The sequence below is a fragment of the Typha angustifolia genome, chromosome 9 (genome assembly GCF_048772165.1).
Source record: "Typha angustifolia cultivar Huaian chromosome 9, ASM4877216v1, whole genome shotgun sequence".
NCBI classification, from domain to species: domain Eukaryota; kingdom Viridiplantae; phylum Streptophyta; class Magnoliopsida; order Poales; family Typhaceae; genus Typha; species Typha angustifolia.
The window spans coordinates 5,644,635-5,695,553 of NC_133247.1; the positions used below are offsets into that span (position 1 = coordinate 5,644,635).

Genomic DNA, 50,919 nt, shown 5'->3' on the forward strand with positions numbered 1-50,919 from the left:
ACATGACCAATTACATAGATATAGTCTTTCTCCAACGTGCTAATAATTATAAAATAAATCAAAACATTAATCCAAAATGAAGTCTTCAAATAGACCGATTCAGACCTAACCTACAATAGACATTCGAACGGACATGACTTGAAACTTAAAAAAACACATGATTAGCATCTGAACTAATTTGAGAGACATTTGAATTGATTTTTCCAAAACTATTCAGCCTGTTTGAAGGTGGTTTGAATGGTGGTATGACACGATGGTGCTACTTTGATACCTCCGCATTATGAGAATTTATCCTATTATCACTTAAAAAGAACTTGTCATGTATAGCCTAACACTAACCATCGAAAATATTCTCACATTCCTATGTATTCGATTTACCAAACACCTAAAGAAAATAAAATAGTATAAAATAAAAACGATACAAAAATTTATGTGGAAAATCTTCTCAACTGAGAGAAACCATGAGCAGTAGAGAAAATTAAACTAAGCAAGAGACATTGTGCGTTGACTCTGTTGGCAGTAACAAACTGATTCCAAAAAGTCATAAAAAAATTTCGTTCAAATTAAATTAAATGAACTCACAGATTACAGAATAAAATTCTGAATAGTCGAGTCTAGTGTTGGACACTATCTCCTTAAGACCAATTCGCCCTCCACCGATTGCTTCTGGAACAGTGGACGTCGGTCTCCCAAGATACAACGACTACCTTGCACTGGAAAGGAAGCAGCTTTCTAATGTCTTGATTGAACCTAAACTGTGCTGTACTCTCTTTCGGATGCAGACTCGACTCTAGAAGGAATGAACCAAGTTTTCTTCTTTCAGATTATTTAATTATGCAGACTGACAGCCTATTTATAGAAGTAAACATGCTTGACGAAAAGATGCAAAATGTCACCGAATGGATGCACCATTTCGGGTCAGAAACTAATTTATAGTTACACTGTGAAGGGAAGGGTCGGGTTCAACCAACTAACTGATTGATTAACTGTTTATCGAAGGGACACACCACTTCGACCTCGAACCAAACCAGATTTGAACCCGTATCAGGCAAAAAATTAAAATTGGACTTGACCCGTGCGTGTGTGCGAACCGAGCTGGGCGATGCGCGTGTGTGAGTTAAGTTACATAGTAACCTTTACCCACAAAATAAGTACCCATTTTGGGGCCCAAAGCCCATAAGAAGTTTGTTACTTATATACCATACTAACATTTCTTAAATATCCAATATGGTACTAAACTTCCTTTTCTTTATTTTCCATTGCCATGATACTCACTTTAGAGCCAATTTTCATTCACTTCTCTTCATGGATTTGACTAAGTGAATATTTGACAATAAAGTACACTTTGAGTTAAATTAATTCCATCATTAAACCATCATTAATAATATGTGGGCCCCACTTAAAACTTAGCTCAAAGTTAATAAAAATTCATGTCAAAAACATAAAATTACCAACAGACTCAAACCACTTGGATATATCAATATGTTTTCGAGGAATATCACTTTTATAGTCTAGTGCAAGAATTTCATCACTACTAATAGTAGGTGAATCACTAAGAAAAGTATTAGAAAACAGTAGGAGAATCTCTAGAAAATACTTCACGCATAAGAACTGTGAGTATGAGTTATCCAAAGTGAGAAGAAGATCACAACAAATAAACTACGCGATGCCATTTAGATTGTTTATTATACTGAGATTTTCTAGATAAACTGGAAGCTTTAATTACTGGATTCTTTCAAAGATGTCTATTGTGTCTCAATGAAGTCAAAAGGACCCTGTAGTGCTTTGCTAACAAATCGTTAGAAAGAGTTCTGTTATTTGCACTGAAAATAACTCTCTATTTGGACAACATGCCCACATTTGAGATTTTCTTTGCCAGATTTTTTCCCTTTTGGACGACATCCCACTCTTGATTCGGCCGGATAAAGAAACTCAACATCCTCCAAATATCTCTGAGGGAAACGAACGATGAGGCCCAAAGAAAAATACGTTTAAGCAATGGAGCTATGGGAGGAAGAAGCATACATACTCAGGCTCGTCTAAGGTCGGAACTCACAATATAAGATGAAATATTTGCACTTCTTGGTAAGGAGTGGTTTGATCCACTTCTTGGTTTCATTGTAACTTGATCTTAATTTCAGATGAATTAATAGGTTTGCGGACCTTTTTTTTTTTTCGTAAACAAAAAAGAAAGAATAAAAAACGTGTGCTTGAAACCAATAATTTATGTAAGAACGTTTCTTTCGTGTAATAGAGTTAATTCTTTATCAATCAGTTTGATGAAGATTTAACGGTTAAGATCTCTAAGAGTATAATAGAAATGAAAGATATTACCGATCCAGTATGTCATTTTTTTAGATATATAATTTTGCACATTATTTTTTGACAATTATATTATCTTAATATTTTATCAAGTAAAAGACATATATATTATTAGCTGAGAGTAATGTATATATATATATCAAAATAAAGGTATTAATGTCTTTTATAATTAACTTGATGAAAATTTAATTACATTTTATCTTTTTGATTATTTTTTTATTATTTACATATATCTCCTATTAGTTTAAGATTGATTTAAATTAAATTTTAATAGATAGAAATAGAGAATTATATTTAAATTGAAGTTTATCTCCAAATAATCAAATTTAAATTATTTAATATTAAATAATATCTTTTATAATTAAAACATAATTATATTTAAGAGAGAAATCTTAATAGAAGAAACAAAATGTGTATCAATCATTTTGATGAAGATCTAATTGTTAAGATCTTCAAGGATATAATAAGAAAATTGAGAAGTTAGGCACACGTAATTAAATTTTCTTAACTAATATTATTTTTTTACATAATGTGATTTTAGAATTGGTACCGGGTATGAAAACCGGTTATTATAGCATTGGATTAAGATTATAATTTTTAAATTTACATCGAAGAATTTGCCTTTATGTTTTAATTGCCTGTTTATTTACTATTTTCCCCTTCAATCATAAAGTCATTATTGGCCCATCCATATTTGTTAGATTTAATTTCTTTAAAATACGTACGTTCATTTCTTAAAAGTTATGTGTTTTTTATTTTATTTTACATAAAAAATTATATTACTGCCACGATTATGGGCTAAGGAGCAACGGTCAAGATATTTTATTGTGATTTATTAGTTCAGATTTGGAGAGATAATAATTGTCAAAGATATTTACTTTACTATTGTAAAGATTAAAAAAAATATCAATGAAGTCAAACATAAATACAACCCAATCTTTACAAATAATATCTAGATCGATCTAGATATAAAAAAATTATGAAAATTTAAGTAGCGGTAGCCTCGTGAGTTAGAATTCTAATAGCTCTAGTTTCACCTAAATTAGAGGTCCGGATGAAAATTTAAAAATAAAATAGTAAAGATAGGTTAGAACGAGACAGAATGGTAAATATCTCACGTTGCGGTGGTCGTCGGAGGGTGGCAGACGACCAAAGGTGGTGGTGTACAGCTGTAGGGTAGGGTAGCTGCTAGAGGAAGGTGGTGGCTAGGGTTTGAAAGTTTTGGAGATCTATAGTTATGATCTACTCCTAGAAAGATAAAGACGATCAAACGGCTATGATAAACCGGTAAATACGGTAATAAGAAAATAACTGAACTTAACTAATTCTCTGGATGCTTAACAAAGAGCACAACCCATCTATATATAGAGGTAGAATACAACAAGTCCCACTAGGACTAGCCCTAAAGGCTAACAAAACTCAAATTAGGATTTACTTTAAAGGCTTACATGACTTAATTGGATTTGCCTTAAAATACTTGATTTAACTAGACTTGTCTTGAGAGCTGTCATAATTTATTTCAACTTGCCTTAATGGCTTACATGACTAAACTAGACTTACCTAAAAATACTTATATTATGAAATAATTAAAACATAAATAAACTTGATCAATTGAGCCCAATGTCTCCGTAAATTGATCCAATTCGATCCGTATGGATTTTTGAGGTGCTTTTGAATTTGCTATTTCATAACTAAATTTAATTTTAGTTCTAACAATTTTATTAATCTAGGAAATTAACATTAAATGTTAATTTTTGCTCCGGCATAATGATACTTTTTAATTGTATTAAAATAAATAGTTCTTTTACACTAACTATAATTATATAATTGGTCTGCATCCATATTAATTAATTAAGCAAGTAATAGGGCTAGTTGTAATGAGTTGCCACTAAATTAGCATAATTGTTAAAATTGTTATTAATGTAAATATACATTAAATAATTATATAAGATAGTATCATTGTTATCATTGTTACTGATAGATGATTATTGTGTACCACATTTTTAACCATCACTTTAGTTCATTAACAATTATTATACCTTAATTTTGCACTAATTATATTAGTCTATACCAACTATACCACTTTTCTAAACTTAAAACATTAGTTTAGCATTTCAAATCATAATATTATTAAGAATATTTTATGATTCACATTCTGTCTTTGAGAATTTTGTAACTCAACTCTTCCTTTTCCCCTATAATTCTTATTTAACACCCTGGGTTAACTTAGACAGTACCACAAAAGAAATATTTCATTATAATATATAAAATTATTTATAAATATCAAAATTATTCTTATCTTCTTCATTCTCTTTTTCTCTTCCCAAAAACGAAGCAGAAGAAGAAGAAGAGAAGCGAACGAGAAGGAAGGGGAGGGGAAGGTTGTGGCGGCGGTAGCGGCGACTATGGTGACGGCAACGGTAGAAGAGGTAGGTGGAGAAAATGGTGGAGAGATATATAAAATAATAGGGAGTGGTGAGAGTATTTTAGTAACTTGATTGACGTTAGTTAGTCAAAATAACGTTAAGAGTATTAAATAAGAAATATATAGGAAAATGAACGGTCGAGTTATAAAATTCTCAAAGAAGATGTGTGAATTATAAAATAGAAAAATATAGAGTGTGATTTATTAAAATCCCTATTATTAAACTTGCTATGCTAAAAAGTTTAGCTCACTTAGATCGTTATATTCATCGCTTTCCTTCTTATGAAATTGCGAGTTAGTAATTTTTCATTAAGAATTGCAGAATACAGTATTGGACTAAGGAACCCTTATGCCAATCTAGCAACCAGACATAATAATCATATTAACAACTTGTTACCATTGTCTAATTTAATATATAGTTTAGAATTAAAGTTACAATAAATGATTATATTCGTCATATTGATTGGTCTGCTGTCACAGGATCTCATGATGTAAAAAGAAGTAGACAACTAAGGACCAGTTTTAGGAAAGTTAATCCTCTACAGTGTAAGAGTAGTGCAGACATAGTGTGATAATGATGATATAACTTGATATTCTAGATATAATATGACATCCATATGCTCATGTATCTTATTATTAACGTCTATGCTTTATTAAATTATTTTGATTGAACATGCTTTATACATTATACGCACTTTAAGAATGTTGATCATGTCATATATGATAATATACACTGCTCCATTTGCACTTATTCCTAAAGAATTGGACCTCGTCTTAGCAGTAATCTTTATACACTCAGTCAGGGGTTAGGGAGAGAATGTATAAATAGTACCCATATACTATTAGTCTATATCTTAGATAGTTGGTCCGGGGAGTACAATCAAATAAATTGTACACTAGATTTGGGCAAATGTGATGATTGTCGAGTACGGTGGTAAGGATTTTAATGATATTAAAATTAATAACTGTGAAGTAAGATTTACGATTCTAGTTGTACTTGATGACATAAGGTTAGAATGTCTTTTAAAAGCTAGAGGATTTTGTTTCTAGCACGAGGTGCAGTGATGAGTGAGGACTGAGGATGTGAGATTAGGGGTGAAAACGGATCGGATACGGATTGGACAGTGCTCGACCCATATCCGGATCCGTATTTTTAGTTCGGATACGGATATTGGACGGATAGCAAAATTTAAAACCATATCCTAACTAAACGGATACGGATAATTTTCGGATAAAAAATCGGATCTTAAACGGATATTGATTAAATTTAAAATAATTATAATATTTTATTTAAATATAATTAACATAAAATTATTAAGAGTTTTACAATAAATAATTTTTTTGTATGTCAAATATATAAAATTAGAGAAATTAATCTCTATAAATAAAATATAATGTATTATTAGTAATAATATTAATACTTACTATTTAAATAAGCAAACTAAAAACTGTAAATCATTTAAAAAAATATGCGGGTAAACGGATATCCGATATCCGTATCCGAATCCGAAAAATTTATCCGACCCGTATCCGAATCCGTATCCGAATTTTTTTCAAAAATTCTATCCGTATCTGAATCCGAATCCGAGTCGGATAGAAATTTTTTATCCGAATCCGATCCGAGTCGGGTCGGATAGCGGGTCGGGTCGGAGTTAATCCGACCCGTTTTCACCCCTATGTGAGATCCTTAGTGCGATGTATAATTAATTAGTTATGTGCAACATTATTAGGTATATACAAGCGATATTTCACTAGATGTCTATCCCTCATCGTTGTTTAATTCACTAAAAGAGTATGTGATATTATTATTTATTGTGATGTTATAATCTTGAGACTCTAAGAGAGTACATGATGATGTGATTATCTTGAGGCTCTCCAAGAACATACTTATATGATGTATGATGTTGCTTCCATTATTAAATGATAAACCATTGCTAGCGTTTTTAAGAGTTTATTATATTATCATTTAAGCATGACATATATTATTGTAGTATGTGTTATAATATAGATTATAGAGATGCATATTTGATGGGCTTTATGTTTATTCTATTTTATCGGAATATGCTTTTTAGATCAATAATAACATCGAGATTTTGGAACAACAAACGATGCCTAGTTAGATTTTAGTTTAACTTTTTTTTAATGTTTCATGACTAGATAGTTATATCGTTTGTGCATGGGTGTTTTTTCACTTTTGGTTTTGATATGAACATGTATTTCTAGCAACTTGTTGTGGCCGGTAATAATTTGGACTTATTATTACTTACATTTTTTTTTTAAATTTTAGCTTCTTATATTAAATATTGTGTAGAATTATTAATTAGATTATGTGTGAGTTGCGTGGGAATCACTTATGTGAGGAATATGTGTAGGTGAGTATTTGAGAGAGAGAGAGAAGAGAGTTGGCTAAGAGTAGGGGGTGTAAATGAGCCAAGCTTGAGCGAGCTGGGCCAACTCGACTCAAGAATTGAAAAAACGCAGCTCAGCTCGACGGCTCATGAGCTTAATTGGCCTACATGGGCTGGCAGCTCGATTTAAAATCTAAGTGTTATATTAAACTAATCCAACAACCAATTTCATTATATTTAGAGGGAATGATAGATATATCTATATTACCCAATTTCTAATATGTGACTAAACTTCTAAGATTCTTTATGAAAAAATAGAGAATAAATGATATAGAAGAGGATTTGAATCCTACTCGGTTGGATTAATAAAATTTGCTTTAACCAACTATCCTATATACCATTTATACATTTATTTTGGTATATATATATAATATTATCTCACATATCAAGCTCTTAAAGAGCCTAGCTCATGAGCCTCGCGAGTCGATGACCTTTCTTGACTGCCTTAATTGGGAGAGTATCGAGTGGAGTTTACGGAAGGAAAAATTAAAAGACTTGAGAACACATTAGAAAACCAAAGGTAAAACAAAGGAGATGGAGCGAAAAATTCTCTACATCAAGCGAATTAGCCTTTACCATTGTTTTTTCCACTTAACGTTTTTTTTTAATTCTAGAAACAATTCCTTCTTTTAGAATATCAGCTAAACATCATAATAGCTCTATTTTATAATACAAATACTATTAATCAAAATTACATCTGATATCACACACTAATTTAATTATTAGCTTATCCTTAGTTTAACTATAAGTTTTCTCAAATATCTTATCATAATCTATCATAATAATAATAATAATAATATTATTATTATTATTATTATTATTTAATAGTAAAAATTTAAAATTAAGTATATATTATAAAATTGATTAATAATATAGTACTTAGTTGGACTACGTGACAAAAATATATTTATAATCTAATGCTTATAATATTTTTTATTTTACACTAAATAAATAAAATTCAACCTAAAAAGTATAAATATCGATAATTTTATATTTCATGAAAATAAGTACATAATAAAGTATTGTTAGTTTAATTAAATACTATTTTCGAATATCTACAAGCTTAAATATAAATACAAATATAAAAATTTCTTAATAATATAATATTTAATTTGATATAATAAAAATATATTAATAATTTTTATATGTACTAATAACACTAAAATTATAATGTTAATAAACCAACATGTTATCGAGTTAAAAGAAATAAATATACTAAAGTGGAAATATTAATAATCTCATGTTTTAAGATAATATAAAAATAATTGATTTTTCATGTAGAATACAATACAATATTATTTATTATCAGCTATAAAATATATTAATATATATAATATTTCTTTTGTATAGCAATTGCATATGTACCGATAAAATATAAAGCAATACATACCAATCAACCTAGCATTGTATACCTAATAATATTACATAGCTAGCAACCATAGTATATATACCTAGTGCCCCACCCTTGAAGTGCACACCTAGCACTCCAGATAGTTATTCAATTTTCATCTATTTCATCAATCTACTTTATATTAAATTGAATAATATTTTAATAATTATTTATTCTTTATCTTTACTTTATATCTTATTACAAACATGAATAGCTATTCCTAAAATAAATTTCTCATTTTAGTAATAATAAATATGAATTTTTATTTCTATTTTAATCTTATTCTAGATGTAAATAAGGTTTTAATTTTTTTCTCACATACAAACCCAAATCATTTTTTTTTCTTGGTTCAAGAAGGCATACATGGATATTTTTCTTAGTTCAAGAAAAATATATATGGGTGATGAAAAAGTTTGAGGAGTGTCGGTGAAAACAGTGAAAATTCTGAAGTCTAAGTGAAATTATTATTATTTATTTATTTAAAAAAAATCTAGTATAGAGATATAAGCTAGCTACCAATAGTTCTTATATATATCATCAAGGTTTGGTCTAAGATAGAATTACAGCAACGTCACAATCCACAACTATGGTACATGCGTTACATCTTTATATCTGCAGATATTATATGAAAATTTTGATTCCGTTGGTAGAATGATTAGCAATTGAAAGATGACGCTTTTGTGTGGATATTAAAGAATGAGATGATGTGGGTGTTTAGTGCCATAGGAGGACAAGAACACCTCTTGCATGGATGGACTCCACCAAACAATCTAACAAGGAGGTAACCTAATCCATTTACTCTATTCATTTCACAAGAGTTTTGGTTTGATTTTTTTTTTTCATATATTTTTCCGAGATCTTGATTTTGGGAGAGATGTAATCGAGGATAATCTGATCTACATAACAGTTTATATCTCAGATTTGGTAATTGATCATGCTGCTTTTCTTTGTGAGAAAATTTTCTATGTAAATCTTGTGATTGCTTATATCTGAAACAAATATGCATACAGTTTTACTCTCATTTTTTTTACGAAGATTGGTTTGAAAATTTTTCGATGCATGGCTTCTTAAAAAGAGTAGGTTTTATGGTAAATAACACACTGGGAAAATTTATTTATCTCAAAACAATATAATTGAGAAAATTAGATAAGCATTAACACAATCACCACATTCTATTGAAGTTAAATATCAATTAACTCTTACTTTATCCCTCAAGTCTTGAATAATTTACAAGATAGTTCTACTTTATTATCATGCTAGCAAATACGACAAACATCCATGTTGTCCTTTTGTTCTTGGAGGTTCCCCTCCAATGATCCAATCTAACACACACTCACACTCTCTCTGTGTGTCTGTATATATATATATATATATTTCTCATATTAGTATCTGAGTGTTTTTTTGTTCCAAATTCACTATCTAATATAAAAACTCTGTTAGACCATACAGAGATGCAAATTGAGACAAGAAGGAAAATCTAACACAATTGCCACAAGTAGCATTTAAAAAAAGGAAAAAGAAAAGGAAAATCTTATTTGTTTCCAGTTCCAACACCACTAACACTTGCGTGGTTTATTTATATCGGATAGATCCGGTGTTTCCTGTTCAAACTTGGAAATGATCCCACCAGGAGCCTCTCACTAAAGGGTTTTAGTATAAGTGGGAACTTAGAACCCTCTCGCTCTTTATCTCTCTTCTCTCTGCACTCGAAGTCCATTTCAACTCGCCGGATTCGAGATGAGGACTCTTGCGGCCTCGAATCCGTTATTTTGCTCCTCCTCTCTCTGCCGCCGTTCGAAAGATCCCTCCTTTCCGCTTGTTGGGTTCGTTTCTGCTGTCAGATTTGAGTTGTGCAGTCTTATTGTACGATTACTTATTTTTTATAGATTTCAGCACCAAGATGCTAATTTGATTGCATTCTCTTGTTCTACGTGTGGAAATCTGTTTTGGGTTTTGTTTTGTTTTGCTTTTAAGTTCAATTTGTCGTTGATTTTTGTTTCGATTAAGTTGTCTTGACGGTGTTTGATTTATGTTCCGTTGGTTGTTCATTGTTGCAGCCGAATGTTTTCACAATGCCAGCGGGGTTGCTGGAGCAGGGGCCTATTTGGGAATGCTTTGAGGTGAGAGAGTTTCTTCTGTTTTTGCTTGTTAAAGTTAGCTGTGAGATTGGGTCGAAGTAGTGGAGACCTGTTAAAGCTCTAAACTTGTTTGTTGAGTTGGATACTGAAGTTTGATGGGTTGTTTATCTGATTTCTCAAGTTCATTGGAACGATGAAAGTTTGTTTTGTGATAATTCTTGAAGTGCTTGTTTCAGACATTGTAAAAAGATAGATGTTCCCGTAGACGATAAGACATATTAGCCAGCTAAGTTCCTACCCTAACTCACTTAAGTTGAATTTTGATGTTATCCCCTTTATTGCCTGACTAACTGAGTTAGCCATATAATTCCTCTTTAGCTGTATGATTTTTTTTTTCTATTAATTGTCAAGACTCATCATACAGTTGCCATGAGGCCCATGACAAAAGTTTTTACTTACCACACCATCATTCTACCTGATGGAACCCTCCTCTCTATCTTGGGAACTGTTGTAAGGGGATAGCTATAAAAAGATATCAGTGAAAAGTTCAGCTCTTTTACATATAAGATCTTAGTTATACAACTACGACCATTTGCTTAACTTCACAACTATTCTATTTGATTCCATATTGGTTGGTCAGGTTCTCATTGGTTTATTCTTCATATACAAAAATCTCCGAAGGATTCAATAATTTGTACTTCATTTGGGTATAGAGATCTTATTATATCCCCTTTGGGCTTCATATTTGCGATATCTGTTTTCTTACTGTTTTCTTTCTTATAGGATTTTGTTTCATTTGGCAATTTGGCTTACTTTTGCTTTGCATGTTAAGCAACTTCCTCTTAAAAGTCTTCTTTCTTCTTTCTTCTTTCTTCTTTCCTTCTCAATCTTGAGAATCTTTGGAGGACTGCTCTTAGGTTGCGCAGGGCCCTAAGATGCACAATATGGATAGAGACACAGATGCTGCATGATATGGGCACAATGAGATGATAGATCTTGAAAAAATAGGATGCGACCCTTTTAGGACACAGCTAGTTGAATAAATAAATTAAGTATACATTTATACATATATTTGTGAATCTATTTATTAAGATGTAGTTTGTTAAAATATGTATTTTACACATTGCAATTCAATTGAATGTAATAAGAGTACTTTGCAGCAAAAGATGAACTAAATGACTTACATGTCCTCGTGAATGTTTTTATTTTTACAGATTGTAGAATATATCCTACAATAGTTAGTACATGAGAGAAATAAGTAATGTTTGTAGATGCACTCATTCTCTAATCTAGAGAGGATGGAAGATCTACTGCTGCCGTCTCCCACCGACATTCAGTAGTTAGGAAAGGGTGTCGAGTTGTGTTGTTATGTAAGGAATTGTACAGTGAAAATAGGAAAGGCTTTAGTGTAATGGGCTAGTGGATTTGGGCTAAACTATTAATCCTATGCAAAACCCGACTTGATAAGTCGTTGCTCACTAATTCTCGTGTGTGTGCTTCCCAACCTAGGCCTATATTTCTACCAATAAGATAGATGACTCATGTTAGGCTTGTTACTTTCCTAGGAATTTGACAGAGACAATTGATGCTAAACCGACAAATTGTGAGAAGCTCTAGTTCTTTCCAACGTTGTGAAAAGTGCCCGCGATATGTTGGCGCTCATGTGACCAGATAGCACAGATGCGTTATGCGAGTGCATATGCGGTCTAGTAATAAAAAATATCAAAAATAAGTTATACATTTTAAGAGAGAGAGTGGGGAAAAAGTAATAAAGAAATTTTTTAAGTTTTGAATTTTGAGTAAGTTAATACATTTTTTAAGTTTTTAGGTTTTATATGTGAGTAATTTTATTTTCTTATTTTTTTGTCATTTTTAGAATTTTTTTTGTAGTTTTAAATAATATTTAGAATTTTACGTAATTAAAAAATAGTCTGATCCGATACGAGTGGCCGATATTGCCAATACGTCTTGTTTTTTCGGATGACCAATACCGATCCCGATCTCGATACTGGGAATCTTGTGAGAACCACATTATGTATATGTGACCACTTTTTAAAACAATGGTTCTTTTTGGGTGCTATCAATTATGGGATCTCTCTACTAGTCCCATAGATAGGGAGAAGGTTTTGGATTGTGAAGATGGGCAAGTTATGTGGTCAAGTTACTTGTTGGTTTGAATTGCTTCCTTTTAGTAGTAATTAGTAGCTTCAAAATTTGTGCAACACAATTTCTCTTTTATACTACATTATTTTAATTTGATCAATTTTTTTTGTTGGATATATATAGCTATAATCTTGTTGTTTCTATTTTTCAGGATAGGATGTGTTTCTGAGACATTGAAGAAAGATGGTTTCAACAATCACATTTTTGCTTCAGTTGCTGGTAATTTTGCTTCCTGGGTTAGATGAGTTCTTTTTTTAAACTTTTGTTTGTAGGGCAACTTTTCTTCTTGAATCCTAACCAGAATTATTAGCTCTGTTCTGAGTAGTAGATTTGCCTTTTTGAACCTCTTATACCATTGTTCTTGTGAAATTATTTTCTTCTTTCATTCCTTGTGTTTTGGGTATCTCACTCCCACACCTCACCCACGCCCATTTTCTATGAAGTGTTATCTTGCATTCTTTTTTTTTTTTGACTCATTTGTATCCTTTTGTAGATAAATTGCAGTCTTCAGCTTTACAGCTTTAGTATTTTGATATTTCCAGAAGTTGGAAGTTATATACATATACTTTCTTATTGGGAACTTTCTTACTCTTATGGAGTAAATCACCATCTTCTAAAGTGATTCTTGATGGCAATTTGCTTCCTGCCTTAAATTACTATACAAGCCCCTAGAAAGGATAACTTAATTTGACTCTCTCTTACTTTGTTGTTCTTGCAGATGTTTCTCTTGAGCAAACTATAGAAAAGACTCATATTCCTAAAGGTGAAATGTGGTCTGTTCATAAATTCGGTGGGACATGCATGGGCACCTCCCAAAGAATTCAGAGTGTTGCAGATATAGTTCTTAGCGATCCTTCTGAGAAGAAGCTGGTTATTGTTTCTGCAATGTCCAAAGTTACAGATATGATGTATAACCTTGTTTTCAAGGCTCAGTCAAGGGATGATTCTTATATGTCAGCAATTGACGATGTTTTTGAGAAGCATATGTTAACTGCAAAGGAACTTCTTGACGGAGAGGATCTTGCTAGATTCTTATCTCACCTGCATAATGACATCAGTAACCTCAAAGCAATGCTTCGTGCAATTTACATAGGTGTGGAATTTTTCATACATCATTCTTTTCTTAAGGAACTGTTTTGCAACTGTAATTATATGGTCTGTCCAGCAGATGAAATCCATTTTATTGTTCTTGTTGCATACTGATTATAGTGATATCAATCATTTTTTTTTAACAATTATGCATTAAGTTGCTTTAATTGTGTAAGACAATCAGTATAATGTACATCTCTATTTTAGCTTCATCAATCTCCCTTCTTTTTATTGAACTATAGGTCCAAGATAATGAAAATACTCCCTCTCATTTATTTCTTGTCTATGAAGACTAATTCCTTCTCCATCTTGATGTCTCAGTATACTAAAACTCATTCAATATAATCCTTCTTAATCTCTTGGACCTACTTATTCTGAACATTTAGATTTTTAACTTTATTCTCCATATTTCTAGCCTAATGCTCCTTAAATGTATCAATTAAACAGTGCTATCAGCACACTATATGCACTGTGGAATCTTATTTATTTAATGCATCCAACCAGTGTAAACAAGTTGTGCTTAACACTGAATTTTGTTGTAGGAAATTCATTCTTTTCTCCTCCATACATTAGTGGTAGTTGTGCCATACATCTCTATAGTATCCATAATAGATTTATTATATATTTCTTTCTTGTTTAAATTCCACCACATTACTGGCAGTTGCTGATGTTATATTTTTTTTTGGAGATCGATGTGTATCTCAAATCTCCTGTTTTCCTGCAGTTCTTCCGATACCATTTTTGCTTTTTAAGTTCCTTAATCTAGTTTTAGCAGGACTCTCTCCTTTTTTTTCAATTTTATTTTTGGTAAACAAGCTTCCATTTGGCTCCTTGGTCTTAGTTGCTAGGTAAAGGACCAAAGGAGAGTCGCACAGTGCTGGAACTCTTCTTTTAACCTTTCCATCATACCTTAACTTTGCCACTTAAAATTTTTTTTTCTTCTAAGTAGTCATGCTATTCTCCTTTCCTGTTATAAAATGTAGAGTAGCTTGTTTGCGTCTAAGTGTAGTTTCCCTTTTCATCAAAGATCTTTTCACGTATTACTTCCTATCTAGTCTTTGTTTGGGCTAGATAATGACAATTATGATCCATGATTCCTGACATCAAGACAAAAATTTGCAGCTGGACATGCAACAGAATCTTTTTCAGACTTTGTTGTTGGTCATGGAGAATTGTGGTCTGCTCAGATGTTGTCATATGCCATAAAGAAGGTGCGCATAAACAGTTCTATACTGACTCCTGAATTTGAGGAACACTTAATGGAACATTTGCATCTATGATGCAGTCTGGAAGGCCTTGCAGTTGGATGGATACAAGAGATGTCCTAATTGTAAATCCCACTGGTTCCAATCAAGTAGATCCTGACTATATGGAATCGGAGAAAAGACTTGATAAGTGGTTTGAACAAAGGCCAGCTGATACAATCATTGCTACTGGCTTCATTGCTAGTACACCTCAAAACATTCCGACGACTTTGAAAAGAGATGGAAGCGACTTCTCAGCAGCCATACTAGGTGCTCTTTTTAGGGCTCGCCAAGTTACCATATGGACTGACGTTGATGGTGTATTCAGTGCAGACCCTAGAAAAGGTATCGTATTGTTCTTATTTATGCATGAATAATAACTGATAATTGATCTTGTGTATGTCGTTGTTCTTTGACATGTACTGTAATGAATTTAGATATGTTTTCATAAATGTTCTTATAAATTTAGTAGGCAGGGTATATAGGTATACTGCACACATGTGTCAATAATAACTAATAAGTAGGCAAATATAGTCTACTTTAGCTTCTTGTATGTATAAATTTTTACTATATATTTGTGTGTTCAAATGCATAGATATGCATGTGGATACATACCCATATATTGTACCCTCATACACATAAATGGTAAACGTCCATATACTGGTCTGTAAATTAAAATCTTTTGTTCTAGTTTCTTTCTACAGAATAAAATAATTGAGAAAATTATATTTTACCCTTCTATGGTTAGGTTTGAATTCACTTCACTCTACTTAGTTTTATCAATGTCATTTTACCCTCTTATGGTTATATCCAAACTGAAACTATTATTTTTTTCATCATATTTAACCTTATCATAGGTCGAATTTGAAAATACTTATTATGGACAAAGTTAGAAAGGATTAAATAAGCTTTCCAATGCATTTAAAATAATATCGATTGGATTTCAAATAACAAAAATATAATAAAAATATATATATCTATTCAATATATCTGTCATATCTTTTTTATCTGAAACCCGATTGATATTATTTTAGATGTACTAGAAAGCTTATTTATAATTTTTTACAACTTTGTCTCTAATGATAATCTTCAAATTAAACCTATAAGTTGGTTAAATATGTTGGAAAAGGTAACAATTACACTTAATCTAAACCACAAGAGGGTAAATTGATACGAATAAAACTATAGGGAATGAAATGAATTTAGACCTAATCACATGGAGGTAAAATATTATTTCCCTAAAATAATTTATGTATTTATATATTGCTAAATGGGTCTTCCTAATTGCAGTTAGCGAGGCTGTAATATTAAGGACTCTGTCTTATCAGGAGGCCTGGGAAATGGTAAGCTTTCCATAAATGATTATACAATTAATAAGGCTATAGATAAGACACATCTGTTGAATAAAATCTATATGCTCACTTGTTTCCCTTGGCTTTGCAGTCATATTTTGGGGCAAATGTTTTGCATCCGCGCACGATCATACCAGTGATGAAATATAATATTCCCATAGTTATTAGAAATATATTTAATCTCTCTGCTCCTGGGACAATGATCTGCCAGCAGCATGCCAGTGAAAATGGAGATAAAAGTAGCTTGGAGTCTTGCGTCAAAGCATTTGCTACTATAGACAAACTGGCTCTTGTTAATGTTGAGGGGTGAGATGCCATTATGAACTAGTTCATTGCATTTTAAACTTTCATCCTGCATGGACTACCGAGCTAGTTTTTTCAATTCTGTTCAGAACTGGAATGGCTGGTGTTCCTGGTACAGCAAGTGCTATTTTTAGCGCTGTGAAAGATGTTGGTGCTAATGTTATCATGATATCTCAGGTAATCACTAACTATTCTGGTCCTAATAACTTACCAGCACAAATTATCTCCCTGCTAACTAGAAGACTTGGTCAGGCTAGTAGTGAGCATTCCGTATGCTTTGCAGTCCCGGAGTCTGAGGTTGGAGCAGTTTCTGCCGCATTACAAGCTAGATTTCGTCAAGCTTTGGAGGCAGGGAGGCTTTCTCAGGTAATTGGTTTTAATTCTATTCAAAGTTCCAAACTTGTAATAGACAGATTTTAGGGGTTATATCTGGTTGTATAGAGTGTAAAATTGATCTGTTCTCCCCCTTCCTGTGTAATTTTGGTCTTTTATTTTATTTATCACGCGTTTACTTGGTAAACTCTCTTCAGGTGGAGGTGGTCCATAACTGTAGCATTCTGGCTACAGTAGGTCAAAAGATGGCAAGCACTCCTGGAGTTAGTGCTACTCTTTTTGATGCACTTGCAAAGGTATTTCTTTGTTGCTAGAAAAATTAATGATCTGTTTTTCACATTGGGAACCATTATTTAGAGCCCTGATATATAATCCTTATCATCAACAGAATTGTTTACAAAAACAGAATGATGATATCTTATTATTAACCTGCAGCTACAATGATCTTTCAGGCTAATATTAATGTAAGAGCAATAGCTCAAGGTTGCAGTGAGTACAATATCACTGTGGTACTAAAGCAAGAAGATTGCATCAGGGCTCTCAGGGCTGCTCACTCAAGGTTCTACCTCTCACAGACTACACTAGCTGTGGGTATCATTGGACCTGGGTTGATTGGTGGCACACTACTTGACCAACTTAGGGATCAGGTACCTAGAAAGTGTACCTTTTGCTTTCAGTTTGTTCTTGACCTTTCTTTTTGGCATATATTGTCTATGACAAAATCTGTTGTGCTGAGGAACTTCTCCATGTCCCTTTCTTGATCTATATCATTGTCAAGATAGTCAGTGCTTTGTACTTCAAACTATTTTAAACAATTTATACAAGGGTGGGCTGGCCTTTTCTTAATCTAAGTTCACTTTTAATCATGATTATCTAGATTTAACTAACAGAATGACATTTTTAAAAGAGCTAAATTATTTTGGTGGCAATTATGATATTTTTAAGAATGAATTATGGCATATTAAAAGTTTTAGTCATATATGTTTATATGAGTTTAGGATTTTAGTCAATGAAAGAAATTAATGTGAACTTCGTAATTATGATTTTCAGTGTTACGTTATTGGGTTTGAACTACTATTTGAAGGTTGGGGAATGACATCCATAGAAAGGTAGTCCAGAAAGAGTGGAAAGGCTTGACTATTCTAGCTTTGGTCTGAGGAGCGACTTTAAATTAAATGTGTGTTACGTGCTACATATCACTGCCAATGATAATAAATCTGTTATGAGTGCAAGTCCTTTTCATCACTGTTACAGACATGTCCTTTATCTGTTTTTTAGCCTACTTTTAGATTTGTTCCTGCAGAAAAATTGATCGATTTCATCCAAACAGATCTGATTTGGCAAACCCTTGAACATTGGTTATTATCAATTTGTGCAATGGAAGCAACCTTCCAATTTGACCACTGGCTATAATTTCTGATTCTGTTCAACCCCATTACTTCCCCAATACCTGATTCTGATGTAAGAACAATTTGCTATGATACCAATTTGTTGTAAACCCAAGGTTACATTCTAGCCAGTACTGTTCTGTTTTCTGTGAAACTATAAACCAGTACATCATTTAAGTGGACTGGGTCTATACATTATTGAAAATAGTATGATGTAAGTCAATGTTAACACTTTACACCAACCAGGTGGATGCAATTGTAGAGGGCTAGGATTCTGAAAATGGACTAGTGTTTCACAATATTAACTCATGAAATCTCCAGAAGAGGTTGCTTTTTCCAGATAAAGTACTGCAATACTTTTTTTTGTATCATCTAGTAATAACCTTGTATATATCTTCTCATATTTAGACTTTTATTTGCTACCATTAGGCTTCAAAATCCCTTTTATAAACTTTTATATTCATTCTACATTCAGTTACATGCGTTTTGGGGTAAAACATGTTCCTTGAGGTACCCGAATCTATGATTTATGTTGGGGGATTATATTTTATCTTAATTATTCCTTTTGCATAATGGTCTTTCTATATGAATCTGGTAAAGTTTCTCTGCAGGCAGCAGTTCTTAAAGAAAAGTTTAATATTGATTTGCGTGTCATGGGAATCACTGGTTCACGGACAATGATTTTGAGTGATGCGTAAGTTATTCCTTCAGTATGTTTCATTTATTTGCTTTTCTCTGATACATTATTGGAGTCAAAGTTGAGTTAAAAATATACTCATGCAAGTTCTCTTTTCCTTTCTTTCTTTTTTTGGAAGGATACTCATGTGAGTTTTCCGTTTTTCTTTTTCTTTTTTTATATCCTTTTCTTTTATGATTGCATAAGATCTGCTTGAGCTCATTGGGTGGGTCTGTTTTTTAAGAACCATAATTTCTTTCTTTCTATAAAAACTGCAAACAGCTAAGCTAGTAGAGGAAATGTAAGTTGACAAACTTTAGGATGTATATCTGCTAAGTAACATAGAGCCAAGCATTGCCTGGATTCAACTGCTTTCAGACCTTAGGCTAAGTTTCATTGAAGCCTATTTCTACAGTCTAAAATGAATTCTAGATCCATGACAGATGATCATCAAAGTTATTACATTATTATTTCCCACCCTCATCATATCTGTTGATTATGGTTGTAGTCTTCATTTGTTAACACATGATATGAACTTGGTTGGATTGGATTCATTCGCGGCACATAGGATTTGTTGGATTGAGCTTAGTTATCTAGTTTTGTTATTTACTTTTTGTAGTATTTGCTATTGTGGTTGGATCATGAACTTAAGTACCTGCGAAATATGGACCAGTGTTTTGAAAATCGGAAAAGGCGGCCGCCATGGCGGGGCGGTGCACCGGCCGCCCCGCCATTCGGTATGGCGCTCGCATAAGGCGGGCTGCCGCCTTGGCGAGTCGCCTGAGCGCCAAAAGGCGCTAGGTGGGCCGTTCACCCGATAAGGCGGAATGGCGGTTTGGCCCGCCAACCAGCCTTATCGGGTTACAAACGGGTATAGGGTCGGGTTATTATCCACTAAGATAACTAACTCATTAACCTTAATATAAAAACTCTCTTTTTCTCTCTCTCTCTCTCTCTCTCGCTGCTCTCCTCTCCCGAGTCTCGGCAGAGAAATTAGAAACCCTAAAGGGCCTAAATCTTCGATCCTCTTTAGCTCTCCCGTCCACGACCGCCAACGGCAAGCTCCAAGGTAGCTAAAGCGGTGGCTAGTGGCATCGTGCAGCAACAGCAAGAAGCGGACAAGTTGGCAGGGAGCGAGAATGGACGGCGAGAAGCGAAAGAGGTACGATCCTCTTTCCCTCCCTCTTTCACTCTCTCCCTCTCTTACTCTCTCTCTCTCTCTCACTCCCCCCTTTACAGTCTCACTCTCTCAATTGAGCAAATCGAATGTCCTTTTCTTTAAATCTGTTTTAATCAGTTATGATAGGCAATTAGACAAAATGACAAGTTAAAAGTCGACTAAATTAATTATTTGTTGGAGAAGAAATGCTTATAAAGTTGTAAATTAGTAATTATCTATTAATCACTTTATCCGTTGAAATGTTTTAATCTATTAAATGTTAATCACTTAGTAATTAGTCTATCAATTTGTTTGTCAGTAATTATGTAATGTATATTATATATATATTTTTATTTATTTTTATATTTTTATATTAAAAATGCTAAACCGTCTTGTCACCCGCCTTGTCACCCGCCTTGTCGCCCGCCTTCCGCCTAAGCGCTAGGCGGTGGGGTGACCGTCCACCATCCGCAGCTGCCTTTCAGAACATTGATATGGACTCAACTTATAAATTCGTTAATTAGGTCTAGTCTAGTCCATTAATTATTTTAGTCGAGTTATGACATATATCATGAACTTGAGTTCGACTTGGACCAGCCAAGTTACATTAGTTGATCAAGTACGAATCTTAGTCGGTTTAAGATTAATCTCTCTATATATACAGAGTGCAGATTTAATTTCATTATGAAGGATTATTTTGGCTTGATTTTACCGCCCCCTATCTCTCCCTCTCTCTTGGCAGCCGGTCACCACACCTCCCTCCTCTCTCATTACCAACTGTGCCACCTATTCCATTGGAATGGTTTCGATCAGCCCCTAATCTCCCTCTTCTCTTTTTCTTCGTCTACTTCAATCTATATTCTATTTTCATTATCTACAAACTAGAGAATTCTGCACGAAAACAGCCATCAAGGGCAACAATGGTGCAACCAAGCCAAGCAGATCCAACCACATTAATGCGGGTTGTATGAACAGACAAGTTCTGTATAATTTTGCGGTGATTTTTAGTTCATCATGGTAGTCTTATTTTTCTGAGTTTCTTGAGGTAATGGTTATTTACTAAACATTTTAATTTACTTAATTCTTATTCTTGTTGTTATGACTCAAGAGGCTATTAGAATTTAGAAGTTACTTTGACCTACCACTGGATTTCAATTAAAATACTTGTATGTCTACCCTCCTGATATGCTCTCTCTTTTGGATTTTGTTCTTGGTTTCTTGTTTATTTTCCTAGAGAATATACTTATATTTGAAAAGTACCCATCTGTTTCAACTTCAGTTCAAACATTCTAGTTATTTTATTATCCTTTTCTAGGGGAATAGACTTAACCAGATGGAGAGAGCTTCAAAAGGAAAAGGCAGAACAGGCTGACCTGGATAGATTTGCTCAACATGTGCATGAAAATCACTTTTTCCCTAACACAGTGTTGGTAGATTGCACTGCAGATACAAATGTTGCAAACCGTTACTACGATTGGTTACGAAAGGGGATTCATGTTATTACACCAAACAAGAAAGCAAATTCAGGGCCACTTGAGAGAGTAAAGTTTTCTTTGGCCAAAAATGCTTCATCATAGTCCGTTTGATTCTAGGAGAAGTTCCATTTACATTTTCTCCTAGCATCTATTACTTGTTGAAAAGGAGCTAACACTTTCTTTTGCAACGTATAGTATCTGAAATTGAGGACTCTACAGCGGTTATCATACACCCACTATTTCTATGAAGCGACAGTAGGCGCTGGCCTCCCAATCATCAGCACATTGCGTGGTCTTCTGGAAACCGGTGATAAAATATTGCGCATTGAGGGTATCTTCAGGTGTGTTTGTTGGACATATATCTAAGCAGCATTTGTATCAAGAAAATAGAATTCCTTTCATCGAGTTTCATTACATAAAAGTACACAGCACAACTGTTTGATGAAAATTAATGTAAGAAAAAAGCAAGCACTTTCATTTTGATAGCCTGACCTAACAATATTGAAAATTTTGTGAATGGTGATATTGCAGTGGAACTTTGAGTTACATTTTCAACAATTTTGAAGGAACACGGTCTTTTAGTGATGTCGTGGCTGAAGCAAAGGAGGCTGGCTACACTGAGCCCGACCCAAGAGATGATCTTTCTGGAACAGATGTTGCCAGAAAGGTGAACTCCTGTTGTTTCCTGATGCAAAGTAGTAGTTGTAGAAGAGTCAAGCTGGATGCCTTTTCTTCTGATCTATTGGTTTTGTTTGGTCAAATAGCTATCTTGCCAATCTGTTGGCTTGCCAAACTTTTCTTTGTTTCTTCTTACACAATAGTTGGTTATTTCTGAACAAATTATCAGTAATTTCAATTGTTGTCAAGTACAGGTTATTATCCTTGCTAGGGAATCAGGTTTGAAACTCGAGCTTTCTGATATTCCTGTGCAAAGTCTTGTACCAGAGCCTTTAAGAGTAAGTATATGCAGACATGAAGCTATTATGCTGTAATGCTAAACACACTGTTTCTGAAAGATGTGGTTCTATTCTTAGGCATGTTCATCAGCTGAGGAGTTCATGCAGCAGCTTCCATCCTTCGACAAGGATTTGGCAAAGGAACGAAATGATGCCGAGGCTGCAGGAGAGGTGAGCCAAAAAATAAAAATAAAATAATCTCAATGGTGTGTTGTGTCTACCATTTGTGGATGTTTCAAAGTTGACATCAATTGAACAATAATGAACTCTTTTCTATCTGAAGGTATTGAGATACGTCGGGGTGGTCGATGCAACTAATGAGAAAGGCCTTGTGGAATTGAGGAGATACAAGAAAGAGCACCCCTTTGCTCAGCTCTCGGGCTCTGACAACATCATAGCTTTCACTACCACAAGATACAAGAATCAACCACTGATTGTCCGCGGTCCTGGAGCTGGCGCAGAAGTTACTGCTGGTGGAATTTTCAGTGACATATTGCGGTTGGCTTCATATCTCGGCGCACCATCTTAATGGTCTATAAGCCATTCTGCTAATGATTTCTTACTCCCTTTTTCGAAGGTTATGTTGTCATTTTAGATGTCAAGAATTCTAACCTTGAGGTGTTAATCAATGTTGTCTATTCTTAGACTGCATAAATGTCAACTTGAAGAATACTTCATCAGTATGGAATTATCCAACGTCTTCCCTTTAGTGATGCACCTTTTCTGCGTGTAAATCTAGTGTTTTCTGTTTGAAATCTCTCATTTCCTTCTTCCTCCAACTCTTTCCAAAATCCAACATGCTCTTCTTTATCAACCAAACCGAAGCTCTTCTTCTTCAACCTCAATTCAAAAGTAACCCTTCTTCCGCAACCTCAATCCAAATTAAATCCTTCTTCCAAACACAATCCAATAGCTTTTGATGATAGTAGTATCAATAGTTATCAAACTCATCCTATGATAGATGTTAGATGTCATTGTGAAATTAAAACTGTTCTAAGGACTTTGTTTATAACAATTAATTTTGGAAGAAGATTTTTAGGATTATCAATTTCTAAGTGACTATAGCTTAATGTCAATTAATGACAAGCTTAGTTTCAGCTGTTGCCATTTATTTCTAAGCAGTTAAGTAACAAACTCTAAATTGTAAACATACAAACAACAACAGAAAACAGATTGAAAACCTTTGTAAGATACAAACATATACAAAGCAAAAAAATTGTCATTATATGAAAATAAATTATCTTAAACACAATACCTTATCTTTAACACATCTAAAACATATCTAGAACATCTAGATTTTCAATATAATACATTGTTTTAAACACATCCAAATAGCATATGAGACATAGTCCTAAACACCCAAAACACTAGACATTGTCAATGTATAAAGTAAAACACATTTAAACATCTAGACATGTTATTTATTTCCAGCTAACTCTTGAGTTCCCAAAACATCCTATCTACCATCTTATCTTCTCTGGGTACAATAAGATGTCTATGAAAACTTCTCAGCACTCTTTGGTTTCTTTACAATCATCTTTCTTCCCAATTGCATTCTCTCTTGATATCTAGTATTTAACTGCATTCTAATGCCATCTACTGTTATGAAGATTGGCTTATTACTGACATATTTTAAGATGACATTAAATACCTCACTTATGTTATTTATAATTCTGTCATACTTATTTCTAAGGCCTTGCCTAGATCTAGTCCAGCAGGCAGAGTTATCCTTCATCAACCAATTGTAGGCATCTTGGTTGTGAGACTTCAAGTCATCCAATTTTTTGAAGTTTATTTGTTGTATAAGTTGATGGCTACTTACATCACATCATTTTATTATTTTCCTTTGGATAACTTTTAAAATTTTATATATATATATATATGTGTGTGTGTGTTTAGCATAATATATGTGCTCTACTCTAGGCATATGCTCTTCAAAAGTCTACATCAGACCCTGTAATAATAGAAAAAATATTTAATTCTTTATTCTTATCAAGTGGAGATAGATAATTATATAAAGTACACATTTTGTCTATTAGGGATAAAAAAATTACCCATTATCCTCAAGCTTTCCAATCATAGCAAGTAAATTTAACAAAAATCATGTCCAACTATCATTGTAATTTGGTTCAGCTACTTATATAGCTAATAGATGCATCTAATTATTCTCATCCATCCCTACAGTATGTAATAGTTGTCTACCATATGGTCTTTTCAAATGACAAGTATCTAACCCAACTGTAGGTCTATATTTATCCAAAAATCCTCTAATTTGTGTGTCATACATAATAAAAAATCATCTAAACACTGGTTGCACATTCACAGTAGGCCTATCAACTTGTAACATGACCTTGCTTCTCTCCTAATTGTCTTCTTTATATAATTAACTTTCTAATATAGATTGTCAATTAGTTGCTCCAAAATTTCTTTTAAAAGCTATGTACTTATTGTTGCTGCATTCTTATAGACTTTTCTACATGAATAAGGATTTTTGAGACTTTTAATTTGATAAGTAAAGCCATATGATAAAAGTGATGGATGACATAAATTAACATCCTCTCTTGCATATAACAGTCGCTCTAGAAGACTCAATTTTAATAAATATATAAAACTACAACCTACAAATGGTGAAGGTAATAAAAAAGTAAAGAACACACTAGCATCATATTTTTAGTTGTCCTCTGATATGCTTATAGGAACCCATGCTCGCTAACCCTATTCATATAATAAAACCACCAAAAGCTGCATATGTATTCTAGGACCCATTTAATTGAGTGTAGCAAACGTAATACTGATAGATTTATACTCGATTAATTTTGACTTAACCATAACTTTTCCACCTATAAAATTTCCAAGCAGTTCTTTGATGGAGATGGTCACCCCTAGGAATCTTTCTCCTATACATGGTTGACTTTCGTTAGCATATTCACGAACTAGCTTCCGCTCCATGGAGTCATCTCACCTTTGAATGGTTGCTTTGTCACTAGCAAATTTTACTGGAAATACTAGGTGATGACAGAATGATGTTGACCATAAGTGCTGATGTTGATGTTGATAAAAATGTTGGAGTAATCCACTCATCTAATGTTAGGACCATTGTTGTCCAGGTTCAATCAGTGACATTAGATTAATGGACTGATGATGAAATTGAGTCCATGGTAGGGGTTGGTGGTAACTCTTATGCCAATGCAATCTATGAGGCCTTTCTTCCAGAAGAATTTTCTAAGCCTAATCCAGACTTAAGTTATGAGGAACTGGCAAATTTTATCAAGTAAATGTTAATTGGCATATTATTATTCTCTCAAAAAAGAAATAGAGCGAGTGGTCATGCACATCCACTCTTATAATCTTCTAGGTCAAAGTACGAACTGCAGAAATTTCTGAAGCCAAGTTTACAGTTAGTTCCCTTAAAGAACTCCTCCCAATCTTATAATGGCGGTATGGACAATAGTTGTGGTTCAGGCAGCAAGATTACAGTAAGATACTACTATATATCAATAACTTCCTAGTTCTATGTCGTTGGATGTTTTAGAAGTCTTATATACAATTGATGTGCTCTGATGTAACTCGCATGAAAACATTGTTGTAGAGTGCTAGGTTGAGTTATGATGTCTTCCATTTTTTCACTATAATCATTCTGTAGGTCGACATAATCGTTCTATTCTAACTGGTTCCCAAGTAGAAATGGTGGAGTTCATTGGAATTCTTAAGGTTAAAGTGTTAAAAGGAACTGAACTAGCTATCAGTGACGAAGCAGTGATCCTTATATCGTTTTGACTCTTGGGCAATAAGTAATTTTTTGTCTATTTGAATTGATCTATAAAGTGTTTCAAAAACTATGTTTTTCAATCAATCTTGAGACAAAATTTAATGGAAAGAAAAAGAAGGAAATTTGTAGCATTTTGATGTTGAAGCTGCGTTGCTTTCTTCGTTTCTTTGGATAATATGTTCTTTTTTAGATTATGTTTTGCATTCCCAAGTTTGACAAGATCCCATTTGCAAAGAGTATAAACCACTATCATCATGAGCAATTTAAATCCTGTTTGGAATGACGAGCTCAAAATAGTACAGGCCTCTAAAATTGGTATGTCTATATAAATAACTGTTTGTCTTAAGTTTTTATTTTAATCATTCATGAGCCCAAAAACTACATATAAGCTGGATAAAGCGATATAGAGGCATTTTAAGCCCCACTAAACTTTTAGCTGTCTAGTCTAGGCTTTAAGTCATATGTGTTATTGAACAATTGCTTCAAATCAAACGTTGTCAAGACCTGCTCTAAGCTATTGCGTTGCCAAGCTGTTCTTCTAAGCTAACTATACTGTTGAGTCATCAACTGAATCGAGCCAAGCCAGCAAAACCACCAACCACCAAACAATTTGGTTTACAATTAGTTCCCTCAAAGAGAGATTATATTCTGCCACCATATTTCATTATGAGAAACCAGATACATAAGAAGTCGAAAGACCAATTCTACTATCTCGAACACTTCCATATCCCTATCTTACATATATATTAGTTACGAACAGTAGTAATTGCGAACAGTAATTGCTTTGGTTTCTCTTTGTTTCTCTAATCAGCAAGTGTTCGATTAAGATGTGCTCTTGGCTGACGATTTAATGGATGACGCTGAGATCGATCTCCGGCCGATGGTCACAATAGTCATGGCATTTTCGACGACTCTAACCTACTTGCAGACATGTAGATTGGCAAATGACTGCAATCAAAAGACAATGCCCTCACAAAAGATGGTACAATTAACATAGTTGATGGTGAAGTTATACGAGATGTATTACTAAAGCCGGAGAATGTCCACACTAGAGAAATAAACTTAGAACTAGAATGGATCCCTCTAAATCAATAATTTGGTTTGAGTCTAAGTACGACAGGCTAGCTAGCCCCATTTTTTAGTCATTGTTTAAATAGTTTGAACTAGGCTAATAACACTTAGTGTTTGATTATAAACTTGGCTAAAAATATAATTTTTATTTTTAATGTATGTAATGTAAAAAGAGAAAAAAAATGTTAGTTTTAAAAATAAATAAAGAGTTATTTGCATCATAAATTAAATTAAGTTTTGATTTTGTCAAACTACTTATAATATTAAAATTATGTTTCTTTTTTTTTTTTTTTGAAATCAGAGCTTTATTAAGCTGACCTAACCCCTGTAGGGGGAGCAGGCCTCGACTGTAAGCCGAGTACACAGGTCTGGGGGATTGGGCCCTCAAGGCTCATCAAAACAGATTTAGACTCACATTTACCCTGCTTTGCTGCCTAGTCGGCAACGAGGTTTCTTTCATGTAAAACATGCACAATCTATAGTTTAAGAAAGAGCTTCCCCGAGCAGCTCACTTCGTTCCTTAAGATTTGGACCAATTCGAGTGAGTTAAACTCTATCTCCACCTGGCTAAGCTCACTTGCCAATCGGAGCCCCAATCTTAGGGCCCATCCCTTAGCAATGATCACCGAATCACCTTGCATGGGCTCCCATGCAACTTTCAGGAGTGTGTCCTTCTCTTTTGATAACCACTCCTGCCCCTTGGTGGTCCCCCTCCCTGAAGACGTCGTCTAACGTTCTAAACTGTTATCCTTAGTCCCTAAGCTGATATCTATCTACATTAAATATAGGGAGATTTTTTTCAATTATTTATTACCAAAATACTTTATTAAATATTCAAATTACCATCACCTACACATTAAATATTAAATGTATTTTTATTCTAAATTTACATACTTTACAAAACAATATCATTCTATTCTTAATTTTTAGTAGCAATAAAGAGTTCTCTAACAAACTTTTTCTTTTTCACCTCTTCAATAAAAGTAGTTTTATAAAAACTCTATTTCTATATTATCACTTTTTTTTTTTGAGTGCAAAGAGCTGAGATCAGCTATTTATTGATTTTTGCCGCCACGTGTCGGTGTCGGCGGTTAAAAGCTTACATAATTCCGGTGGAGCGTTGCTTAGGCGCTCCACCTGGCAGTATCCCGAAGCCACATTGGCCCTGGCTGCTGCCCAGTCAGCTGCCGAGTTGGCTTCTCTCCCTACGTGGGATAACCGGACCTCGCCAACGCCATTGGCGAGCTCTGCACATTCGCGCGCCAGGTTGCGGACCCGCCATGGCCCGAGCTCCGACTGCTACACGCATCTGATGGCCTCGGTGCAGTCCGACTCGATCTCAAGCCGAGAGCCTCTTCTCACCATCTTCAACGCCAGTCTAATGGCCTAGATTTCCGTTTGTAGCGCCGAGGTACCCGGGCACGGCTCCCATCCCGCCTGAAGGAACTCCCCGTCGGTACTTCGAAATATGGCCGCTGCTCCGCCTTGATATGCGCCTGCTTTCAGTGCTCCGTCGGTGTTGGCTTTGATCCAGCCCGTCTCCGGTGGTACCCAGGGCTTCCTTATCTTCCTCGGCTTCGGGTTCTTCTGTTTGTTTACGCACCGGTACTCCTCCGCCATTTCGACCGCGGCCCGGACCACGGCTAGCTCCGGCGTCCGCTTTCCTCTAAACACCACTCCGTTTCTGCTCTTCCACAGTGACCACAGAGTGCAAGCTATCAGCCCTTTGGCCCGTCCATCCTTCTCCGCACTGACGTTCCACGCTTTCGTGATCCATTGTTGGTCGATCTCCGCTGTCTCCATCCTCTCCCTAGTGCCCAGGGTTTTCCAAACCTCCCTACTGTATCTGCATGCGAACAGGAGATGCTTGCTCGTCTCGGTGAACAGGCCGCACATGGCACACAGATCCTCGGGGCCAACGTGAAGGTAGTGGAGGTACGCTCTGGTTGGGAGTCTACCCCACAAGAGCTTCCAGCAGAAAACTCTGATCCTCGGAGCCACCTGTAGGCGCCAGAGGTTACTCCATCCTGGCCATAGTTGGCTGCTCTGAGGGAGCAGGGACTGGTATATCGCCTTCACCGAGGGCGTCCCCCTTGGGTGCGGCCACCAGATCCATCTGTCCTCGCCGGTGGCGGCACCCATGGGGAAATTTGCGATCTCGTAAGCCAGCTTCGTTCCTACCTCGCTGACCAATCTCCCCGGAGTCCATTGATCGTCACCGGTGAGGTTTGCCACACTTAGGTTTTCTGCCATTAGCCTAGGTGCCAGGACCCTTGGCTGTCTGGACCATGGGACCTTATGCAGCCATGGATCGAAAGCGGCACGAGTGTCTCTGCCGTTCCCGATCATCACCCTACAACCCATTCTTAACTGAGTAGCTATTTTGGTGAGAGCTCGCCACATCCAGGATTGGTGCTGGGTCTTCGTGGTCTCCCACGGGTGTAGCCGCCCGTATTTGGCCTGCATGATAAGAATCCATGGCGCCTGCTCCCTGTTTAGCATTTTGAACACCAGCTTACCAAGGTGGGCGGTTCTGGCTTCTCGAAGTCGTCGGACTCCGAGCCCGCCCTGGCGCTTGGCCTGCGTCACCTGCGCCCAGTTCATCAGGTGCAGGCCGTGGCCGTCCTGGTTTTTCCATAGAAATTGACGGGCTTTCTTTTCTATTTCCTCCAGTACTCCGTCGGGCACCCAGGTGCTGCCTAGCTAGTAAGACGGGATCGCTAGCAGCGCCGCCTTGATCAGCGTTAGCTTGCCAGCCTGGGAGAGTAGCGACCCTTTCCAGCCCGCGAGCCTCTTTCCGATCCTCTCCACCAGCTCCAGATGCTCTTTCACCTTCACGCGCCTCCCAGAGATGAGCACACCGAGGTATTTGAATAGCATGCCGGCCACCTTCAGCCCGAGCTGCACACTGAGCTGGCTGCCTTCTGCAACTCCGATCCTGTTGGGCAGATACAGCTCCGACTTGCTGTAGTTCATCCTCTGGTTTGTGATGATCTCATACTGTCTCAGGCTCTCGAGGATGATGTTGGCGTTCTCCGGCGAAGCTTCCAGCATGAGCAGCAGGTGCGTCAGCTGCACTTCTCTGACCCGGTAGCCTCGCAGAAGGCCTCGCGCCGCCTTCTCGTTGATGAGACCCGACAGCACTTGCGAGACGATGATGAAGAGGTAGGGGGAAAGCGGATCGCCTTGTCTCGGGCCACTCCTGGGGGTGATCCAGGTGGTCGGGCACCCATTTATCAGCAAGGCAAACCTGGGGGACGCTATGCACGCCTGCACCCAGTTGCACCACCGAGTAGGGAAACCCATCCGCCGGAGCGCACCCACCACCGCCGGCCACCTGACCCGATCATAGGCCTTCTCCATGTCTATTTTGATCATCATAATGGGTTGGCCGCTCTTATCCGTGAGCATGGAGTGGGCCACCTCCTGGGCAGCCAACGTGTTGTCTTCTATGCTTCGACCGGCGACGAAAGCCGCCTGCTCCGGGCCGATAATTTTGGCCAGCACCACCTTGAGTCTATTTACCATGACCTTCGCAATAACCTTGTAGATGACATTACAGAGTGCGATCGGTCTATAGTCCGCCACCATTAGGGGATGCTCCTTCTTCGGGATCAAGGTTATGAATGTATCACCCCATGCTTGAGGCATGGCCTCGCTGCTGAAGAAATGACCGACGGCCCGACAGAGGTCTTCACCCATGGTGTTCCAGTACTTGATGTAAACTTCCGCTTGGATTCCGTCCGGGCCAGGGGCCTTCCCTCTCGGCAGGCTCCACGCCGCTTCCTTTATTTCCTCAGCCGTTACCGGCCTCGCAAGATCAGACGCTTCCTCTGTCGAGATGGAAGGCAGTGCTGGCCATTCCATCCTGCAGGGGTCTGCCTCTTCCGCTTCTCCCCAGAGCCGTTGGTAGAAGGATGTGAAACAATGGATCACTTCGGCCTGCTCTTGAACCCAGCACCCATCGTCGCCCTGGATGCCTGCAATCATGTTGTGACGGCGTCGCAAGGTAGCCGAGATATGGAAGAATTTCGTGTTTCTGTCACCTTCCTCCGTCCACCTTAAGCGGGATCTTTACAGCCATTTTATGTTGAGTTGCCGGTTTAGGGCTATCTTGCAGTTGTAGAAGCTCCTCAGGCTCTGCTGGCCCGCCTCCAGCAGCAGGCCGTTGGCATCTAGCTCCTCGAGGTCAGCCAGCTTCTGGTTTGTGTCCTTTAGCCGTCTCTCCACGCTCCCCACTGCCACGCGATTCCAGGTGCTCAGGCTTCTCCTCAGCTCACTCAGTCTGTGGGAGAAAGCTTGCATTGGGTTACCGCCAGCTCACCGCTTCCAAGAGTCTTGGATGACGTGCTGGCATTCCTCATATTCCATCCAGAGGAGCTCAAACCGGAATGGTCGCTTGCTCCTCATTGATCCCGCCGGCACCGTGAGGAGCAGCGGTGCATGATCCGAGGCGCCCCGGTCTAGATGCTGGACTTTGCTCTCCGGATGATCACTGACCCACTCAGTGTTAGCCAGGGCTCTGTCAAGCCGGATCCAGATGCGGCACGATCCTTGTTGGTTGTTACACCAGGTGTATGGTATACCCTCGAAGCCGAGGTCGCACAGCCCCGTCTCGTCCACAAACCGCGCAAAAGCCTTCCCTTTTGGCCCGAGGGCGACCACCCCGCTGCTTCGCTTCTCCTGAACGGAGAGGAACGCGTTAAAATCTCCCATGATCGCCCACGGCATGTTGATGGCCGCGATGTTCTTCAACTCCTCCCAGAGATCCTGCTGCCCTTCCAGAATGGTGCTAGCATACACGGTGGTCCATATCCAGGTTTGTTCGGTCGTAAGGGTGATCGTGAGGTGGGCAGCATACCGAGAGACAGCAGCCACATCAACCCACCCTATCTCCTTTTTCCAGATGACCAGGATGCCTCCTGCTCGGCCTTGCGCCGGAATGGCAAACCACGCCCAGCCTCTGCCAATCTTTTTGGCCACCTGCTCGGCTTCGATCCAGCTTGTGTGTGTTTCGAGCAACACCAGCATATCCAGGTTATGATCCCGGATCATAACTCTACATCAGTCGAGTGCCTCTTTCTTACGGGCACCTCTGCAATTCCACACTAAGGTTTTTAACATTGATAAACCTTGAAGTATGGTTTGCCGGCCGCCGGTCAATGAGTCCGGCCCCTCTTGGAGGTGGGCCTGACCGCTCCACCACCGTCTGTGTTCTCGTTTGCTAGTGCCAGCTCTAGCTCCATACCTCCTTGGGCTTCCGTTCCATGGTTAGCCACCAGCGCCACCTGCAACTCCCGCTCCTCGATTTCCATATCCTTCTCCTCTCGGTCCGCGAGCAGAAGGCATCGCTTGACTCTGGCCGCTGTTTCCTCGTGTTTTCCCGACGGGCTTGTTTGATGCACGGAGGGGGGGGCGAAGCCGGCAGAGGCAAGTCCATCTTGGACGAGCTGAGGTGGATAGTCGCTGGAGTTCCAGCTCGCTCCTCCATGCCGTTTGGAGGTTTTTACGTAGGCCGACCGTTGCATCCGTCGGTCTCCCGAGCCAAGCCGTACTGTAATCCCTTGGACAACAGCCGTTCTTCCCATTTCTTCGCCGGCACGTGTCTGGGTTTCCTCTCTGCCGTCCAGTTCCATCCCTTCTGGCATTGATTGTTCCTCCACGGTGTTAACTACGGGTTCGTCCTCCCGTACTGAGTTCAGTTTCGCTCCAATAGCGTGCTTCCTTCGCCCGGGCCCCGCATCTCGCTCTTTTAATGCGGCTCCTTCGGACGTGATTGGCGTAGCGTACGGCGGGTTCTGATTGGCTCTTTCCTTTCCTTGATTGGGCTCCAGCGTCTTCTTCTTCTTCTCTACGTACTCCGCGTTTGCATGCAGCTCCTGAGGTCGACCTTTCGAGCGCTCGGATCCTGCACCTTCCTCCGCCTTCCGACTGGTACTGGCCTGGTGATGGTCTGTGCCATACTTGCCTGCACTTCTTTCCTTTCCGTGGCTCGAGTAGCTCTGTGCGAACAGGTTCCTTCCTCGAGGCTTGCTTTCCCCGTCCTTTTTGCCCATGGAAGCCTGCTCTCTCCCATCCTTCGCCGGGGTACCGGTTGCGTAACTAGGTCTCCTTCCTTTCTGATTAGCCTGCCATCTGGGCTTCCTGTGCACGGTGCACCATGGCCCATAATAAATGCTGTCTTCTTCCTTTGCGTCCTTTTCCTGGATAGGGTTTGAGTCTTGCTGTTCACCGCCTCCCTCGCCGGCATTCATCTCCGGCACCTGGACACCTTGGTCTTTATCGGTGTAACCACACTCTGCCTCCTTGTGCCCTATCCTTCCGCATTTAAAGCATATTTTTGGAATGCTTTCATACTGCACACTTTGGTCCACTCTTTCATCCTTTTGCCCGAGCCATACCGCTGTTTTCAATGGTTTGCTGAGATCTACCTCAATGCACACCCAGGCAAATCTACTTCTGGAGTGATCTAGGGTGGTTTCATCTACCCGCAGGGGTCGGCCGAAGAAGGCAGCCACCAGGATGAGGGCCTCCAGTTCCCAGTATTCCTGCGGCAGGTTGTGGAGCTGGATCCAAACCGGCGCCGTAGTGAACGCCTCCGGGGATGGCCGGAAGTTATTGCGCCAGGGAATCAGGTTAAGGACTTGGCCTTGGACTGTCCATGGACCATTGATCAGGACGTGGTCGAGATCCACCTCCTTTTCGAACCGAAATACGTAGTAACCATCCGCAATATCTGAGACTGAGAATCCTTCTATCCCTTCCCATAGCTTAGCTAACCTTGATTTCAGCCAAGCCATCTGTATCCCCTTGCCCAAGAATCTGCCAAATAGGGTTAGCTTCCACCTATTCCGGCATTGCTCCAGCACCTCTCGGTCGATCACCACGCTGTCTTCCAGCTGGTTGCGTATTTTAGCCAAAATTTTCGCCGAAATAGTGCCCGATTTCACTGTTGACTTCCTGCTCCCTACCGCTACGGAGGCCCAGGATGGCTTGCCCTCCCTAGGAGTTCTTTTGCCGGCAACTGGCTGAGTTGTTTCCTCCGACTCCGACACCTTTGATGATGTTGCTCTTCTTTGGTGCACATCTTCTCCACCCGTAGTCGCCATTTTGATACCTCACGGCTCCAACAAGAGGCGAGTTGAAGTGAACCAGAAAACTGGAGAATTCGATATTTCTATATTATTACGTTAAAATACTTTTTTGATGAAGAGGGTATTAGAACAATGAATGATCATAAAACATTTTCTTCTTATTGTTGTTTTCCACCATAAAAGAAATTCCACGATGTTAGGAGTGAACAGATATGCCTGCTTTAATGTAAGTAACAGTGACTGAAAAAATCCCTATATACAAGTGATAGTGACTTAAAAAATCTATATTTAAATTAGGTATTATGACAACTAACAAATAAAGAGATCTATCTGCTTTTAATCTGAGGATATATCTTCAAAGTTAGGGCGGGAGTAATTTTGGTATGTTTAAATAAATTTGTGTAAGATTCCAAAGTAATTATTACTTATATTCTCTCATCTTTCTCATTCTATTTGGTTATTAAACATAATTAGGAGATTTCTAACCAAGTTATCAAGCTCAGCCACAGCTTTAAACTCAAATTTACAATTTCTTTTTACTATTTACTATGATATTTAATAAAATAAATTATAAATAACAATTTATAGTTCATCTATACTTTTTTTTAAAAAAAGAAAAACCTAATGGTATAGAATAATTGTAAAAAATAATTTATAATATCTCTCTTTTCTTCTGGAAAATACTCATATTGTATAGGTATACCCAGAATATCGATCTACCATTTAATTCCCACTTCTCAAATACAAAACAAATCAAAATAAACGCTTGCAAGATTGCAATTTAGTATTTCAGAAGCTTAGATTAAATTATATTCGGTTAGAAATTATACAATTTGTTTCTATGATTTCGTTAAGATATATATTATAAGAGCTTTATTCATCCAAGCCGACCAAATTTTACTTCCATTTTCTATTTTAATCGAGGTTAAATTCTTTTCTAGATCTGTTCAAGTTCTTAAAAAGAAAAACATGGAATTTATAGAGAATATGAAGCAGAGAAGGAGGAAGGGGGTTTGGATCGAATGCTCAGTGGAAGGAGAAGTCGTTTGATTGGTGAGAGAGGCTCACGGTGATCAATTCATCACCACTGCCCACACCTATTTCATCAAATCATCATAGCAATTCTCAATCCAAACTTTGCCCTAACTTCGTTCTTTCTCTTCGAATCAAAAACAAAAACATCAACAAAGTTTGAAGAACAGATGAACAAGAAGAAACATTGCTTTTCCAATGTATTAGCCTGCCCAGCCTATGAAAAGCAAAAGAAAGATCCGAGATTTCAACAAAAAATTACGATAAAACAAGAAGAAAAAAAGAAGAATCCAAGTTTCAAGAAAGAGAAAGAGGGCTTCAGTGTGTGTAACAACAAGATTCAGATCATCGGCACGCTCACTGAAATCCGCTAAGATCTCTGAGAGATCAATCATCATAAGCCGCCGCTAATATCTAATACCACACAAAAACAAAGAAGATTGATGGATAAAAGATGCTAGGGTTTAGGGTTTGAAGAAATTTGGGAACGAGTAGGACGCAAGGGTGGTACTGAGAGTGGGTAGCGATGCGGGCCGGGCGTTATATAGAGTAGTTTTGCCAGTGGAACGGCGGCGTTAGGGTTAGGGTTTAGGTGATGCGAAGTTTGAAACCCTGTGTGTGAACTAATCTTGGCCGTCCAATGGAACTGATATTTTTTATAGGGTTTCCAACTTCTTCTTTTCTTTCGAAGTCACTTCTCACTAGAATGTGCTGCTATAAAATGGTTGAGTTTGGATCCAAATGCTAAATGGGTTCTCTAGGTTTGGCGTGTGGGTTCAAACTAGTTCGATGCAGGTTGATCTATGTAGATTGATTCGGGCAATCATTGGATATGGGTTAACGTATCGATTTCATATATTTAACAGTTCTAATCATGCCCCAAATAAAATTTAGGAATAGTAAAATTTGAGGGAGTATGATCGGAGCTCGCACACAAGGTGAACTAGCGAGTGAATCCCAATAGGCACCGGTCTGACCATATTAGTACCGTGAAACTCTAATATAATGGTTAATAGGTATATAGCTAATGAAAACATGCTTTAGAGATGTTTTATTAAGAGTCGCATTAAATCTAAAATAAGATTTGAGTCAAAATACATCAGATGCTATCTTTTACAATTTGTCCATAAAATGAAATTAACTAAAGTAGACAAATTGTTAATTTCCTTTAGCATAGAAAGGCAAAAGATTACAAATAAGTGTGGTCTCAAACAGGAGCATTTTGTGCAAAAAGCCTAAAAGGTTATTTAGTTTTGTGTATTTTAAGATGTAGTATTTGTAGGATTTAATTAAAAAAAATCAATGTAAATAAAAATCTTGTATTTTCTTTAAATGAAAGCCTAAAGATTAAGAGAATGTATTTTGACATCCACTCGGGAGTCGTATGGTTGGAGGTTTTTATAAATATTGTATAAATAGATACGATGTTTAACCCAAAAATTATTATTTAATTTGACATATTAAATTAAGAAAGTTATATTTTAAAAAACTAGTTAGGCTCATATGCAGTCTTTTAGCACCTATTTGATTCAAGTGGATGCCGAAAGATTGTATCTATCCTAACTTACTCATCTCTTTTCTATTATTTCAGCTAAAATTTGATCAAATACTTATTATTATAATATCGAAATAGTATTATAAAATATAACAATCAAATACATTATTATAAAATACAACAAATTAAACATGTATTTAATAAATACAACATTATAAAATACAATCAATCAAACAATATATTTATTTCTCTAGATACAACATATAGAGAAACATGTATTTTTTTTAATATATATGTATTTCTAAATACAAAAAAATCAAGCAGCCCCTTAATTAAAACATACGTCAAGATGTAAATGCAGTTATTCTCAATATATTAAGCCAAATGTCTCAAGTGATTGTTCACATTGCATATTCTTCTTATTAATTTGCATATTTTTCATTGCAGAATCACCCAATCGCATTATTCTCCCACAAATTTGCCTTGTTTTATTTTCAAAACAAAGTTTTAAGAGTTGGAGATGTGCAAGAAGCGTTGACTTAAAATATATTTATTTTCAGTTTTATTTTATATGTAAAATTTAATGCTCTGCTTGAATTGACCTATAACTTGCTTGAATTGTATTCACGTAGATCTTGATTTTGCTTTTGAGTTTAGAAATTTTTCTAAACTGATTCAAAGATCTCTAATCTAATTCAGTAATTAAATATTTTTTATTTTTTCTTATATATCTAATTAAATTTACTCTCTAAAAAATTAAAAATAAAAAATAAAACTAACTAATCGAATTCTAAACAAGACCATAATACTTAGTATTATTGGAGTATTTTTTTTTTTCTTTGAGCATTAGTTTTTGGCCTATGTAACCTGTAACTAATTGAATTAATACCCAAGTCATACACACTAATAATTAAGTTCCATTTGTACTCAATATTTGATTTGCCATAACAATCCTTGTGTTCATGTAATTCTTTTGAAAGTATTTTCAACATTAGTTTTCATTCATATAATTTTTTAGTAGTCCCTAAACCCAACAATTGTGTAGTCATTTAATTTGTTTCATTACTGCACTCACCAGTCAATCCATAGGCATGTATAATTAATATGTTTGTATCATATTTTATCTATGATAATATGACATAATTCGTTACTAACCTACAGTATCCATTAGTAAACCAAGAAATTCATAACTAAACTATGTAATCCATTAAACATATTTCCATAATCCATTATTATTAATAGTTAATTTGTTCTGCTCTATAGTTAATCCAAAAAAGAATAATGATCTAATATTTTATATCATTTTATAAATATCCCCTATACTTTTGAAATGCTACAACTAAACTCATTTATTAGCATTTCGTGAGTTGAAACTCACGTGACAAGTATGTGAACTATATATTATTTTCATATAGATGAAATTACCCTTATGTTGGTCAAAAGAATATTTTCTAATAATTTTGTTCTCATCTCCTTCTGTAGATGAACTACAAAATGACTTCCACTCTTTTTTCCCAGCTCATTTTCTTCCTTAAGCTCATGTACCTTGGCATCCTCGAGAGAGAAAAGTTCAATGAAAGTTTTGTATACTAATGGCAGATTAAAGAGGAAGAAGAAGAGAAGGTGGGAAAAAGAAGAAGATAGGAAGAAGAGAAGATGGGAAGAAGAGAAGATGGGTCTCTCATTTTCTCTTCTCTTATCTAAATTGGCGACGTGGCCGACGTGGGCGATGTGATGGTATTAGGTGGGGTGCAACCGTGCGAGGCAGAGTAGTCAAATTGATGATAAGTAAGGGTAGTTAAGTAAATTTATATCTTTAGGTAATAAGCCTTAATATTTTACTCCAACTATAAAGGATCAAATGGTAATTTTAGGGCTTCTATTAACGGTGTCTAAGGGGTTGTAGCATTTCAAAAAAGAGGTATTTATATATTTTTATACTATAGGAGGGCAAAGTGATACATGATTAAAGTACAATTGGGCAAAATATAATTAAGCCTATTATTATTGATTCAATACAATATATATATATATGCTCTCTAGAGCTCACCATAAGTAATGTACCAATAATTCAAATAATTCATATATAATTTTTGTGACAAAACTTCGAGCTCTTGTCGCCAAGTGCTCCTCTCGTTATTCCACAGGTGATCAAAGAGTGTAAAAGAAGTCTCTAATAAATTGCCAAAGCTTATGTTGAATCTGAATGGCACAGATTTTGTCAACATATTGGAAATCAGATGAGAAATATAAAAAAATTACTTTGAATAAAAAGAAAGTCTTTTGAAGATGTTGTTGCCTTAGATAATGGGCTATACGAAGTTGTTGTTGCACTAAATGAGCAACCATTTAGACTTCAAGGAGAAAATTAAACCTCTGAAAGGTAAGAAAATAATAACAAAATTATTGATTAGCAAATATTTTTAGCATAATTCGCTCCATATTTAGTGCAATTTATCTTTAGTTAATAACGTAATTCTTCGTTGTATCTAGTAGCATAATATGTTGCACTTAATAACACACGTAGCAAGTTGTATATAATAGCATAACCCGTTGTATTTTATATATATTTTTAGTATTTATTTCTCTTATTTCAAAATAAAATTTAGAAGTTATTTTGCACTTTGGTGCACCATGTTAAAGAAAGAAAAAAAAAACACAAAGAGAATCAAATTGGCTTTAGAGGCCTTGTTAACTGGAGCTCAGCTCTTAAGAGCATACATTTTTTATTGGTGAATTAAAGTGGAGGAGGTTTTAGAAGTCAACAGTACTTGCACATACTTATATTTTGCATCTTATTATCTTAATGAGCAAATTCTATTCTCATTCCAAAAGGAAGAAGTTTCAAAAGACTGGTGATCCATCCATGGTCCTTGTGTTTTTCCTAAAACAACATAGGTGGAGGAAAGAATATGGGGGAAGAGAACTACTGGAAGTTAGTGAAGAAGAGAATGAGAGAGAACAATCTAAATATTATAAGTGCTATTTAGTAGATATTCTATGGTAGATAGGGTCTTATTTGCTTTTAGTTTAGGGACCCTTTCTGAACTAATTCAGGGATTCTTAATCTAGTTTAGTAATTAAATATTTTTTTTTATCTCATTAAGTTTACTCTTCAAAGAATTAAGACTAAAAAATAAGATTTACTAATCGAGTTTGAAACTTAGCCTTAAACTAAACAGCGCTGATGACTAGCTAGAACAAGTATAATTCATATTGTTTTCTCCTATCTAATATGCAACAATAGTCTTGCATGGTCTTCAACTCTCTCACCTGAGGATTGATATGGAGTTGAAGCTACTAAACTGTGAGTTTTCATTTGCATTTACTAAGTTGCACATAGCAATTTAACGTTTATTTGATTGTTTGCTGCTTATTTTATATAGGCCGATATTCTATCATTAACTTCAATATCTTTCACTGCTACCGTATATCAATACTTCAAAAAAAAAAAAGTTTTAAATCAATCTCTATACTTATGACTAAAGTGAAATCATTGATTTTTCTGTCAAAACTAATAGAGCGCGACCAAATAATCAAAATATTCCTTTATGTTTATTAGTCAAAATAGATGAGTTTTTTTATCTGATATTTTTTAATCTAATATTTGTCTTGTTTTTAGATGTGATATAACTATTATACTTCATAAAGACTTAGATTTAATAAAATTTACTATATATTTCGCACAATTAGAAAATAAGAGAAAAAAAATATATTAGTATTTTTTTAAGAGAAAAAATGCTTATATATAAGGAGAAGAGCATTTTTTTTGTCTATAAAAAAAATTAAAAATAGAGAGAATTCAAGCCTTTATTTAATTTTTTGAGATCTTTTAGGCGCATTTCATTAATTTAGATAGAAAAACTAACAGTATCACTTTAGTCATAACTACATGAATTCTATTTGAGAAAGAACGAAGAGAAGGGACCGAGAGAAAAGAGAAGGTATACTCATTTGAATATCATACTTGTGGAGAATAAAAATGTTGCATTGCATATCATACTTGTCTATCATTGCCCTAGCTTTAAAATGGCAAAACAAGGTTACAAATCCAAACTAGCACCTTTTAGGATTATCAAAATGGATGGAAAGGAGAAGGTACTCATTTGAAGAATTGAATCAGTACTTTTATATTATAATGATGAAAGGAAAAGAAAATATTGATTGTTTGTAATATTATATTTTGTGTCATTAAAGAAGATGATGAAAGCTCGACATGCACAAACACTAACAAGTAACAAACGAGTAGATTGTAAGCATTCTTGAATTCCTTCCAACCTCTATTGAAGAAAAGTCCCAAAAGATGAAGTTCTGAATTTAAGATAATAACGTCACGTTGAAGATTAAGTTCCTTTTTATACTAATTAAATCTTTAATTGTTTGTCCAGAAGTGACTTCGAATGTAATCTTTTAAGTTATCTATCTACTTTATCTATTCTCAAAACTTTAACTTATATAAGCATAAGAGAAGTAGATCTAAGGTAGCCAACCACTACCAAAATATAGCAATAATGTAATTCTTTAAATAATAGCGTATTCCTTTGATATTATTCATAGTATAATATGTTGATAACTAATATAATCAACTTTATAGCATACAAAGATTATGTCTACCAATTTTAATGCTCTTATCCGTAAGTAACGTACTTCATTGTTGAACAGTATAATACTTGAATAAGTAACGTTATTTTGTAGAACATAGAAAGTTGTGGATAATTAACATATATCAGCATCGGTATTGGTAGATGAAGGATCAATTTTTTAGGCTTTTGAATATATTATTTGTCATGAGCGACTTCCGCCTAGTCTGATGCGACATGGAGAGGTTCCAACGTGTTGTTAAGCTCCTAAACCAAGCCCTGCGTGGCGGAGTTCGGTTGTTGCACTCCACGACTTTGTTTAACTTAGTCTTACTCACTAAAGTCTGCAATTCATTGCTTCTAATTGATCTCTAATCACAATAGCTTTCGAGATTATCTCTTTGTCTAGATGATTCTTAAGACAAAGTTTGATGTGTTGAAGATGAGATGAATCTTATTGGTGAAAGTACATTGTAACTCCAAGAACTTATTTTCAAAAGTAATCACCAATCTCATAGGTTAATAAGATAAAGCCAAATCAAAAGTAAATTTGGATTCCTAAAATTCTAGAATACAAATACACTTTGAATGGGTGCAGGCTACATTCAAACACTCAAAAACTAGTCTTAAAATTTTCGAACATTGAGGCTACGTTCGAATACCCAACAAATACTCTTAGAATTTTTGAATACCTACGGGGTGCATATGAATGCTCTTCAAAAGCTATGACTTGGAAGCTTCAAAACTCGAAAATTCTTCAATATAAACTTCATCAAAACATATAGAAATGCTCATATACATAAATAAAAATACTTAGAGTAATTTATACATATTTGCCAATACTAAAAAAACCTAACAGATATTATAGCTTGATATAAACCAAAAGACTTTAGTCAAGCTCGAGTTTAACATAATTATTCTTATTTAAATTAAATGAATTAGGTCTTGTTTATTTATTTATGATTCCATAATAACTCAGTGCAAATCTAATAACATGTCTAGCCCACTTAAGTCTACCTTATTTAATCTGCTTAATAAATAAGTCTTGCTCGTATTTGATATTGCAACTAAAAATATAAATGAATCATGTTTTTGTTTGTAACAAATATGCCTAAAAGTTCTATATATGGAGCAATTCGATTTGCTCACATTATCCAACCCACTTAGTGGATTAGTCTATCGGATCTAAGAAAAAGAGATAATTCTATTTAAACACTTTAAAATCTTGTTTGTTTATACGTATATTTCTAAATTTACATATATATATATATATATATAGACCCCTTAAATTATTAAAAATCTTTTCAATTTCTTTTCTTCATTATATTTCATTCATAAATTATCAAGTAGTTCTATGTAAGTAGAGTTGTATCTATGGGTAAAAACGTGGTAGATTCACTTCGACTTAATCTAATTTGGATAAAAATAATTTCTACTCGATCCAGATACGGGTAATAATTTTGAAAAAACACGAATACAAATTAAGATACAGGTATATGTCATATATAATTTTTGGGTACGAATACGAATATCGAATAAATGTGTAATCACAAATTTTGTGAATGAGTTATATTTTTTAGTTTGTAGATATTAATTTTGCTAAAATATCCCATCATTCTTTTTTATTTTCTAAATCTCTCTACCATCTTTTCTACCTATTTTTTTCATCGTCACTCACTTGCCTCTCCTTATCTTGCTCGCTCTCTTCTCGTCCTTTTTTTTTCTTTTCTTTTTTCTTCTTATTTTTTTTAAGAAGAACCTAAGAAGATCGAGATATTTTAGATATTTATAAATTATTATTTATGTTATAATATAATATATTTTTTTAAGTACTATCTAAGTTAATTTAGAATCTTAAATAAAAATTATAGAAAGAAATAAAGGGTCAAATTATAAAATTGTTAAAGACTAATGTGTCTGATAAAATAGATAAATTATTGGGAGTTAATAGTTAATAATGTTAGGAGGCAAGGTCAAATTAATATATATGAATAGATATTATTAAAATATGTTCTACAAGATGAAAAAACTTCAAGTAATGATAACAAAAGTACATATCCAAACTACAATAAAGCATTCTTTCTAACAAAAAGAGAAACCAAAATCCTCACACAATCCAAAGCTCTCAAGAACTCCTGTCTTGTCAAGTTGTAAGGCCAGGTCTCTTGAAATCTACCGGTCAACAGCATAAAGGGAAAGTAAAGCCAGAGAGAGAGAGAGAGAGAGAGAGAGAGAGAGAGAGAGAGGGGGGAAAGACCTCATCTCAACTCCTCCACAAAAATCTCCATCACCCACTAAAAATCGCATAAAATAAACTTTGGCAACTCAAAAAAAAAAAGAAATCCAACCTTTCTTGATCCTCTTAGTCCTATTGGTCCAAAGCTCCGATGATGGAGTTCAGAAACAAAAAAATATAACCACAACTAAGAGCCAAAAAGACAACTCCTTTCCCTTTCTTTATCTCTCTCCCCTCTCTCTCTACACCTACTGTATGTGTGTGTGTGTGAAAGCATTAAAGAAAGACCCATTTCCATTTGTTCTCTTTTGCTCCGAACTTTTGTTTAATCCTCTCTTTCAAGGATTTCGCCTTTTGGGTCTCTCTCTTTTTCCCAAAAGGAGATGTTCTCCGGTTTGATCCACCGGCAAGAAGCTTCGATTCCTTCCGCAGAGGAGGCCCATGGGCCAAGCCTCGTCCTCACCGCCGATCCCAAGCCCCGCCTCCGGTGGACGGCGGATCTCCATGAGCGCTTCGTTGATGCCGTCGCGCAGCTCGGAGGACCAGAAAGTTTGTAGCTTTTAACCCCCTCCTTTGTGTTCTTTGTTGCTGTAATCTAAGACAACCAGTGAAATGGCTGGTTTTCTGAAGAGGGTTTTCTTTATTTGTGATGATGTTACTTGATTCTGTCTTAAATTTGGTAGCTTTGGGTTGTTGTCGGAGACTTTTATGCCTCTTATCTGGATTTCCTTGAGAATTTACCTTTTTTTTTCTTTCTTTTGTACTAGATTTTACTTCTTGACCATTGGATGGTGCTTTAGCTGTTGCTTTGTAGTAACTTGTCATTCCAAGTCTTTTTTTCCATAATTCCTGTTATATATTACATCACAAAGGTGTACCTTTTCTCAAGTGGAGTCATTAATGCAGTTTCTATTCTTAAAATTGTGGAAACCCCACGTTCTAGTTAATGAAGTGTATCCCTGCTGATGCCCCTGATATATCCTGGTGTTTATTACCTGCTTTATTTATTAATTTTTTATCTTTAATTGTGCTCAGTTGTTTTATTATTTGTACAAGATACTGCATTTATCTCAGTCTCCTGGGTTGATCACCTCGAGTTTTTCCTCTTCATACTTTGCACAGAACTTCTACAGGAATTAAATGCAAAAAATTGTGCTTAAATTTTTGTATCATGGTTTCTATATTCAACAGTAGCAAGCTGGAAATATGTGATGCCTACATGATCTGTTAATCAATGATCACATATTCACATGGTTGATAGAAGAAAGATCAACATGTCAAAACTGATGCCATGTTAGATAACTGGTTAACCTAAAAAGCTTAAGATGTAAGATTTCAATCAAATAATGTGAGTCATACCTTTAAGATTCCAGTTATATTTGTAGATAGTATTTGCGATCTTGCTGCATACTTGCATTGTGGCCTTCCCTGAAAGATGAGTGGTCTGAAAAAGGAGGTTATGACTTACTTCATTCCTATCGCAATGTATTTGCTGATGTAAGCAAGCTGGAATTTAACATTGATGTTTAGTACAACCATGTGGATCCTTCTTACTCTCTGTGGTTTAAAAGTCCATACATTACTCAAAAAATTGAAGGAACATGTGTTTGATCCCATTTTGTGTGTGTCTTAGTGTATTCCTATTTGCAAGTTTTTATATCAGGTGTTTCATAGAGCATGTATTGTTGCACTGTGGTAGATGCAAACATGATAAATGATTAAAGATCAAGGAAGGGCATCTCGTGCTAGTAGTTACATGTACATTGTGGTCCAACATATTTGATAGTTCCATCGAGCTAGGTATATTCTTGTTCTCATTAATTATCTTAAGAATAAAATTATTGAAGTGCCCATTGTTTCCAATTTAATCATCTAGAATATGTATATGAATGTGATTATGATGCCACATCTTTAACATATATCTCTTTTCTATTATGATCTCTCTCCGAGATCCTTGAAAAGCAAATTTTGAATGTTAATACCTAGAATTTGCTCTCAAGAGTTAATCTAATTGTGCGAATTTGAAACTTTGATCATTTTATTTGCACCTGAGGACATTGTTTACTTTTCCAACAGAAGCAACACCGAAGACTATCATGCGAACAATGGGTGTAAAGGGTCTCACTCTTTTTCATCTGAAGAGTCATCTTCAGGTATCTATGCATGCATAGTAGTACAGCCTCCTTTGCAATCTAATTGACGTCTTAAACATATTGATTCGATTGACCTACTGTTTGGCTAAACGCTTTTTCATGCGATAGCACTTTATTTTTCCCAGAAATACAGATTAGGCAAGCAATCTGGCAAAGAGATGACTGATCAATCCAAAGATGGTAAGTTTAGCATAGTTCACCTCCCATTGTTAATTTAATTTATGTTTGTAATGCATGCTTTTCTGTACCAGCTTCTGAGATCTTGGTGAAACCTCCATTAATAAGATTTAGTAAACTATGGTGTGGCAAGCTAAAATAACAACTTTCCATACATTTGACTGTCCTATGTAGAATGTTCAGAGGCTTAACGAATTGCACACATGCTAATTTGGTGCCTTCCTTTTAGTTGAATCTTATAAACCTATATAATAATCTGATAAGATTTACAGAATTAGGTAACTTGTTCTGTTGTCTAACAAACTGTCTACAAAGCTAAATTCTAAAAGGCTGGCACCAATTTGGTGCAAATCATCCATCTATCTTGCACTAGAGGAACCTTTGGACCCTCAATTGTTAATGTTATCTTCTCCTTATAGTAACCAAGAATGGCAAATAAGAACTGGATATGAATATTGGAGGTTCTTTTGGATGCTCATGTTCTGTCTGGCATGCAGTGACTTTCCTTAACGTCTGTAATTCAACTGAAAAAAAAAAAATACAAACTATCACCTATAAATTTTACCTGCTCAAAGTAAAAAGTTAATGATCATTTGGTGCATTTCAAAGTAAACTATATAAGATCATATAATTCTTTTTTTCTCTCATTGTTTTTGTTTAAATTTGATCTGATATTATTTCGTTAACACAAAAACTGCTACCTACCGGGTTGGAGGCTTCGCCTAATGTTTTCCTTTTTAACCAGAATAAAGAATTATTTTCTTTAAAATTGTGTGATAAAGAGAGATTATTGAGCATTAAATGATCTTTCCTTATTGGTTGGTCTGCTTCCTGAAATCTCAGCTACCTATCTTCTAGAAGCACAAAGCACCGGTGCTTTGTCTCCAAAAGTTCCTGCTCCTGATCCTAATGAGTAAGATAAGAGTCCTAGTCTCCTTGATAATCTATCTTTTGATTATTTTGTACTATTTGGATATGGTTTAGCAACTCAGAAACCAGAAAACCACTAACATGGTGTACTACGCTGCTTCTAGAGGTCAAGAGGTCAAAGAGGCACTGAGAGCGCAAATGGAAGTGCAGCGAAGATTGCATGAACAAGTGGAGGTAACCCCTTTACATCTCCTATGTCCTTTTGATTCTTTCTTCCTTCTCTCATTTATGTCCTTTTTTGTCACCTAACTAGCGTCTTCTAGCTGATTTAGAATGTCCATATTCTTTCTTTCCCAACAACGATCTTTTCTTTTTTGTTTCATAACTAAAGTTTTTTGCACATTCTTCCGTTACCTTAGATGTTGAAAGAGGTTATCTTGTCCTCTCATTGACATCATATTCTGTTCTCCATGCACAAGGAACGACTTATTCAGTGGTTTTATCTAGTTTCTTTAATGAAGCATGACATCTATTCCCTTTCCTCTGAAAATGACAGTGACAGAATGTTTATTATGGGAGTTAATTGGATTTCACAAACATTGACTTCTCTGGATCAGGAAGATATTTCAGAATTGTTGCATTTATTCCCGTAGATATTTTGATCTACTGAGAGATTTAATCTAAAAATTAAACTTTCACCTTGTTATTTCCATGCCATTTATGTTATTCATTTACATTAATGAATGTAGATGATTTGGAATATCAATAGTGCAGTTCATCTTGCTTAACTGCTTTGTTTTCTGTATCAGGTTCAGAAGCACGTGCAGATTCGAATGGAAGCATACCGCAAGTACATTGATTCTTTATTAGAGAAGGCATGTAAAATCGCCTCAGAGCAAATTGCATCAAGTGGTTTCAACATCGCTGAGCACGACCTTCCAGACCCATCAACTGGTGTCACATGCTCGTCATCTGATCCCTTGAGCCCGTCTGTCTTCCACCAGCTATCTATGGGATCAATCAGTTTGCACAGTCCAGGGGGCAAAACTTCATCAGCTATAGAAAGCCAGTTCTTCTTCCAGAAGCCATCCGAATTAAAGCGGAAACTGTGCTAAAATATCGTTTTGTTTTGAAAAGACCTTTAGGGACACCTTTCTTGCTGGAAGTTGAGCAATTTGAAGGTGAAAAGTCTTCTGATGAGAATCTGGGGAAAATTGCTTAATCCTGTACTATCTCTTTGCCCGTGTCTGACATACTTTGTTTCAGTAAATGAGGATCTTTATCATATTTTCTTTTACTCAATATTCACACAGACATACACCGATTCGAGTCAGAGAAGCAACCTAGCCTTTCTGGTAATTAAAGTAAGGTTCTTATGCTTATTTTCGTTATCTGCTCATGTTATTTGGTGCTCCACTTTTTAGTCTCAGTTGTATGGATATAATCTTCACTTAGATACTACTAGTGGTTAACTTGATGTTTGGTGGATAGAATGGCATCTGACATTGTGAGCTAGGGAATTGAAGCTCTAAGTTGCAAATGATTGATTGCAAAGTAGGTAACTTTCTTTCAATGTGATGGATGCAAATTTAGGCTTTTTAATGTCATGTCTACATTCTACAGGGAATAACTATGTAGGAATAGGGTTTCATTGGCTCTCCTAAGTAGTTGACCGTTCCTGAGTACCTTGAGCTTGGCCAACTCCTAAAACTTGCTTGGTAACTTCTTTTTTTTAATATAACTACTTCTTAATTAATAGCAAATCAAAATTCACTACTTTAATGGGATAGAACTGAGTTTGTTAAAGAAGTTAAAGGGGCTCATATTGTTTGAGAGCACTAAATCTTTAGCTTCACTTCTCTCTTTAAAAATAGTTCACTGGCTCAACTCAGAGGAGTATGTTAACTTAAGGCGAAAAATTTATTTTATCCTCATTGTTTTATTTGTTATTTTTTGTGTATCACATCTAAGGGTGTAATGGAGCAGAGCTTGAGTGAGCTAAGCCTAGCTTGGCTCGGCTTAATAGGTATTTTTACCTGGCTAGAGCTTGATTCGAGCTAGAAAACTCAGTTTGGCTCAACTCGAGCCCATCTCGATGAGGCTCGAGTCGGACTGGGGAGATGTCTTTGTCTTTGGGGATGTGGATGCTAGAGTTTGGATTTCTTCTAATGGCTCTGCAGTGGTAACATTAAAAAAAAATCATAAATGACCTTGGTTGATGGTGAAGATGCCTTGATCAATTAGAAGATGCCTCAATGGCTAGTGCCTTGGTGGTGAAGATGGAGATGCCTTTTGGGTTTTCATGGAGAGGGTTTGGGGACTGTTGGACTAAGGAGATGTCTAGAGAAGGTCTCAGTTGAGAGGTTTGGGCTAGAGTGACCTAAGAGATGGAGAGTGGAGAGGTTTGCGGTGGAGTCTACTTTATGCTAGAGAGGGTTTGGGCTAGAGTGGCCGTTGAAGTGGGGAGTGGAGAGGTTTTTGGTGGAGTCTAGTTTATGCTAGAGAGGGTTTGGGCTAACTAGGGAGTGGGAATATGATTTAGGCTAGGGTTTCTTCTAACTTATATAGATCATATCGACTATTGTGGTTCTAAATTATATATATAAATAATATATAAGCCTAATTGAGCCAAGCTTGAGCAAGTCAGTGTTGGCTCGGCTTGACTCATTTAGAACGAGGCAAGCTCAAGCTGGGCTCTTACCGAGCTGAGCCCACGAGCTTTATAAGCCACGGGCTTTTTTGATAGCCTAACCACATCCACATGCTTGTTTAGGCTATCAACTTGGATGCATATAGTTCACGAATATATTCGTGGTATGTTATATGTTATTAGATGTGCATTAATCTATCGATTATGTATATTCAATGGCTATGAATCTATGATTACATTCATTCTAATCTACTAGCCCATTTTTATAATATTTTGGGCATGATCATGACTAAGTAATCAGCAACTAGAAGGCCTTCTTTGATAGACTCATTTGTTGGGAAAATTGGATGAAGCATGCATAAGAATGAATAAATCTTTTGGGAAAAAAAATTAGACTGAAAAAAGGAAGAATAAAAGATAATCAAAGAGCTAAAAATGATTATTCTATGTGGTACATGTAATTGGACTCATGAAACCCTATCTTTATGGTGCCTCATTTCCCCCTAAAACTAGATCGGGATACAAAGTATTATTATATATCAATATATTCTTTTTAAAATATCACAATTGCTTGTGAATTCTTTTGGCTCATTTTGAGAATCTGGAACACCATTATAGTTAGGTTTTAGCAAAGTGTTAATAGTTAGGTTGTGATAACTCAGCTTTTGTTGTAGGCATAGCTTGGACCAACACGAATCCCTAAGCAAACCTAGTTTAGATCAAGGTGTTCTTATGAGCAGGGATAAGTGAGCAAGTGAACTTTTTTCCCTTATTGTTATTTCTTGATATGATGTGCTAGGTCATACTTTGAAATGATTACATATAATATGGTAGATTGAATATTATAGTTGCACATGTTGATTTAATAGTTGATATGATCATTTTGCCATAATTGCTATGCATTTTCATTAGCATATTGTTCTATGGTAGCACATAATAGTCTATGATAATGATACTTCTGTCTTGCTTAACTATATTGCATAATATCATGCCACTAGCACTATGAACGGTATAGCCTCTACATCTTGACA

At 35.9% G+C, this 50,919-nt stretch overlaps 3 protein-coding genes, 2 non-coding genes and 1 pseudogene across 5 annotated transcripts; 3 read left to right on the forward strand and 3 right to left on the reverse strand.

Moving 5' to 3' along the window:
- Positions 1-10,209: 10,209 nt before the first annotated feature.
- Positions 10,210-23,495, forward strand: LOC140767062 (bifunctional aspartokinase/homoserine dehydrogenase 1, chloroplastic-like). The gene is made up of 19 exons (XM_073106824.1): positions 10,210-10,368; positions 10,603-10,665; positions 12,938-13,005; positions 13,505-13,879; positions 14,998-15,086; positions 15,161-15,464; positions 16,410-16,462; positions 16,563-16,777; positions 16,864-16,951; positions 17,027-17,140; positions 17,305-17,403; positions 17,560-17,754; positions 19,107-19,189; positions 21,646-21,871; positions 22,001-22,146; positions 22,337-22,472; positions 22,678-22,761; positions 22,840-22,932; positions 23,045-23,495. Exons 1-19 carry the CDS (start codon positions 10,283-10,285, stop codon positions 23,288-23,290), a joined length of 2,763 nt encoding a protein of 920 aa, XP_072962925.1. The 5' UTR covers positions 10,210-10,282; the 3' UTR covers positions 23,291-23,495.
- Positions 23,496-25,784: 2,289 nt separating this feature from the next.
- On the forward strand, positions 25,785-28,991 carry LOC140766850 (probable ADP-ribosylation factor GTPase-activating protein AGD13; annotated as a pseudogene).
- Positions 28,992-31,921: 2,930 nt separating this feature from the next.
- LOC140766853 (uncharacterized) lies at positions 31,922-32,656 on the reverse strand. The gene has a single exon (XM_073106514.1). It carries the CDS (start codon positions 32,654-32,656, stop codon positions 31,922-31,924), a length of 735 nt encoding a protein of 244 aa, XP_072962615.1.
- Positions 32,657-35,716: 3,060 nt separating this feature from the next.
- On the reverse strand, positions 35,717-35,818 carry LOC140767915 (small nucleolar RNA Z152/R70/R12). The gene has a single exon (XR_012105641.1). It is a non-coding gene; the product is annotated as a small nucleolar RNA Z152/R70/R12 (small nucleolar RNA).
- Positions 35,819-36,040: 222 nt separating this feature from the next.
- Positions 36,041-36,131, reverse strand: LOC140767914 (small nucleolar RNA R11/Z151). Its single transcript, XR_012105640.1, has one exon. It is a non-coding gene; the product is annotated as a small nucleolar RNA R11/Z151 (small nucleolar RNA).
- An 8,007-nt stretch (positions 36,132-44,138) lies between these two features.
- Positions 44,139-48,523, forward strand: LOC140767259 (protein PHR1-LIKE 2-like). Its single transcript, XM_073107106.1, has 6 exons — positions 44,139-44,587; positions 46,115-46,191; positions 46,317-46,371; positions 47,212-47,281; positions 47,403-47,472; positions 48,048-48,523. Exons 1-6 carry the CDS (start codon positions 44,422-44,424, stop codon positions 48,351-48,353), a joined length of 744 nt encoding a protein of 247 aa, XP_072963207.1. The 5' UTR covers positions 44,139-44,421; the 3' UTR covers positions 48,354-48,523.
- The last annotated feature ends 2,396 nt before the right edge of the window (positions 48,524-50,919 follow it).

Excerpts from the sequence above, each read along its gene's own strand:
- LOC140767259 (XM_073107106.1), top strand. The coding sequence starts at position 44,422 with ATGTTCTCCGGTTTGATCCACCGGCAAGAAGCTTCGATTCCTTCCGCA. Across the intron at positions 46,372-47,211 it reads GACTGATCAATCCAAAGATG|CTACCTATCTTCTAGAAGCA; the intron begins GTAAGTTTAGCA and ends CTGAAATCTCAG. Across the intron at positions 47,473-48,047 it reads GATTGCATGAACAAGTGGAG|GTTCAGAAGCACGTGCAGAT; the intron begins GTAACCCCTTTA and ends TTTCTGTATCAG.
- LOC140766853 (XM_073106514.1), bottom strand. The coding sequence starts at position 32,656 with ATGATCCGGGATCATAACCTGGATATGCTGGTGTTGCTCGAAACACAC.
- LOC140767062 (XM_073106824.1), top strand. The coding sequence starts at position 10,283 with ATGAGGACTCTTGCGGCCTCGAATCCGTTATTTTGCTCCTCCTCTCTC. Across the intron at positions 15,465-16,409 it reads CAGTGCAGACCCTAGAAAAG|TTAGCGAGGCTGTAATATTA; the intron begins GTATCGTATTGT and ends TCCTAATTGCAG. Across the intron at positions 22,933-23,044 it reads ATGCCGAGGCTGCAGGAGAG|GTATTGAGATACGTCGGGGT; the intron begins GTGAGCCAAAAA and ends TTCTATCTGAAG.